Here is a 72,089-nt window from a genome sequence, read left to right as displayed (position 1 = left end):
ATTTTGAGACTGGACCTCAAATTCGTTTTGAATAATATAATGCAATCGCTTATTGTGAGTTACTGCCCGAAAGAAAAGGGAGTTATAAGGGGGTTACAATTCCTTTGTATTTTAACATTTCTCGCATTATCTGAAAATAAGTGAGAGATTACGACAGTTGTAATAAAATAAAAATGAAATCCTGCTTGGGACCATATGTTCCAAGGCAAAAAGTAAGGATACAAAATATACACCATGAAATAAAAATCCCGCTTGGAAAATTTTTCATTCCAAGGCAAAAGTTAGGGATTCGAGAGAAAATGGTCAACCGTAAATCCAAAAGGAACGGTCGACGACAGATAATGCCTGAAATGTTTGGATACAAAATAAGTTATTGTCGTATTTGTGACATCCTACCGAGTCGAGTCTTAGCATAGAGTCGAGTTGAGTCGAGTTGAACCAAACCCGGTTGGGGTAGAATGGGTTTATAAGTGGAGTTACTTGAGTGAGAGAAAAAGATCAAAGCATATGGGTGAGGATTTATTTGCACTAAAACATACAGCTTGGGTGTTAAGTTGTAACCTTCTTACAATTGAGGTACCATTTAGAACTTTTACACACAAATTCATGGATATTTTAGAGCCTACCCGTGCATACTCATTTTCACTTTCCCATTTTTCATCTTTATCTTCATCTTCTTCATTTTCTTCCTTTCCTCTTCCACCTTCCTTTCAATTTTAATGGTAGTTAAGCCTTAACTTCAATTTTTCTTCTATCCAAGTAAGTAAACCTTCTTGAAGTTCATAATTGAATCATTTGGTGCTATTATTTTAGAATTCATAAGAATTCTTATTTATAGGTGAAGGGAGTTCTAAGAGTGTAGAAAAAAGAAGTTAAAAGAAGAGAAGCTCAAGCTTTTGGAGTAAAGGTTTGATATCTCTTTTCCTTTCCCATTTTCTTTGTATGAGATTTGTGTGGTGTGTTGCTATGAGACCATATTGCTTTATGTGAGTGGGAGGACTGGTAATGGTGAGAAAACAGGGGAAAACAGGGGAAGTATTGAATAAATGAAGTGAATATTGAGTTTATGTTGAAACAGGTTTTGCTGGAAATTTTACCAGTAACTTCATCTTGATTTTGACCCCATTTAATGATGGAATTAGGAAGTGTCATAGAAGAGTTATTTGTTCCTCTATGTGTTAGCTTTACATGGGTTTTTGAATCATCCAAATCGGAGTTTTATATTGAGAGATATGACCAAAAGAGTACAGCCTGTGTAGGCTGGAAAACGCGAAGCGCGCGCGCGAATCGCATGACGAGCTCGCGTTGCCTTCTCGCGCTCGCGACTTTCAAATGCGCGCTCGCAACTTTCACCTGAAACTCTCTGACTCTCATTTGGCACATCTCATGCTCGTGACTTTCAAGTGCGCGCTCGCGACTTGTGCTCGCAAACTCTCTGACTCTCATTTGGCACTTCTCGCGCTCGCGACTTTGAAGTACGTGCTCACGTACTTGGCCCTTGGCCTGTAAGCGCTCGTGACCTTCATCGCGCGCTCGCGAATTTAGCCTGGGAACTCACTGTCTCTCATCTGGTGCTTTACGCGCTCGCGACTTGTGTTTTCATGCACTTTTAGACTTCTTTTTCAATGCAATTGTATTCCTTTGCTTCACTTATATGCCTCCAATCATTTTAACACCAAAATACAACATTAGAACATGGATCAAAACAACATGCAAGCATGCAAATGATGTGAAATCAAATAAACATTATGAATTATGAATTATGAAGTTATGAACTATGAATATGATGTTGTGTGATATTATTGACATACCAACATTATGCTCCATTGAGGTTAGGTAGAAACCATGTAGATAAGGCTATGTCGCGACATAGGATAACAGATCTGCACCTCATACAGTTTGATACTCCGGCTACAGGCCGTTGAGTGGATATGATTATATATGGGCCATAGCAGCCAAGCATACAGTATTCATCCAGTTTCATACAGTTTTTCTTATCACTTCGGTTTCACTATAACCTTATGGAGCCATACAGATATCTTGACATAACATTTCATGAATTATATAGTATTATAAACAGTACAAAAGATAATCAAGGTATCATGAAAGTATCATGATGTGTGTGCTTATATGTGCCATATGTGTTTACATGGTTCTTTCTATACATGTATGTGTTTAATTGTTTCTTTATATGTTGAGATATCCACTGAGCTTTCTTTGCTCAGCGAGTTACCTGTTTAACTCGCAGGTTTTGAGATTGGACCGTAGAGAGTCGGCTTACAACTGCTGCAGTTCATCTGTAGAAGACTCAGTCTTCAGGGTAGCTACTCATTTTAATATGTATCTTTTGTCTACCCTTTTTATGGCATGTACAGGGCACTCAGTTGGGCCTATTTCATTTTGACACTAGTATCATATTTTGTAAATATAAATTACATTATTTTTGTATATAACATCAGCATGCTATTATATTCAATATACATTATGACTTCAGCATGTCAGGCCATACAGTCAACCAGTTTGTAGCGTCTCGGTTCGGTTCATTCGGGTTTACGGGTGGACCGGGAAGGGATGTTACAAATTTTGGTATCAGAGCCCTAGGTTTAGTTTCCCCGGGCTTGCATTCATAAATCAGTATAGTGTACATGCCATGACTACCCTGATGAACTAAGCAGTTGTTGTTCTTTTAGGAGGATGTCACAGGAAGGTGAGAGCGAGTCACACGCCTCCAGGCCAGTGGAGGGTGAGGCTCCAATAGCACCAGGTCAAGAGGTATTGTTAAAGCAACTTGCGGATACTTTTCGACAGATTGCAGGGGTGATACCTCAAGCACCAATAGTAGTAGAAAGAGAAAGAAAGCCCCCACTAGAGAAGCTTCGGAAATATGGGGCGAAAGAATTCAGTGCTAACAAGGATGATAGTCCAGAAAGAGCTGAGTATTGGTTAGATGGGACATCGAGAGTTCTGGAACAATTACAATGTACACCAGAGGATAAGTTGGTTTGTGCCACATCACTGCTCATAGATGAGACATATACCTGGTGGACTACTGTTCAGCAGCGGGTATCAGCAGAGCAGCGTACATGGCAATTCTTCTTGGATGAATTCAAGAAAAAGTTCATCACAGAGGCTTACCTAGATGCGAGAAGGAAAGAATTCTTATACCTGAGGCAGAACAGAATGTCAGTTGCCGAATATGAAAGAGAATTCACCAGGCTCAGCAGGTATGGGAAGGGGATAGTGGCTACAGAAGCCGAGAGGTGTAAAAAGTTTCAGGAAGGCCTGAACGATGAGATTCAGATGGGAGTGGTAGCTTCCAGATTCAGAGAGTTCTCAGCTTTGGTAGAGGCAGCTCAGGAGATAGAGCGAATTCAGGCCAGTAAGCGTACCAGACACCAGCGGTCTCAGCAGAGGAGAGACCAGACTCAGAGTGCACCCAGTGTATATCAGTCAGAAAGCAAGAGATTCAGAGGTGCTAGTAGTTCAGCTAGTGCTAGACCTTCCTTTAGCCAAGGCGCAGCTAGGGGTGCTAACATGCCAGCGGTATCAGTTGTGGCTAGTTCTGCCGGTGGTAGTCGAGGTTCTGGCAGAGGAACTGGTAGAGGCACCAGTAGAGGTGCAGAGTCAGCCGGTTATACTTTTTCACCTTGTGAGCATTGTGGCAGACGGCATGGTGGAGATTGTTGGTTGGTGACTGGTAAATGTTGGATATGCGGAGCATCAGACCATCAGAAGAAGGATTGTCCGAAGAGGGCAAAAGTTCCTACACAGTTCATAGCAGGCAGAGGTAGAGGTGAGAGCTCCGGAGGGCAGAGACAGCAGTCAGAGACTGTGGACAGACCTGATACAAGAGGTCCAGCCAGGGTCTATGCGATGCGAGCCAGAGAAGATGAGGAAGCTCCAGATGTAATAGTTGGTGAGTTTTCTTTAGGTGATCATACAGTTTCTGCTTTAATTGATCCTGGCTCATCTCATTCATACATTAGTGTACCTAAACCTTGGGTTAAAGGGTTAGAAGTTGCATATGTGAGTCAGGGTATGTTGGTTACAAATCCATTAGGAGATGTAGTACAGACTCATACAGTGGTCGAAGGATGTCCAATTGTTATTCATGGAAAAGAGTTTCCAGGAGATCTTATGGAGTTGCCATTTAGAGAATTTGATGTTATTCTGGGTATGGATTGGCTATCCAGACATCAGGCTATAGTTGATTGTGCAAAGAAAAGGGTGACATTATATACTACAGCAGGGGAAGAGATTACAGTAGTCGGGAAGCGGCGAAATTTTCTAGGTAATGTGATATCAGCCATGGCAGCAAAGAGATTAATTCAGAAGGGTTGTGAAGCATACTTGATATGTGCATTACAAGCAGAGAAAGAACAGTCAGAAGTGCAAGATATACCAACAGTGTGTGATTATCCAGATGTATTTCCAGAACAGTTACCAGGGTTACCACCAAGGAGGGAAGTGGAGTTTACTATAGATGTCTATCCTGGAGCAGCACCAGTATCAATTGCACCTTACAGAATGGCACCAGCAGAGCTAAAAGAGTTAAAGATTCAGCTACAGGAGTTATTGGATAAAGGCTTTATCAGACCCAGTGTATCACCTTGGGGAGCACCGGTGTTATTTGTAAAGAAGAAAGATGGATCATTCAGACTGTGCATTGACTACAGACAACTGAACAAACTGACAATCAAGAATAAGTATCCATTGCCTCGAATCGATGATTTGTTTGATCAGCTAAAAGGTGCAGGTATGTTTTCAAAGATCGACCTTAGGTCGGGATACCATCAGTTGCGGATAAAGGAAGAAGATGAAACATCCCTTCCCGGTCCACCCGTAAACCTGAATAAACCGAGTCGAGACGTTACAAACTGGTTGACTTTATGTCCTGACATGTTGAAATCATAATGTATATTGAATATAATAGCATGCTGATACTGTTTACAAAAATAATGTAATTTATATTTATAAAACATGATACTCATGTCAAAATGAAATGGGCCCAACTGTGTGCCCTGTACATGCCATGAAAAGGATAGACAAAAGATACACATCCAAATGAGTAGCTACCCTGAAGACTGAGTCTTCTACAGATGAACTGTAGCAGTTGTAAGCCGACTCTCTATGGTCCAATCTCAAAACCTGTGAATTAAACAGGTAACTCGCTGAGCAAATAAAGCTCAGTGGATATCTCAACAGATAAAGAAACAATTAAACACATACATGTATAGAAAGAACCATGTAAACACATATAGCACATATAAGCACACACATCATGATACTTTCATGATATCTTGATTATCTTTTGTACTGTTTATAATACTGTATAATTCATGGAATGTTATGTCAAGATATCTGTATGGCTCCATAAGGTTATAGTGAAACCGAAGTGATAAGAAAAACTGTATGAAACTGGATGAATACTGTATGCTTGGCTGCTATGGCCCATATATAATCATATTCACTCAACGGCCTGTAGCCGGAGTATCAAACTGTATGAGGTGCAGATCTGCTATCCTATGTCGCGACATAGCCTTATCTACATGGTTTCTACCTAACCTCAATGGAGCAAAATGTTGGTATGTCAATAATATCACACAACATCATATTCATAGTTCATAACTTCATAATTCATAATGTTTATTTGATTTCACATCATTTGCATGCTTGCATGTTGTTTTGATACATGTTCTAATGTTGTATTTGGTGTTAAAATGATTGGAGGCATATAAGTGAAGCAAAGGAATACAATTGCATTGAAAATGAAGTCCAAAAATGCATGAAAACACAAGTCGCGAGCGCGCCTTGCAAGGTCGCGAGCGCGTAATGCACTAGATGAGAGACAGTGAGTTATCGGGCACAAGTCGCGAGCGCGTACTTGAAAGTCGCGAGCGCGAGAAGTGCCAAATGAGAGACAGTAAGTTCTCAGGCTAAATTCGCGAGCGCGCGATGAAGGTCACGAGCGCTTACAGGCCAAGGGCCAAGTACGCGAGCGCGCACTTCACAGTCGCGAGCGCGAGATGTGCCAAATGAGAGTCAGAGAGTTTGCGAGCACAAGTCGCGAGCGCGCACTTGAAAATCGCGAGCGCGAGATGTGCCAAATAAGAGTCAGAGAGTTTCAGGTGAAAGTCGCGAGCACGTAGTTCAAATTCGCGAGCGCGAGAAGGCAACGCGAACTCGTCATGCAATTCGCGCGCGCGCTTCCAGCCTGCACTGTCTGTACTCTTTTAATCATATCTCTCAATATACAACTCCAATTTGGATGATTCAAAAACCCATGTAAAGCTAACACATAGAGGAACAAATAACTCTTCTATGACACTTCCTAATTCCATCATTAAATGGGGTCAAAATCAAGATGAAGTTACTGGTAGAATTTCCAGCAAAACCTGTTTCAACATAAACTCACTATTCACTTCATTTATTCAATATCTCCCCTGTTCTCCCCTGTTTCTCACCATTACCAGTCCTCCCACTCAACATGAAGCAATATTGTCTCATTAGCAACACACCACACAATTCTCATGCAAAGAAAATGGAAAATAACAAGAGATATCAAACCTTTACTCCAAAAGCTTGAGCTCCTCTTTAGCTTCTTTTCTCTACACTTTTAGAACTCCCTTCACCTATAAATAAGAATTCTTATGAATTCTAAAATAATAACACCAAATGATTCAATTATGAACTTCAAGAAGGTTTACTTACTTGGAATAAAGAGAAGTTGAAGTTAAGGCTTAACTACCATGAAAATTGGGGTGGAAGAGGAAAGGAAGAAAATGAAGAAGATAAACATGAAAATGGGAAAGTGAGATGGGTATGCACGGGTAGGCTCTAAAAGATCCATGACTTTGTGTGTAAAAGTTCTAAATGGTACCTCAATTGTAAACAGGCTACAACTTAATACCCAAGCTTGATCTTTTAATGCAAATAAATCCTCACCCATATGCTTGATCTTTTTCTCTCACTCAAGTAACTCCACTTATAAACCCATTCTACCCCAACCGGGTTTGGTTCAAATCGACTCAACTCGACTACTCGACTCTATGCTAAGACTCGACTCGGTAGGATGTCACAGAAGATATCGCTAAGACTGCATTCAGGACCCGATATGGTCACTATGAATTTTTAGTCATGCCATTCGGTCTCACAAATGCACCAGCGGTTTTCATGGATCTCATGAACCGCGTGTTTCATTCATATCTGGATCAGTTTGTGGTGGTGTTTATAGATGACATTTTGGTCTACTCCAGAGACAGGGTTGAACATGATAAACATTTGCGGATTGTACTTCAGACACTGAGGGATAAATAGCTGTATGCCAAGCTCAGTAAGTGTGAGTTCTGGCTGGAAGAAGTTTCTTTCTTAGGACATGTGGTGTCATCGGAGGGTATCAGAGTGGATCCTCATAAGATTGAAGCTATTGTTGATTGGAGACCACCCAGAAATGTCACAGAAGTTCGAAGTTTTCTGGGTTTAGCCGGTTATTACAGAAGGTTCGTAAAGGGATTCTCCATCATTGCATCACCTTTAACAAGATTATTGAAGAAAGCAGTTGTATTCCAATGGGATAATAGATGTCAGCAGAGTTTTGACACTTTGAAGAAAAAGTTGACTGAAGCACCAGTGTTGACTCAGCCAGTGTCAGGTAAAGACTTTGAGATTTACAGTGATGCCTCTCATATTGGGTTAGGATGTGTACTCATGCAAGACAGGAAAGTGGTAGCTTATGTCTCCAGACAATTGAAGCCACATGAATTGAATTATCCAACCCATGATTTAGAATTGGCAGCCATTGTTCTAGCATTCAAAGTATGGCGGCATTATCTGTATGGTGAAAAGTGTTACATTTACATAGATCATCAGAGTTTAAAGTATTTACCGACACAGAGGGACTTGAATTCAAGACAACGGAAGTGGATGCAGATTTTGGCTAATTATGATTATGTCATTAATTACCATCCGGGCAAAGCTAATGTGGTAGCTGATGCCCTTAGCCGGAAATCATTGTTTGCTTTGAGAGCAATGAGAATTAGCATGGAGTTGCAACAGCAGGGAGTTATTCTAGCACAGATGCAAGTACAGCCATCTTGGGTTCAGGAAGTTGCAGAGGCACAGAAGAAAGATGCACAAACAGCACTATGGGTAAAACAAGTACAGGAAGATCATGGTGGGAGATTCAGATTGGATAACAGTGGAGTCTTATTCTATGAAGACAGAGTTGTTGTACCACAGATAGGGGAGCTTAGACAAAAGATTTTGCATGAAGCTCATAACAGTCCATATACAATGCATCCAGGTAGTACCAAGATGTATCAAGATTTGAAGAAAGGCTATTAGTGGCCGGGCATGAAGAAAGATATCGGACATGTTGTAATAAGATGTTTAACATGTCAACAAGTAAAAGCAGAACATCAACTGCCATCTGGGTTGCTTCATCCAATAACAGTGTCAACATGGAAGTGGGATCAGATCACGATGGATTTTGTTACTGGATTACCTCAGACGCAGCGGAAGCATGATGCAGTATGGGTGATCGTGGACAGATTAACTAAGTCCGCGCACTTTCTACCAGTTCGGATGGACTATTCGCTGGACAAGTTAGCAGACATTTATGTTAGCAAAATAGTCCGACTACATGGAGTTCCATCATCCATTATCTCTGATCGTGATCCAAGGTTTACATCGAAGTTTTGGGGTAAACTGCAGGAAGCATTAGGAACGAAATTGCATTTCAGCACTGCATTTCATCCTCAAACAGATGGCCAATCAGAGAGAGTCATTCAAATTCTAGAAGACATGATGAGATCATGTGTTATAGAATTTGAAGGCAGTTGGGACAGATATGTACCTCTCACGGAGTTTGCCTACAACAACAGCTACCAATCGAGCATTAAGATGGCACCATATGAAGCATTGTATGGTCGACCATGTAGGACACCTGTGTGTTGGACAGAACTGAGTGAGAAGAAGATTTTGGGTCCAGATTTGGTTAGAGAAACGGAAGAGAAAGTGGAAATCATCAGAAAACGGCTGAAAGAAGCAAGTGATCGACAGAAGTCTTATGCTGATTTGAAGAGAAAGGATATTGAGTACTCGGTTGGTGATAAAGTATTTCTGAAAGTTTCACCATGGAAAAAGATCCTAAGGTTTGGACGGAAGGGTAAGCTTAGCCCTAGGTTCATTGGTCCATACGAGATTGTTGAACGTGTAGGACCATTAGCCTATCGCCTAGCGTTACCTTCAACCTTAGATCGAATTCATAATGTCTTTCACGTATCCATGTTAAGGAGATACAGATCAGACCCATCGCACGTGTTATCAGCAGAAGAGATTGAAATTCAGCCAGATCTCACCTATGAAGAAGAACCAGTTCAGATCTTAGCCAGAGAAACTAAAGAATTGCGGAACAAGAAAATAGCATTGGTAAAAGTTCTTTGGAGAAATCATAAGACAGAAGAAGCAACTTGGGAATCTGAAGACACCATGCGACAATAGTATCCGCAGTTGTTCACAACAGGTAAACTTCGGGATGAAGTTTTTATTTAGGAGGGGAGAATTGTGACATCCTACCGAGTCGAGTCTTAGCATAGAGTCGAGTTGAGTCGAGTTGAACCAAACACGGTTGGGGTAGAATGGGTTTATAAGTGGAGTTACTTGAGTGAGAGAAAAAGATCAAAGCATATGGGTGAGGATTTATTTGCACTAAAACATACAGCTTGGGTGTTAAGTCGTAACTTTCTTACAATTGAGGTACCATTTAGAACTTTTACACACAAATTCATGGATATTTTAGAGCCTACCCGTGCATACTCATTTTCACTTTCCCATTTTTCATCTTTATCTTCATCTTCTTCATTTTCTTCCTTTCCTCTTCCACCTTCCTTTCAATTTTAATGGTAGTTAAGCCTTAACTTCAATTTTTCTTCTATCCAAGTAAGTAAACCTTCTTGAAGTTCATAATTGAATCATTTGGTGCTATTATTTTAGAATTCATAAGAATTCTTATTTATAGGTGAAGGGAGTTCTAAGAGTGTAGAAAAAAGAAGTTAAAAGAAGAGAAGCTCAAGCTTTTGGAGTAAAGGTTTGATATCTCTTTTCCTTTCCCATTTTCTTTGTATGAGATTTGTGTGGTGCGTTGCTATGAGACCATATTACTTTATGTGAGTGGGAGGACTGGTAATGGTGAGAAAACAGGGGAAAACAGGGGAAGTATTGAATAAATGAAGTGAATATTGAGTTTATGTTGAAACAGGTTTTGCTGGAAATTTTACCAGTACCTTCATCTTGATTTTGACCCCATTTAATGATGGAATTAGGAAGTGTCATAGAAGAGTTATTTGTTCCTCTATGTGTTAGCTTTACATGGGTTTTTGAATCATCCAAATCGGAGTTGTATATTGAGAGATATGACCAAAAGAGTACAGACTGTGTAGGCTGGAAAATGCGAAGCGCGCGCGCGAATCGCATGACGAGCTCGCGTTGCCTTCTCGCGCTCGCGACTTTCAAATGCGCGCTCGTGACTTTCACCTGAAACTCTCTGACTCTCATTTGGCACATCTCGCGCTCGCGACTTTCAAGTGCGCGCTCGCGACTTGTGCTCGCAAACTCTCTGACTCTCATTTGGCACTTCTCGCGCTCGCGACTTTGAAGTACGCGCTCACGTACTTGGCCCTTGGCCTGTAAGCGCTCGCGACCTTCATCGCGCGCTCACGAATTTAGCCTGGGAACTCACTGTCTCTCATCTGGTGCTTTACGCGCTCGCGACTTTCAAGTACGCGCTCGCGACTTGTGTTTTCATGCACTTTTGGACTTCTTTTTCAATGCAATTGTATTCCTTTGCTTCACTTATATGCCTCCAATCATTTTAACACCAAAATACAACATTAGAACATGGATCAAAACAACATGCAAGCATGCAAATGATGTGAAATCAAATAAACATTATGAATTATGAATTATGAAGTTATGAACTATGAATATGATGTTGTGTGATATTATTGACATACCAACATTATGCTCCATTGAGGTTAGGTAGAAACCATGTAGATAAGGCTATGTCGCGACATAGGATAGCAGATCTGCACCTCATACAGTTTGATACTCCGGCTACAGGCCGTTGAGTGGATATGATTATATATGGGCCATAGCAGCCAAGCATACAGTATTCATCCAGTTTCATACAGTTTTTCTTATCACTTCGGTTTCACTATAACCTTATGGAGCCATACAGATATCTTGACATAACATTTCATGAATTATACAGTATTATAAACAGTACAAAAGATAATCAAGGTATCATGAAAGTATCATGATGTGTGTGCTTATATGTGCCATATGTGTTTACATGGTTCTTTCTATACATGTATGTGTTTAATTGTTTCTTTATATGTTGAGATATCCACTGAGCTTTCTTTGCTCAGCGAGTTACCTGTTTAACTCGCAGGTTTTGAGATTGGACCGTAGAGAGTCGGCTTACAACTGCTGCAGTTCATCTGTAGAAGACTCAGTCTTCAGGGTAGCTACTCATTTTAATATGTATCTTTTGTCTACCCTTTTTATGGCATGTACAGGGCACTCAGTTGGGCCCATTTCATTTTGACACTAGTATCATGTTTTGTAAATATAAATTACATTATTTTTGTATATAACATCAGCATGCTATTATATTCAATATACATTATGACTTCAGCATGTCAGGCCATACAGTCAACCAGTTTGTAGCGTCTCGGTTCGGTTCATTCGGGTTTACGGGTGGACCGGGAAGGGATGTTACAGTATTATTCACATCGAATCTTTGGTCCAGTCGTTGAAATTGAGATCTTATTTCCATATTGGTTTTAGCACATTAGAAATGCATTTCTCATCCTATGTGTTTTCATTTTCGCATGCATACATGCAGGGCCCTCTTTAACTCAGAATTTTTTTATCAGAATTGATCCTTCCCGAGAAATTGTTTCGAGAGCTTGGAACCGACATCCTGGTCAGCGTCTTGTCAGAACCTCCCCAATCCCCGAGTTTACTCCAATTAGTTCAGTGAATCATTCAAGTTCATCAGATTCAGAGCCCGACTCAGATTCAGTAGAAATGGTGGATAACACGGAAAATGAGACCGGATTTTTTGAGACTCAGATAAGAACCATTGCTCAGATTGTGGCTGCGGCTCTTGCCCAAGATAGGGCCCAAAACCAAACTACTCCCCCTTCTAGTAGTCAGCCTGTGGTGGAAGAAAGGCCAATTCCAGAACCAGCATCAGAAAACCAAGCTTCTGTGGGAAACACTGTCCAAATCGAGAACGATGTGCTCAAACAACTTACCGATCTGAAAGAAAGATTCGACAAAATGGCGGCAGTAAAAGAGAAAGATCCATTCACTAATTTTCACATCACTGAGTACGTTTTGCACTTGAGCAGTTCGGCTTCATTTAAAACATTCAAGCATACCATATTTGAAGGAGACAATGATCCTCGCTCTCACTTGTCTGAATTCCTCCGAGTATCACAGATGAACCGGTATAACGAGGAAGATGTCTTGCGTGCATTTCCGCAAACACTGCATAAAGACTATCGGAGGTGGTATGATGGTCTAGATGAGGAGGTTCAGAAGAATTGGATCAAGCTGCAGACCGCTTTTCTTAAGCACTTCAAGATCGACGAGAGTGATGAATTCAGCTTGCGCGATCTGGAGAGTTTAAGACAGGGGAAGGACGAGAGCTTTTCTGATTACTACAGGAGATGGAGAACTAAGTTGTATAGAGTTCAGACAAGGCCAAAAGATAAAGAATTGATCCGCATCTTCAGTAGGAGTCTGTTGCCCTTTTTCAAGGAAAGGATGTTGACCCAACCTCTTACAGACTTTTCTTTAGTTCAAAGCGCTGGATTGAACATTGAGGAGCTGTATAAGGAAGAAAAGAAGAAGAATAGAGGGTTTGGTAACTACCGGACTTCTTATGGTGACAGAGGTGCCGGAAGCAGTAATCAGAATCAGTCGAGGAATAACAATGCTATAGTGGGATCAGTTAATGAAAGGCGTAGGAGAGAGTTAACTGATTTGGGGAGACCCTTGAGCACAATACTGAGATCTTGTATCAAGAATGGGGTGTTGTCGAAGCTACCGGTCGACCCGACTAAACCAGTTCGAGGGAGATATATGGACAGAAATTGCGATTATCATCAGTGCAAGGGACATTCAACGGATGAATGTTTCAAATTAAGGCACGATATTCAAGACCTGATCGACAGTGGGAAGATTACTAAGCCCTCGGACAAGAGCAAACCCAGCACCAAGAATAATCCGCTTCCCTAATATCAGTACAATTATTCGCCTCGTAAGTCTCAGTCCGGCGGATCGGTCAATGCGATTGGGAGCGGGTTACCAGAAGAGGTAGTATTAGCTGAAGCAGAATGGGAAGAGCGGATGTGCGCTATGTTAAACATATGGGATGACTGTAGTAGTGATGAGGAAGAAAAGGTGCCAGTGAAGATTGAAATCGAGAAAAGTATCACCGTGAAAGTAGGTGATGTACCAGAGGATGAAGATGAACAGCTCCAGCTGGCCATTCAGAAGAGCTTAGCTGACCAAGAGGAATAATGGTACTACAGCAGTGAAGAAGAAGTGAATGAAGTGGGTGTTCAGAGCTTGACCTGCAGTGGGCGAGTGTACAATCCCAAGAGCAGTATGCAGGCTAAGGGAAAAGAGATTGCTGTTGATGGAGCGAAGAAGAGAATGACAGAGAAAGGCGGAGAGGAGCCGAAAGAAAAGAAGAATGAGGAAGAGGTAGTGAAAGGGCAAAAGAAGGCTGTCGAAGTTGGAGAAAGCAATCAGAACAAGACACCTAGTGGGATGACCGCCAGTTCGGTGCTGAGTCAATTACAAAGAACCAGAGCAGTCATTTCAATATGGGATTTGCTGATAGCATCTAAAGAACATAGAGAGGCCTTGCTTGAAGCCATGCCTTTATCAGAGTGCCGGCTCAGATCCAGAGTGTTGATATGATCAACGTGCTACAGCGTAGAATCGGTGAAGTTACCTTCTTTGACTCAGACCTTCCACCAGAAGGAAGAAACCACTGTAAGCCGTTGTACATTCAGACCACTGTCAATGGACGAGATACTCGGAATGTGATGGTGGATAATGGATCAGCACTATACGTGTGCCCGCTGAAAATGCTGTCTAAGTTTAAAATTGAAGAATCAGAGCTTGAGCCATCAAACATGGTGGTCAAGGCTTATGATAACACTATGCAGAATGCAAAAGGGACTTTCAAAGCGAAGATATCCACAGGGGCAGTGGAAAGCTGGGTAGACGTAGTTGTGCTAGACATCTTAGCCAACTATGCTATTTTGTTAGGAAGACCATGGCTCCATCCCTTAGGCGCAGTCCCGTCCACTTTGCACAGAAAAGTGAAAATTCTGTGGGGTACAGATGTGGTGACAGTCAATGCACAGGAAGATCTGAGTGTGGCTACAGTGGAAGGACTAGAGCTGGCAGTGCCCTTATCAGGATTTCAGGTGGCAGTAATTGATGCGCCCACCTCCGAGAGCAAGAGTGCAGTGAATCGCATGAGTCCTTTCTCGAGGAAGATGATGAAGAGAATGCAATGGCAGTATGGTCGAGGTTTGGGCCGGGAGCTACAAGGAAGGTTTGAGCCTCTCTCATCAGCATTTGGACAACAAGACAAGCGCAGATTGGGCTATTCCGAAAATAGAAAGAAGGAGAAGTATGGGATCCGGTCTCCAGTTAGAGGGTCAAATTTGAATCATATCTTCTTTGTTCCACAAGCCGAGGGAGAATTTCGAAGTAGGGGGAAGACCTATCCCGGTTTGGAGATATTTATGACTGATTATGTGGAGAAGCTGATCAAGTCGCCCGAACCTTCCTTGGAACAGCTGATGGATGGAACTGAGTTTATGGTGGGTATGACAGAAGCAAACACTGGATCTGATTGGTTGAAGAAGATATCCGAGTTTGAAGACTTTTTGGGGATTGGGGATGAAGCTTCCAAGTTAGTACAAGAGCAAAAAGCCAAGGCAAGGATCCTCCAGTCTGTTCTAGCTACTGAAGGTGCCGAAGAGGCAGAGAGGAAGGCGGAGAAGATGATAGAGCATGGAGAGTCTGAGAAAGAAGCTACCTCGGAAGATGAAGGAGGTACAGATCCAGATGAAGTAATCTCGGCAATAAAAGATACTTGTAATGAATGTATTGAACAGGCAATTAATCCTATGTTTTGCTTTTCTGATGCTTGTTTTGAGAACACTATGGATGGTTTTCCTCTTTTATTTCAATCAATGGAAGTGAACGTTGACTATTTGTTTTCTTGTTTTCCTGATTGTCATGTTCATGGCATTGATTATACCACTCGCATATTTGACATAAATGCATTGCATCATTTTGCATTTAATTTAAGCACCACTGAAGATCCTAAAATAATTGAAATCGGATCAGACTTCAAACCTGAGCTCAGACAGAATCTTCAAGAATGCATTAAAAGAAATTCGGAGGTATTTGCTTGGAGTTATGCGGACATGCCAGGGATCGACAGATCAATAGCAGAGCACTTCATCCCTACTGATCCGAATATCAAGCCAGTGAAACAGAAAAGGAGAAGGGTCAGACCAGAATGGCAGGACAAGATCAAAGCTGAAGTCCAGAAGCAGTTGGATGCAGGATTCTTAGAAGTAGTACATTATCCGGAATGGTTGGCAAATATAGTCCCGGTGCTCAAAAAGGATGGAAGGATAAGGGTATGTGTCGACTACAGGGACCTGAACAAAGCCTCGCCTAAGGACGACTTTCCACTTCCACACATAGATGTTTTGATAGACAGTGCTGCTGGAATGGGATGTTATTCTATCATGGACGGATTCTCAGGGTATAATCAGATATTGATGGCCTTAGTGGATAAGCATAAGACCGCCTTCACCACAGACTTCGGAACATTTTGCTATAGAGTGATGCCGTTCGGACTGAAGAATGCTGGGGCAACATATCAGAGGATGGCTACTACGTTATTTCATGATATGATCCATAAGGGACTGGAAGTGTACGTAGATGACATGGTGATCATGACAAAAACACAGGAGGAACACGTAGAGATGCTGGAGAAGTTCTTTGCACGGGTCAAGCAGTACAACTTGAGACTCAATCCCAAGAAGTGTGTATTTGGAGTGACGAAAGGAAAATTGTTAGGTTTTGTGGTAGGACCTAACGGGATTGAGGTTGACCCGGACAAAATAAAAGCCATTTAGGATATGGAACCGCCGAGAACAGAACGTCAGGTGAGAAGCTTCTTGGGTAAAATTCAGTACATCGGCAGATTTATTTCGAGGTTATCCATCACCTGTGCTCCAATTTTCAAGTTACTGAAAAAGAATCAACGAGTTAAGTGGAATGAAGACTGCCAGAAAGCCTTTGACCACATAAAGAAATACCTGATGAATCCACCGGTGCTTAGTTCACCAAGACCAGGAGAACCTCTGATCTTGTACCTATCTATAGAAGATACAGGGGTGGGAGCAATGTTGGTACAGCCGGACGCCGCTGGAGTAGAGAAAGCCATTTACTACATCAGCAAGAAACTACTGCCTATCGAAGAGAAATACAATCTGATAGAGAAAACGTGCATGACAGTAGTATGGTCGATAAAGAAGTTGAGGCCGTATTTTGATTCCTTCAGGGTCACTTTCGTCTCTAAAATTGATCCGTTGAAGTATTTGCAGAAAACACCTACTCTAGAGGGACAGCTGTCTAAGTGGTTGATTCAGATGTCTAGTGTGGATGTGGAGTTCGTAACGAAGAAGACGGTCAAAGGCCGAGCCGTGGTAGAATTCCTAGCAGAAAACCCTGTGACAAACGACGAATCATGGGAATTAGAGTTTCCTGACGAACACTTGCTGTGCTTTGAAACAAGAGCTTGGAAGTTATACTTTGATGGATCAGCTAACAGAAACGGAGCTGGGGCTGGTATTGTTATAGAAGCACCTAACGGCGAAGTCACAACCATGTGCAAGAGACTACTATTCCCGGTCACTAACAACATGGCAGAATATGAAGCGTGCATCATGGGAATGGAAGCCCTTCTTACATCCGGTGCTAAGGAAGTTGAGGTGATAGGAGATTCTTTATTGGTTAGTGAGCACGCCAACGAGAGATGGAAGGTAGAAGAAGACCGATTGAAGCCTTATGTCGAGTATTTGTTGAAGAAAGCAGCACTATTTGACAAGATCACTTTCACTCACATAGGAAGAACCTATAACAGGATTCCAGACGCCTTGGCAAACTTAGCATCGGCTTGGCAGGATTTGACTAAAGTTCCGAAGAAGCCATTTATCATTACCGCAGCCAATATCCCGTGTTATAAAGATCATTTTGTGAACCAGATAGAACCGGAGGAAGAACCATGGTTCACAGATATTTTGAGGTACATGAAAGATGGTACTTTTTCTGAAGATGCTACGAAGGAAGACCGTGCAGTCCTCAGGAAAATGGCTCTGAATTATGTTATAGTCGATGATGAACTTTACAGGAGAGCTTGGGATAGGGTGTTGCTACGATGTGTGAGTAAGAAAGAAGGGGAGGACATTATGAGAAAAGTTCATGAAGGAGTTTGCGGTACTCATCTAAGCGGCATGAGCTTAGTAAGAAAAATCATGAGGCAAGGTCATTTTTGGATGCAGATGGAAGGCGACTGTGTTCAGTATGTGCGTCGTTGCAAAGCTTGCCAATACCATGATAATAAAAACCACTTACCTGTGGTTGAACTCCATCCGACAACTCCTTCGTGGCCTTTTTCTGCATGGGGCATAGACATCATCTGCAAAATCTCACCTGCAGCATCCAACGACCATCAGTATCTATTGGTTGCAGTTGACTATTTCTCTAGATGGATCGAGGCTCAATCTTATAGAATCTTAACTGCCAAGCACGTGGCAAGATTTATTGAACAGAACATTTTCTATCGCTATGGTGTTCCCCATCACATAGTCACAGATAATGGTTCTCATTTTCAAGCAGAGGTTGGCCAATTGCTTTATAAGTATAAGGTTGAGCATCACCATTCCTCTCCTTATCGCCCTCAGGCTAATGGTGCAGTAGAAGCTGCGAATAAGGAGATCAAGAGAATCCTGTCAAAGATGTGCGAAAGGTATAGAAGCTGGGCTGAGAAACTTCCTTTCGCGCTCTGGGGGCATCGCACTACCTTCAAGGCAGTAAATGGAGCTTCTCCCTTCGAATTGGTATACGGGATGGAGGCAGTGTTACCGGTAGAGCTCGAAAAGAAGTCTCTCAGAGTGATAGTAGAAGCTGGTCTGACCGAAGAAGAATGGGTCAAAAAGAGGTATGAAGATCTGGCATTCTTAGACGGAAGGAGACTGAATGCTCGATTCCAGGATCAGATGAGAAAAAGGAGGATTGCTCATTTCTACAACAAGCGGGTACATCCAAGGGCTTTAAAGAATGGAGATTTAGTGTTGATCAGGTTATTGGATCATGAAGCCCAACATCATCCTGGTGGGAAATTCAAACCCAACTGGCATGGGCCGTTCAGAATTCAGAAGCTGCTACCTAAAGGCGCCGTCGAATTAGTCACTATGGAAGGAGAGCCTGTCAATCGGATTGTCAACCAGGATCAAATGAAAAGTTTCTATGTCTGAAATGATGATTTCAAAAAAAAAAAAAAAAAGAGCTAAGTTGAAAACCCGAAAGGGCGGCTTAGGCAAGAAATGAGCTCGCTAGGTTGAAAACTCGCAAGGGCGGCCTAGGCAAAAGTTAGAGCACGTAAAAAAAAAAATGCAAAATAATGACAATAAAATGAAATCTTGGGATTAATGCGTGGTGCTTAGCTTAAATGCAGAATTCATGCCATGCGTTCGTGATAGATTAGTGATTGGTTGCTCAACGCCATCAACTTGACTCGAAGGAGAATAGGAAATCAAGTAGTTAGAGCGAATGACCATTGTACTAGAATAAACTTTCTTTACTTCTGTATAATGTTGAAAAGAAGTAAGATTAATAAAAGATTTGAATTTCAAAATTTGGTTTCTTGTTTTGGGGTTGTGGTCGAAGAATGCAAAGCCTTCCTCTCTGCTTATTTAAACGAAGATCGACTCATTCGGTGTGAAATGTCTTGGCTGCTGGCCCCTGCCTAAACAAGGAATTCTTGTAAGACGTTGATCAGAGGAACGAACGCCATTTTCTCAGTGATTTCCCTGGAAGGATCAATAAAACCATGAATAAACCTTGACACTTGCATAAGTTCATGCATACATAAAAGGAGTTACATTTGTTATTTTTATTTGATTTATGCAGGTAATAAAACAGTCACTCCATTCTTTGTTGTTTCCAAGCATAAGCTTTTGTTTTCATAGAATAATTTTTACTTTATGAGTTTTTATTTATCGACCCAAGGGCAGGAGGCCCAAATAACTAACAAATAATTTTGAAAGAAAAGTTTTATTGTCTCTCGTTGTTCATATGTGCAGGAATTAACAAAGACAGAATCATCAAGATCATTGATTAAAAGGAAAGCAGATACATTTAGATAAAAGCTCATGGCTTGAGTACAAAAGAAAAGCAACAAACAACAGTTTATTCCAATGAGGCCTACCAGCAAAGGTCAACCTCCACAGAACGTGACATCATTGTGGGGTAAAGAACCAGTTGGCATATGCAGGTGTCACAGAATCTTGCATTGTTCCTTCATCTAAATACATGGTGTTTCGATTTTGCCAACGATCGGCCAAATTAGTCAACAGATGGGGCGTTATGAGACCACTTTCAAAGTTATGGGCTCGGGGAACACGTTGTATCATCCCATATTGACGACTGATCCTATCTGGGAAATAGGCCATGGAACGGTCTAGACTGGCATACAACACATAGTTGAGATTCATACTTCCAGTCGTGACTAGTCTAATCCTCCACCAAGGACAAGTCCACTGAATAGTAGGGTTACCACCAAAATCGAAGCGTCTCCGAGACCGAGATTGAAAAATGGCAGGTCCATAAGTTGGAATCAAGCGAGCCGGAACCGGAGGAATCAGGCTTAATTTGTCCAGAGCCCAGGCTTGCAATAGCAATGGACAACCACGATGATGAACATTGAAGTCAGTGATGTGAAGGGCAATATCCCTGACCCAACACATCGTTTCTCCCATGATCATCATGAAGACGGTACGATGGTACAATTACATGTCACGAACAACGGTCAGAAGTCGGAAATCTCCAATTCCGGGTTGACGATTCTTCATGGCATACACATTCAACAGCAAGAAGCAGCAAGCCCGGATCCAAGGAAGATCTAGATCAGCGGACAAAACCTTGTTCAAGAAAGGTTCCAAGGGAAGACCTTGATCCAAATTTATGCCATCAGGAAGGTAAACTGGGCACAAGGCCACGATCTCAGTTAGATCATACCTAGGACCTGGGGGCAAGGCCGGAGTTTCATCTTGCTCAGGATGATGGTCCATTACAGCACACATTTCCTCATAAGTCGGAGTTACTTCAGAGTCTTCAAACCGGAAAACCATGGTGCTAGGATTAAAATGAGCAACGAGCCAAGAAAGGAAACCATAATCAGGCTTCAAATCTTTAAAGTATTTCAACCAGGTGAGTTGGTTCATAGGAGAAACTCCCCATAGATCATCAGGAATGGACTGGATGAAAGTTGAGACTTGGCGTCGGAAAGCCATGAAAAAGGTTATTTAAGAAACGAGTCTGCTTTGAATCCTGGATGTGAAAGAAAGGTGGAAAGAAACCCCATTTGTAGAAGGATAAAGCGACCAATGAACGAACCATTGTCAATGTCTGACATAATAACTACTGTCAGAGGTAGTTGGAAGAATAGTTAAGTATGGACCGCTCGGGTTGGTAAACATTTAAACTCGCATTAATAAGAAGGACGGCCTGTACAATAAGGAAGTTGAGTCTTTATGATCGCATTAATCGAGAAAGGATGGTTGAGCCATTGCGTCCGCATTCACTGAGTGGACCGCTCTATCAGGTAAGTACTACGGTACGCTTCCTGTTCGGAAATTGATTTTTGGTCATATTCCGTATTAAGTTCATTATTTTATTCTTTATTCATTTCATTTCGTTTATTCATTTACAATAAATCGATTCACTGACTGCTAATAAGGTGAACCATTTTTATGAACAAATGGGACATCGCTATTTTGTGTTTGGTGTTGTGTTCGTGTTTTGTTTTTGCAGGAATAAGACTTCACAGTTATAAAACATAAACACTTGTGATAAAGTAATAAAAATAAAAGTTGTGAAAATGTAAATGATATCATAAAAATAATGATATAACTGTACAACTGTTCAAAAATAAATAAATAAATAATAAAACACCGCTAAATGTTCAAAATGTTCAAAAATGTTCAAAAAATGGAGGAGATGTGCAGCAAGACTACCGCCGCCTACGGCTAGGACCAGCAACAGTCGGAGGGGGTGGAGATGGTGGTGCGCCATCCGAAGAAGAGCCATCCTCATCCTCATCAGAAGAGTCGAGTGGGATGCCCTCGACCTCTAATCTCGTCCGAAGCCGCTCCACCTTTGCCTGAAGCCGGCTCACGGCACTATACTGACGGGACTGATGCCTCCGCAGCCTCCCGTTCTCCAGCTCCTGTAAAGGCAAGCATGTGTAAGAAAATTTACCAACATAATAAGAAGTTAAAAGGTAAATATGTGTAAAGGTCATACCAGCTCGTGCCGCTCGGAGTAAAGCCGGTCGATGTAGGATCGGGCAAACCCGAACCGCTGGCATATCTCCTGATACCTCTGGGCCGACACCTGCAAACGAGGAATATCCGTTAAAAGATTACTTAGGTACAATACTCTTAACTTTGTAAATTCGGTTTATGACTTACGTGTGTAGCGTGGTCAGGGTCCAACTGCACCGGAGGAGGAGCCTGTCGAAGATCAGCAGGAATGACGATGCTAGATCCCAGACCTAGACTAGGGTCCAATACCACCTCCATATCCGGTGGGAATGGGACGTCACCCAGCACTACACCCGCCGGTCCAGACGGAGCTGTCGCGCCATCCGCCTCAGCCGCTGCCTTAGCTCGGTAGTGAGCCGCAGTCTTGTGCGTCTTCCGCTCCTACATTAAGTTATATAGAGTAATGGCATCAGTGGTTTGAAACAGCGAGAATAGTAATAACAGTAAATAAGCAGAAGATCAGATGAGTTACCTGGGTGTACTCGAGAACCTCGGGAAGCCGCGCCTGCATCCGAGAGGCAAAGTAAGAGGGGAAGTCGCCGGCGGACAGGAAGTCGTTCGCCGAGAAGCCTCTGTACTCTACCTCCAGGTCCTCCCGGGTCAAGCCCTCCAGCAGACACATATGCCGAGGAGGGGCATGAGGTACCCTCCGCTATGATGGAGCTATCGGAGTGTCAAAAACTCTCTCTCCAAGAAAATAACGGTCAGCCCAATATCCCTGCATCAGCAGCCTCGACCGGGTATACAACTCAGCCACCTCCGGGCCCGGGTAGGTCCTCTAGGCCTCGCAATCCCATGGAGTCAGGGACAACTACAAAAGAATAAGAAATCAGTATTTGTTGTATGTTGAAAAAGAAGATAAGCTGAAGATTCAGAGGTTCTTTTTGTACTCACATCAGACAGCTCCCGGTCATTAAGGAAGCTCCGCCAGTACTCGGGATCCTCGCCACTGGCGTAAGTGTGATGGCAGTGGGCCAGATAGCGGGGAATCCTCCTGGACTCAACGGGAGAGTCACCGCTCAGACCGCCCGGATAGATGCAGTACTCGTAGGACCACACCTGTAACAGAGACAGAAAACAACATCAGTTAGTTGAACAGTTAAGAATGGCGGATGAAAAAAAAAAAAAAAGTTAAGTGTGAAAGTGTGTTACCTCCAAAGGCCAGATGAACAGCCAATTCGACTCACCGCTACCACGGGTCCAGACGTCCAGACCATGATAGAGATGAGCCAAACCGAGTGTGGCCCAGTCGAAGGACCCGACCTGGCTCAGATCCCGAAGACATGCCAGCACTGCAGGGTCTCCTTTATTCTAGGAGGTACATAGTAGCTGGGAGGAAATGATATAGAACAAGAAGGACCGAGCAGCTTGGTCCCTCTCCTCCCTAGTATATGCAGGAGCAGCAGGTCGGGCCTCCTCCGGCAACTCCCTCCAAGCCTCCAAGCAGGTCCTGATCCCCTCGGCCCAGAACCTGAAGACCATCTCATAAGACATACACCCCTGCACAGTGTATCGGGTCTGTGTCGTGACACCGAGTAGGGAACGGACTAGCTGAGCTCCGATAGCAGCCGTCTGATACCGAGCATCTAGCGGAGGAACCGGGCCAGTGAAGCGAAGGCCGGTGATAGCAACATAGTCCACAGGTGTGAGGGTCATCTCTCCAAACCCGAACACGAAAGTGTGCGTGCAGTCGCTCCACCGCTCCATCAATGCATATCGCATAGCGGGCGGGAAGCGAGGCTGCGTACGGCGCAGTCCGGCGGCGTAGTCTCTAAATCCTGCAGCGACGACCCGAGCTCGCATAGGAGGGTCCAATAAGTCCCAGAAGGCAGAAGCATCAGTGGCTGATCCGCTCGAACGGGCCTTGCCCAGATTCACCTGTAAGAAAATTTCAATTTCAATAAATATAAGACTAACAACTGTTCATTTTCTTTTATTGCAGGAAAAATAAAGACCAAATTTCGGTTTGGACCATAGCTGCGTCACGCAGCTACAAAGCCGCGTCACGCATCTACACAGCTGCGTCACGCGGCCTTGTCCAAGTTGCGCACCTAGAAGCACAGCCACGTAGCGCATCTCTGCACTCGCGCCACGCTACTCCACAGCTGCGCCACACAACTGTTTGAGATACGTTGCCCTAAGAACAGATGCGTCACGCAGCCGCGAAGTCGTGCCACGCATCTCGCTAGCAGCGTCACGCAACTGTTCAAGATTCCTATTCGATTGACGAACAGTTGCGTCACGCAACTGTTCTTCCAAAGAATAGCTGCGTGACGCAACTGTTGAAGGTCCGCAGTGTTTCAATTTCGATCTAATTTCACTACGTTTGTGTTGTTCTCATGCAATTTTCAGGGCAAAATCAAGTCGCCTACGAGTACTAACAAGAAAGTATCATCAAATCAAGGCCTAACACAGTTAAAAGGGGTCAATTCTAAGGTTCAAGGCAAGCTAGGGTTTCTGGCGCCTCGAACAGTTGCGTCACGCAACTGTTCACACAAGAACAGATGCGTCACGCAACTGTTCATTCAAGAACAGCCGCGCCACGCAACTCCTACCTGCGTGACGCGACTGTTGACGCAGGCACAAACACAAAAAAGCAGTTTGTCTACTACAGCTACCGATCAAAAGCAGTAAAAACAATAAAATAAAGGAAATTTTTAGTTACCTCGGATCGAAAGCCGCGCATCCGACTCGTCTCGTACCGGACTGGAAACTCCGTACCCGGCAATGGAAGAACCTGCAACGGCCGCGTCCCGGGGGTCAGCGGATTCCGGCTCACCGACACCGGCTCGCCATCGAACGTAGGGATATCGGGTAGGGCCCCGAGAGTCTCCATCTCTCGAGTGTAGGCGGAAGCAGGGATTTCAGGAAGTTGAGACATCTTGTTCAGTTGAAAGTTTAGAGAATTTTCTATTGCTTAGGGTTTGTGAATAAGTGAAAATGAATCGGTTATGAAGGAAATTACTTATAGTAAATATCTGGGCCTAAGCCCATTTCTTCAAGCAAAGGGCCCAAGCCCATTCTTCCGAGTCTAAAAGGACCGATGGGCCCATCATCTTCTTTCAACGCCCAATAAGCCTGCGCAGTCCGTTCCAAAAGCCCGTAACGGTCCATTTCGGCAATCCGACGTCAATGCGCGGCCCGTACACTTCAGCAACTTTTGTCTACTCACCACACAGGGGGCAGGAACATCAAACGGCCAGATTACCTTCAGGTAAGTTTTTCTTCGATCACTATATCATAAAAGGTACACTTGAAAATACAGATAACAAATTCTCTGTTAAAATTGTTGCAAATTTTTCATAAGAAATGCATGGGAACATAGGATGTTTCGATATTTTTCTAACAGAAGGCAAAGTCTGTTCGTACACGGACATTGCTCTTTTTCTTCTGGTGAACAATTTTTCAGGCCAACCGGTGATGGTTTTTCGAAGCCGATAGGTCCTTCTGATTAGTGATGGTGTATTGCGAAGCTAATCAGAACAATTTCAATTTCCGACCAGTGATGATGTATTGCGAAGCTGTTCGGGATTTCTTCCCCAGTCAATGATGTTGAGTTGCGAAGTTGACCAGGGTCAAATCAACATTTCTCGAGCCGATCAAACCGAACCTCGAAGATGTCCTTTCAAAACTGACTGGAGCTGACAAAGCCAATCAAACCGAGCTGAGCAGGTGGCCAGATCAAAGCTCTTCAAGCCGATCAAACCGAGCTTCGAAGACTTTGTTATAAAATCAACATTTCTCAAGCCGATCAAACCGAGCCTCGAGGATGCCTTTTCAAAACCGATTGGAGCCGACAAAGCCGACCAAATCGAGCTGAGGAGGTGGCCAGATTAAAGCCTTTTGAGCCGATCGAACCGAGCTTCGAAGACTTTGTTACCAAATTAACATTTTTTGAGCCAATCAAACCGAACTTCGAAGATGTCTCTTCAGATCCTGTGGAAACTGACTAAGCCGATCAAACCGAGCTGAGAAGGTGACCAAATCTTCAAAACCCTTCAGGCCGATCAAGCCGAGCCTCGAAGGTGTCTTCCAAGCCGATCAAACCGAGCTTTGAAGTCATTCACATGTTGGATGAAAACCGACGAAGCCAATCAAACCGAGCTTAGGAGGTGACCAGTTGATTGATTCAGCATCTTTCCAAGCTGATCAAACCGAGCTTAGAGAGGATTGCCTGATAGAAGGCGCGTCAATGGACCACTTTAACATTAATCGTTTATACAATTAATGATAAAGTGGGGGGGCAAACTGTTGACGCGTGATTTTATGCCTCCACCTGACCCGATGATGATATGAGGACAAAGGATAAGGTTTCACAATAAACCGGAAGTGTTTGAACCAAAAATTGAATCAAACTGCCCAACGGAGCCTGACCCGTGTTAGGGCTGCGTCACGCAGCTAGTACCTGCGTGACGGCACTCTTAGCTGCGTCACGCAGCTCTAACAGGACTGACACCTCTGGCGCGCGCCCGTGCAATGGCCTGCACTGTTTGTATGGATACGCGGCAACTGTACGAAAAGTAAGTCGCGTCACGCAGGTTTACGGGTGCGTCACGCAGCTTCTACCCGCGTGACGCGACTGCTCTGTTGCCCTAGCCATATAAATACAACATTTTACAGCAAAAACGGGACTTTTGGCACTTTTGACACTTTGCTCTCATTTTCCTCTAAGAAATACAACTTTCTGAATTTAGGTATCTAAAAAACGACTAAAGCTCTTCCTCAAGAACTCCACTGAGTAAACTTGAGGTAGATCAAGTCATAGATATTTAGATTTAAGATCAAAGAAAGATAATACAAAAAGATAAAAAAGAGGAAAAAAAAGAGGAAAATCATTTTATTTTCATGAAAGAACTTGGTGATTGTGCTCCTGGGATTGTGAAACATTATCTCTGAAATCAATATCAGCGTATGCAATCCTCAAATCTGAGGGCTAGGTAACGATTCTAACTTTTCTTTTTCGTTTTTAGTATCCTATCTCTTAAAATCTCATTTTCACATTGTTTGGTTGAATTGTTATTGATAAAACGCAAGTTTGCCCATTGTTGAACTCTTTTGGGTTGGTTTTAATCACTTTAAACAAAAAGAACACGTAAAAAAAGAAGGTTTGAAAGGTAGTTGCGGACCAGAGCAGCCGCGTCACGCAGCTACTACCTGCGTGACGCGACTGTTCGTGTCCAAAATCCTTTATTTTGGGTTAGACCACCTGCGTGACGCAGCTGTTCGCATATTCAATTTTTATTTTGTTTTTATACTCTGTTTAGTGTTTCGTTGTAAATAAATAATTAATATGTCTAAGTGTTTTAAATAAACTATGAACAGCTCCGCCACGTAGCTAGAAGTTCCGTCACGCGACTGTTCTCCATAGAACAGCTGCGTGACGCGACTGTTCTAGTCTACAGGATCATAACTGGAGTTCCGTCACGCAACTGTTCTTCATAGAACAGCTGCGTGACGCAACTGTTATAAATTCCAGAATAAGAGACAAGAGTTGCGTCACGCACCTATTCTTCGTAGGACAGCTGCGTGACGCAACTGTCTCCCAGTTTTAATTTACTTTTGTTATTTTATTTTAGCTCCACGTCATTAAGTAGATTTTAATCCTAATCCAGGAAATGGTCAATTATGGGCAAATTAAGTTTTAATCAAACAAAGTCAATTAATTATTGATGATTATGAGATTTTTAAGATTTTATTTCTTATCGTTTATTATTAATTACATTACTAAATTCGGTTTGTGGCCCGCCTTTAACCATAAGGCAAGAGCGGGTCTTTTACTTTATTTGATACGTATTATGGATGGATGATGGGTGATATGATTTATCTGTGATGAATGCAATGAATGAATCAAATTGGGACGGTTAATTAATTTTCCACATAGGAACTCGGTTCGATTTATTCGGGTTGGGTTTAAATAAATGGCTTTTCTAAATAAAATAAATCGAATTAGAAATTGTAGGTTAAAAGAGGCCGGTTTTCCCGGCGTCGGCTTCCAACGGACCGACGTACCTAACTCCCTTACCTAGAATCGTACTCGATATGCCTGACCAGTTTTCTTTCAAAAAAAAAAAAGGCCTTGAATAAAATGGGTTAAAATGGAGTCACTTTTATAAAATTAAAAATGGAAACGGTCCCATTACCGAAAAAATGGGTGGCGACTTAAAACGTTTTATAAGACCGATTTATCGGCACCGTATATCTAAAAAAGGGCTTTTGTCACTATTTTTCCAAAATGAACACACAACAATAGACCCTTGATTTTCTCCGGGGGGAAAACAGAGCTAGCTTTTAGAGCGAAGTTAGGGGTCCAGTTTCTTGCAAGAGTACTTGCAAGAGTCCTTTATCAGTATTGTAAGTACTTTATATGACAAAGTATAATACAAATTAACCATTTGTATTTATTTTAATCTAAACAAAACTTATACTTTAATATTATATTGATAAAAAAATGAGTATATAACGAGCATAGTCAACATGCTACACACATCATATAAAAGACTAGTTATATATAAATGTGGGAAAAAGGCGAAAATAATAAGAGTTCCTATAACAACCTTTGAATAATTTGGAATTCCTAATATATCAATTAGTTAGATTTTTTATACATTTTAATTAGAGAAGCCATTTATCATTTTAAGGATCCTTTTAGTTATATTTTTTATTTCCTTTTTAATTGGAGAAAATTTGTACATGCATTTCTCTATTTGATCTTGCATTATTACTATCCAATAATTTTCATAATTAATAGATTTTGATGTTCCTAATTGTAAGTTCTCATGTGATATTACTTTCTAAAAGGTAAGATGAAAACCTTAATTCAGGTATTGAAAATCAAATTTAAATTTTTTTAATTAATTATATTTTGAATTTTTTAAAATATGGATAAACACTTTACTTTTAGACTATGTTAATTAAATATAATGAAATTAAAATAAAATTTTTTAAATATATTCTTTCTCTTTGATTTTTTTAGATGATGGTGTACATTTATTTGGATTATTTACATATTATTATATTTGACTAATATCATATACAAAAATTTTTCCTTTTTTTAATCTAATGAAATCTTTATAATAAAGATGAAATCATGAAAAAAATCCAAGAGCTCTCTTCCTATTCAATATTTTATTTTTTTAATTTATGAAATTTTATTTAATTTTTTATGATTTAATTGGATATATTTTTTAAAAATAATTTTTAAACTAGATATAAAAGTAATTAGACATTTAAAATTTTAATTTTACCAATATCTTCTACTTCCAGCGAGTATTTGCTCTTTTATAAGGATCAATCCATTGACCTTACTTAAGATTGAAGAGTGCGAAACCACTCATTCCAACATTTATTGGTATTTTAAAACCTTTTTAAGCAAAGAAAAAATCTTGAAACAATTATAATAAAAATAGTTGCATGTTAAATATAAAATTAGATATTGCAAATTTTTTAGTTACCTTTAAATAGTGGTTTCAGTAGAAAAAAATAATTGTTCACTCAAAACATTTTTTCATCAAAACACATGTATGATCTAGTAGTTTTGGTTCACAATTGTTTCAACTTAAGTAATAACAATATAAGTTTTCTTACACAGTTAAAAGTTACCAACAGTAATAAAGTGTCTTAATAACTAATACATGAAAAATTAATCATATTAATGCCTACCCACATATCCTTGCGTACCACACCTTAGAGGCCTCATATTATGATGTGGATTTCGGCATACTTCATCTTCTCTAATACCTTGATATTCTTCTTCGTGCTTAATATTTATATCGACACTCATGCGAGGAGCTTGAACCACATTCACAAATGGTTGTTGTGAGCTACAAAAATGTCAGATGAGTCTGTTGATCGAGTATCATCATCATCTCAAAAAAATCATTAAATGAGCGTCAAGCATGAGATGTAGATCATCACGTGTGTCGAAAGAAGTAGGTATTGTAAAATTGAAATGGCATTGCCTCGCTTATTTCGAAAAAAGAAGTATGGGTTTGTTGGGTTTCCATCATCAGAGTATGTGAATGTTCGATGGCATTTCTAACGCTGCAAATGGTAAACTCCACTCAGGTTATGGTGCAGAAGATGATGTGTCAAGCATATTACCGCGATAACCTTCATAATAATTATATGTCACAAGGGGGCGGACTTGAGGAATATCGTCTATTTGTGGGACTTCAACTGGAATACGTCTAGATGCCATTTCACGTCTCCTTCGCCTCTGTAGTTCTTTTGGTGTTAGAAAACGAGGAAACTCTATAGATGGAGGGACAAGTTGAAGAATAGGATGAGTTTCGATACGAATTTCTTCATTCATTGCACCAAATAGGCTAAATAATCTTCGACGGAATGATGAATTTCTATGTGTTGGTGATGTTGAACCGTGATATATATGTTGGAGCCTATATGTTTGTATTAAAAAAATATTATGGAAAAAAGAGTAAAATTCATTATTCAATTAGATTAAGAAATTATAAGATAAGCTCCAACAGTCAAAAGAAAATTATTCTCCAATTTGCCCCTTTATTTTGAAATTAATATGGAATCTGTCTAAAAATAAAATTTATTCTCCAAAATTACATCAAAAGAACAAAAAGCTCAATTTTTAAAAATAATTCTTAAAAAAAATTAATTAATAAGAATTATTTAAAAATTTTAAATTAGGAATGAAAAACTATCAAAAAATATAAAAATAATTATAAAAATTACAACATCTTGTCAACAGTTAAACAAAATATTTGATTTTAAAATTATAGAATTAGAAAATGTATTTGATTATATTGAAAATTTGGGGTGAAAGCTATTTTTCTTTTACTTGAAAGGAGGCAATACACTCAATTACATCACACAATTGCGTTCAACTTTGTCAACATGCAAAGAATCTCACACACTAGCAGGAGGAGCAACAAAGAGCTGGAATTGTTCTCAATTGCAGCAGCCTTCGCTGAATTATTTGCAACGTTGTTGGCTTTCCTAAAAATTTTGGTAATTTAAACATCCCAATCTTGCCTCAACAGACTAATAGGAGCTTCAAACAATTTCCTATTTCCAAATTAGCAACAACACGCGAAGGAAGCATATCTACTACAAACTGTGAATCACACTCAACTGTACCTTCCTCCAACCTTTGTCCCATGCAATTTTCAAAGCAGAATATACAGTCCAAAACTCAGCATCTAAAGTTAAGCAAACACTTAACAGTAAAGAAAATTCTAAAATCCATTGACCATTCCAAAAGCAAAAATGATCTAGCACAAGTAGCAAGACCAGGTTGATTAAAGGCACTCCCATCAGTATTAATTGTTGTCTAATCATCTAGAGCAAGAACCTATAAAATTAATTGAAGAGAAGAAACATGATGACCCCTTATAATCTGAAATCATTGCCCTAGGCTTTATTCCCATCCAATACTTTCTGAGATAAGAAATTCTAGGAGAGATCAACAATATTTGTATGCCCAAAGATCCTGTTGGTTCTAGCCTTCCAAATCCACCACATATACATTGCAAAAAAGATACTGTAAAGAATGCCAAATGAGCATATCTCCAACGAAGAGGGATTATTTAACAATCGTTGCTAAACGGATAGGGGTGAAATGCAAGCCGAGCTCGAACCTACTAGGCTCGAAGCTTGGCTCGATAGAATTTAGCTCAGCTTGAAAATCAACGAGCCTAAAAATTTAGACTTGAGCTCGGCTCGATGAAAGCTCGAGCTCAGTTTGAGCTCGATGAAAGCTGGACTTGAGGCTTTAGTTCAACTTAGAAAATTTTAAGCTTGAGCTCGGTTCGAGGCTCGAGTAACCTAAAATAATATTACATAAATGTATATATAAAAGCTCGATAAGGCTCGACTAGTTTTCAAGCTGAACATCATTAGGGTTGGTTCGTTTGCTAACTGAGCAATTTTGAGCAGAGCTTTTTTTTTTAACTCTTCTCGAGACGAGCTCAAATAGCTTGTGAGCCGGTTCAGCTTATTTACAACCCCTATGAACAGACATGGTTGTGAAATCAACACTCAACTCCATAATAGGAAAAAAAATTTCAAATCATTTCGTTAGAGACGGTCACGGAGAACATTTAAAATTGTTTCATAGTGCGAACCACAAGCACTAAAAGATGCATTCTGAATAAAATCCCTTTTGCATCATTCAATATTACACAAAATTTTCTCATGAGCAACTTGCCAAAGGAAAAGTCTCATCCTTTGAGGCACAGGAAGTTTTCAAAACATCTTCCATAACTTGGATCCAGAAGAAGGCCTATGATTAACTAATGGGTTATATGCATGCTTCACAGTAAAGGAACCACTATATCATCCAATTGATTAACATCCATACAAAGAAACCAAGGAGACAAGCTATTCAACATCGACACTGATAACTTATCCTCTAAAAGATCCCAATGCCAACCCGTAGAACTGTTCAGATAATGATGAACATTGAGAGACTTTATGGCATCATCTGTAGGTGAGCAAGCATAATCAATCAATAGACCACCAGATAACCAATAATCAGTCCAAAAACTAGTATCAACTCCACTTCTAATATCCTTGATAACCTACTTTCGAACCACTTGCAATCCATTATTAATTTCTCGTTAGATATGAGATTCAATGTGAGAATGCTGACAACTTTAAGAAAAATGATCATGATAATACTTATTAATAATAGTTTTAGCCCAAAGAGAGTTACCATCTCTACTAAGATGCCAAACCAACTTGCCTAAAAGAGCCATTGCTCTCATGTTGCAAATTCCCGAACCTCCATCGTCTTGAGCATGTTGGATTTTCTACCAATTCAGAAGATGAATGCGAGACACTCCATGAATTTCCATTCAAATAAAGTTTTGGCAAAACCGCTCTATCTCATAATAGAGAGAAACCGGAAGCAAACAGGTCTACATAGTATATATTAAATTAACGGAATAAGGGTGAAAACTATTTTATTATTTGTATATTTGATCTAACTTAAATATTTAAAATTTTTAATTACATTTAATCTAAATCAAATATTTAACTCTTTTTTTGGGCTAGACTTTTGTTTTTTTTTTTGGTACAAGGTCAGAATGATAAATTTGTAAAAAAATTTGATTTTTATGCAAATTATACATTACTCGCAATTCACAACATAAATTGTGCGTTATTTTGTAGATTATATAAATAGAGAATAATGGAAAAGAGGTACTCCGTATACTCACGTGCCTATTCATCTTGCAAAACTGTCTGTCTCACGTGACATCTATCAACCAAGGGACCTATGATACCCCACGTTCACCAAATCATGATCGCGCGTGCAGCGCGTTTCATCACTTTCTTCTCCTCCGCGACATTACACATTGAAGACTTTCCCTTTCTCAACCTTTCTCTCTTCACCTTTATTCGTTTCGCTCACCAAACCCTAACCCTAACCCTAACCCCTTCTGTTTCTCTTTCTCTTCCAATCTCAAAACCCCTCTAATCCTGCAATTCGCCAAACAAATTAACACCACCAAAAAGCTGTATCTCCTTACAATCTTCATGGATTCAGAGCAGAGCAACCTTTACGAAACGGCGTCGCAGCCGGACACGGGAACTGACGCCTACACCTTCCTCGAATTCAACACTCAAGGCGAATCTGACTTCGATTATCCCGAATTCCGCTCTCCAGTGGCCTGGCCCACTCCTTCCGATTCGCTTGCCGCCACCTCCTCCTCTTCCGCTGTGGACCCCGCCACTTCCGACCACCGCGCCGCTGCGTCCTCCTCTGATCATCATTCTGATTCTCCCGCAGCCTCCCCGGTGTCATCAAAAGCCGCACGCGGCGGGGGTGGGAATAATACTCAGGCTGTTGATGGGATAGTAGCCAGTATGGGAGGGTTGAATTTCGAGGAGACTGGGGACGAGGATGGATATGAGTTCGGGAAAGGAGACTTTACGGAACATGCTTGTAGGTATTGCGGTGTTTCAAACCCAGCGTGCGTTGTGAGGTGCAATGTTCCGTCATGCAGAAAGTGGTTTTGTAATTCTAGAGGGAACACATCTGGCTCGCATATTGTCAATCACCTGGTAAGCATTTCTTACTCTACGTTTGTTGTGGTATATGGGGATTTTTATTCTGCTGTAGATATAAGAATAAGTGGTTTCTTTTTTTTTTTTTTTTTTTTTTTTTTTTTTTTTTTTTTTTTTTTTTGGGGGGGGGGAGTGAGGAAGTAGTTTGATTATTTTTTATGGATTTTATAGAATGTATATAATTATAATTGGAGTGGTTTGGTCGAAATTATTGTTGAAGTATTGCAAGGAATACAAGGCATGGCATGAATATGTGTTAAGTGCAAATTTGATATCTAGGAGTTAAATAACTTTAATTTAGCCAAATTCAGTTAATGTTTAGACTTCAGTGAATTAGGATAAATTCATTTTGAATTTCCATAACCAGCAAGTCTGTCGAACAATTTTGAAATCAGTACTGGGGGGCTCCATATTTTCTACTTTATAATTGAAATTGATTGTATATTATGTGGGGTGGAAATGCATAAAATTGGGGAATGCAAATTTTGAAGTTTCCTCGGGTTTACTTTCTTGAGAGGTACTGTATTTGATATTGCTTACAGTAGAAACATAGGAAAGTTTGCTTGAAACTTTTGTGCTTGGGATGTGGGCTGATAGATTGTGCAACTATTAAGACTTTCTGTTAATGATGGCATTGATTTTTTTTTTTTTGCTGGTATGTATGAAGATTAAAGTGAAGTCAAGCTAATATTGAAGCATGTATTCTGCGTTGACAATGTTTTGCATGTTGGTTCATAAAGTCATTGTTATTGGTACCTCAGCCTTCTATCCTAATGAAACGGCTGTGGCGTAATTACAGCTTGCTGATATATTTCATTTCATGCTCTGTCATCATTTTAATTTTGCACTTCCATATGAAAATATATTTTTGCCAGTTTCTGAATGTGTCTTAAAATGATTGTATTTATGAAGGGTTAGCTATTTTCTTTATTAAATATATATATATATATACCAGGTTGCACTTTTTTTTTATCAGCTTTCTAGCTTAATTAGGTTTACCTAATTTATTGCTGTTTGGAGTTTAGTTTGTTTGGTTGGATCTTTTTGTAGGTTCGTGCAAAACACAAGGAAGTCTGCCTCCACAAAGACAGCCCCCTGGGCGAGACGATACTTGAATGTTACAACTGTGGATGTAGAAATGTTTTCCTTCTTGGATTTATATCAGCCAAGACTGAAAGTGTTGTTGTTCTTCTTTGCCGGGAACCTTGCTTGAACGTCAATGCATTGAAGGACATGAACTGGGATTTAAGCCAGTGGTGCCCCCTCATTGATGACAGGTGCTTTCTACAGTGGCTTGTTAAGGTTGGTGGAGGCATTTCTTTGTAATTAATAATCTAAAGTTTCAAAGAAACCTTTTTAATCTGTTGTAAACTTGTACTTTGCAGATACCTTCAGAGCAGGAGCAGCTGAGGGCACGTCAAATTAGTGCTCAGCAAATAAATAAAGTAGAAGAACTTTGGAAAACAAATCCTGATGCTACCCTTGAAGATCTTGAGAAGCCTGGTGTTGACGATGAGCCTCAGCCAGTGGCATTGAAGTACGAAGATGCATATCAGGTGCCTTTGTATTGTCAAATTCAGTACATTTATATTAAAATCAATAGGCTAGAACACATAATAGTTGATTTCTGCTAGTTCCTAATAAGATGATGATTATTTCTTTCCTTGCAGTATCAAAATGTGTTTGCTCCGCTAATTAAGCTTGAGGCTGATTATGATAAAGTATGAATCATAACTTTGCAGCTCTTTTGTCTTTGTTACTTGTGTTTTGGGGTTTTTTCTTTGCAGCACTTTTCAATTTTTTTTGGATTTATTCTGATTCTGCATACTAGAACATGCATTTTGGTGTTGCTTTGTCTTCAAACCTTGTGCTCCAACATTGTAATTTCTTGTAGATGATGAAAGAGTCTCAAAGCAAGGACAATGTAACTATTCGATGGGACATTGGTCTTAACAAGAAGCGAATTGCGTATTTTGTGTTTCCGAAGGTGCTTTACTCTTGCTTCTGTTAATCTATCCTAAGTTTTGTTGTTGGGTTTAGCACTTTTGCTATTTTCTTTTGACTGTTTAGGTTTTGTTAGTCACATGTTTTGTTTTAATATCCCTTGTTTCATGATAACTGAGTTGACTTTCCTGAAATTCTAGGAGGACAATGAGTTGCGTCTTGTACCTGGGGATGAGCTGCGACTACGGTATTCTGGAGATGCTGCTCATCCAGCATGGCAGTCAGTTGGGCATGTGGTATGACCTCGCTTCATATCTGAATATTATATGCTTTTCTCTCTTTGAATTAAACACTTCATATTTTGTGATTGACAGTTAGTGTTTTGTAGTTTATTCCTTATCTTCACAGGGTACCGTATTGCCAATGCTAAAGTTTCTTTTCTGTGATTTCAGATCAAGCTAACTGCACAGGAGGAGGTAGCACTTGAGCTTCGTGCTAGTCAGGTAGTTATTCTGACACACTTATTTCTATCTTCTGGCTTTCAGTGACTTTGACCAAGAGCTAACCGTTAGAGTTCTATACAGGGAGTTCCTGTTGATATAAACCATGGTTTCAGTGTCGATTTTGTATGGAAGAGTACGAGCTTTGATAGGATGCAAGGGGCAATGAAAACTTTTGCAGTGGATGAAACAAGTGTTAGTGGGTAGGTTGGCTGTTTCAGTTTTGCTTGCACCTATTTTTATACGCTTCAATTATTGGCAAGCATTTTGCTATGTCATGTTGGGGCAGACAAAACCCAATTAGGTGGCCTCTACGAGCTCAGCCTCTCCATATGCTTTTCCAGCAGGCTAATCTTTTGCTCTCATTGTATTTGTTGGCTCTTATCCCTTATTGGTGTCAGAGTTCATATGGAGTCTTTTATGTTATTATTGGACCATATAGTTTCCGATTTTTTAAAACTGCTGCTTTCTATGCAGATACATATACCATCATTTGCTGGGACATGAGGTTGAGAGTCAAAATGTTCGTAATACACTCCCACGCCGTTTTGGTGCACCTGGTCTTCCGGAGCTGAATGCATCCCAAGTATGTGATTTTCACTTCCCTTGATTGTGCTTTGGTGTCTCATTCTGTTTTGGGAGATGCTGTTTATTAAAAATCTTACATTTCATGGGCTTGATCATGCATAAATAGTTAGATTCTTGAATGCCGTAGAATAGGGGTGTAAATTGGTTTGGGATATACAAATACAAAACGAAAATTCCAAATCAAATTTCAATTTGGAATGGAATTTTGGAATATGGAATTGAAAATGGAATATATTTTTTAAAATATAGGTATATGGAATGTGGAGTGGAAACATAATAGAAAATTTTCCATATTCCAATCCATATACCGAACTTCCATCATTATATTCTTTAGTTTTTAATTATATATTTTAGTAATAAAATATTAAACTTGAGTAAAATATTATTAAAATTTAATATTAAAAAAACTCCTATCCCATTGTAAAACGATGTAATTTAACAAAATATTTTAATTAATAATTGATACAGGCTTGAAAATCCAAAAGTTAAAATAAAAAAAAGAGTCAGCTTCACAGATTCACAATTTACATGTTTCTTATCGATCTTCTTTGATTCTTGTCAAGTGATCACGAAAAGTATTATGCTTTTCTGTTATGCTTGACAAGAAAATTTTTCCTTTTAGTGATCACTTTAACACTTCTAAATCTTTTATAACAAATTGTTCTTTTGGTTTGTTTTTTGCTTTTATTTCTCTTTTTAATTTATTGTTTTTGGGTTTATGGTATCTATTTCATGGTCGTACCAATTTTTTATTTTTTGTATTTGTTGCTACTTTATTACTAATTAAATGGGAAGTCGTCGTGAAAGTATGTCTTCATTCCTCATCAATGAACTTAAATTTTCAATCATATGAAATATTAATTTGTTGTTTTATTACAATTTAATTATTTTTTTGTACTTATATTTGATTGTAAATAAATATATTGTTTATTCTTATTAAATTTAAAAATTTATATCTTAAATATATTATAATAGATTAGATTTATGTTTACGGTCGAAAAATTTGGAATTACGGAATTCCACACTGAATTTTCATAAAATGGTATGGAGTGACATTTTAAATTCCAAAAGAATGTTTGGAATGGAATGGAATGAAATTTAAATTCCAAAATATTTGGGAATGATTGGAACGAGGGTCATTCCATTCCATACCGATCGAATTATAGACCCCTATGTGGATCGGTATAAGAATTACAGTGTTGAAGCTTTTTGGGAACTGTTCATATATTGTACTTCTAAATTTCCCTTCCTGCATGGCGGCTGGCCAAGGAAAATGACCCATTCCCACATATCAACTGAATGTGTATGTAAATGTTTTAAACTTATGCTGCCCTCATTGTTGTCAAGAAATCTGAAACTCTTTTTGCCATTAATTATTGATATGCTAACTAATGATAGTCTTCCCATGATGTAAAAGATCAATGCCTTTGAAATCCCTTAGAGCATTTCCAATCCATGGGTGAATTTTGCATCTCATTTTTTTTTGCATTTGGTTATGAAATTTAATTTTTTGTGGAACATGTTACAATCATCTTTTTATGGTTCAAATTTGAAATGAAATCCCATTTTCAAATAGCGCACCACCATTAGTAACCCATACCTTTCTCCCCTGATAGGTTTTTGCTGTAAAGAGTGTTCTTCAGAGACCTATAAGTTTGATTCAGGGTCCTCCTGGCACTGGAAAAACTGTCACCTCTGCTGCCATTGTTTATCACATGGCCAAACAGGGTCAAGGACAGGTATATTCTCTAAAATGCTTTATGTAATTTAATTTTTAATATGTGATCACTTCCTTATTTACCTACATTGTTGCACCAGGTTTTGGTATGTGCTCCAAGTAATGTAGCTGTTGACCAACTGGCTGAGAAGATCAGTGCCACTGGCTTAAAGGTGGGGCTATGGACAATAATTGGTAAAATCAACTGATCTGAACCATCTGGTTCAGTGATGGTTCAGTTTGGTTTTAAAAATTCAGTTTAGATTCAGTTTTAATTGAAGAAACTGAAACTTATTAAGTTCGGTTTGGTTTCTAGAAAATCTTAAAAATGAACCTATAAAAATCAAAAAATAAGACAAATTGAAAACCGAACTGGTAGATTGGTTTTTTGGATTTTCTTGAACAAAAATTTGGTTTATTTGGTTTGCACTGGTTTGATTTGGCTTGTATCGAATTGAATCTTACCGACCAAATGCCCACTTAAAGGTGAAAGTGGAAACGCATGCCTACTTGGCTTAGGAAACACAGAAACATTATGGTTCTTGAAGTGTTGCATTGTTCTTTTGTGTCCGGCCAAGAATTCTTTCTTAATGTGGTTGCTCGCTAATTAATGTGGAGTTAATTTCATTCCTTGGTTGCTGCTTTTTTTTTCTTCTTCTAAGTATTTGTCTTCTCACAATTGTCAAAATTGCTTGGCCTGATCTTTTACATGTCATAATCTCTGGAAATACCAATGTTTTGTTTGTATATTAGGGTTTGTTCTTGTCCCCTTGATGAAGGTGAATTTCTTGCATTTGTTTATATAATTGACAACTTCTAAAGCATCATTTTCGCTTTATGTTTACAGTAGGTGACTAACTATGCTCCTGTTTATTAGTCATTTGGATCTTTTTTTCCCAATTTTGCTTTATTAGTGAAATACCAAGTTTAAGATAATACATACTAGGAGCCTTTTAGACAATCAAATTAATCATGGTATAATTTCAGACTTTGTGATTAATTAATAAAGAATGCATTGCATCTGCTTTCTGATATGTATTTTTCTGCAATGAAGGTTGTTCGACTATGTGCAAAATCAAGGGAAGCTGTAAGTTCCCCTGTTGAGCATCTAACCCTTCATTATCAGGTTTGTTGATTTGTTGGCATCTTACTATATCATGTTCTTTTGCCCTCATTTTTGTTGTTCCTGTCATAGTTCCACTGCTTCATATTTGTTTTGGCAGGTTAGACATCTTGACACTTCTGAAAAGAGCGAACTTCACAAGTTGCAACAATTGAAAGATGAACAAGGTCTGCTGTTCTCTGATTTTGTTTGGCTATGATCTTGGGTTTCACATTACTAACTAGACATACACCTGCATTTTGTGCAGGTTTTTTGCATATATCTTATTTGCTATAATTTAGAGCTGTATCATTTTTATATTTAAAGTTATTTGGAAATTTATTTTATTGATTATTTATTATATTTGATCTATAAACAACTACATCAATTTGCTTAATAGTACAATTATTTCTTGGTAAAATTACAAATATTCATAAAAGATGATAGAAATGAATAAAGAAAACTATACAATTATTTCTTGATAAATTGAAAATATTCATAAAAGATGATAGAAATGAATAAAGAAAACTAAGAAAATATATAATACTTAATAATGAGTTAATTTTGATTGAAAAAATGTAAATAAATTAATATGATGTAATAAATTAATTAATATTTTTTCAATAATTATTTTTTAAAATAATTTATTTTATGGTTATTAATTATGGAAAAAAAACTAAAGAATTCTATTATTAATACAATGATTTTATTGTTTGAATTTTTAATTATTGCAGAAAACCAAAGAGTTTTTTTTGATTGATACAATAAATTTATTATATGGTTATTAATTATTGGAAAATGAAAATGAAGAGTTTTATTTTAATTTCTTCTAATTAGATAATTAAATAATAAATAAAACGATAACAAAAAATTTAAGAAATAAAAAATGCCATATCAGCAACTAAGTTTCTCAATATTATGCCACGTAAGCAAACTTGCTTGAGTTTTTATACATTTATATAGATAGATAGATGGGGTGGATTTGTTTAATTTAGGAATCTTTTTTTGGCCGTGGCACTTGATTTATGATTGACTTTATGTAAGATTGTTTGGCTTGTTTCCTTATTGGTTTTATGTTAGGCTTTTCTGACTTATCACTAATTATATGAAAAACTTTTGAGTACAAAATTTAACCTGCTTCTAGAATAGAGTAGAAATGCTGTAGAGACTTCTTATTTTCTGAAAATGTTAAGATTTCTGTTGCCATTTGTGTTTTGGATTGCACTTTATTGGCTGGAAATGCAATTTTCAATAAAAGCTTTAAAGTGGATTTCTGAGCTTGTTCTAATTGATATCTCTTTTCTTTTTTTCTTTCCACTGATCACCTCTTTCTATATGAACAGGAGAACTGTCCAGCAGTGATGAGAAGAAATACAAAGCACTTAAGCGTGCAACAGAGAGGGAGATTTCTCAAAGTGCTGATGTCATTTGTTGTACTTGTGTTGGTGCTGGAGATCCTCGACTTGCAAATTTTAGGTTCCGCCAGGTTGAAATGCATTTTTGGTGAACCTTTGACTATTACTGAGTGTGCCGAGGCTTACATCCTTTACTCTTCAGGTGCTTATTGATGAGTCTACTCAAGCAACAGAACCGGAGTGTCTTATTCCTTTAGTTCTTGGGGCAAAGCAGGTACTTGAGATCAAACATGAACATGTAAGCATGAATTTCCTACACATGATCTTTCTTCTAATGCAAAGTTCTCTATTAGGTTGTCCTTGTTGGTGACCATTGTCAGCTCGGTCCAGTCATTATGTGCAAGAAAGCAGCTCGTGCTGGGCTAGCTCAGTCTCTTTTTGAACGTCTTGTTTTGCTGGGTGTGAAACCAATAAGGCTGCAGGTAATGCACCAGTTATTTATATGCTCTTAGATTAGTCTCTATTCACAATCGCACCTGTTAGTGTGTTTGTATTGTTGTTTTTTCTTTATGGATGTGAACTATCCCGAGGTATTCATAGTGGATTACTGGTTTCTAGTGTACTTGTGGAGAAAATATATCTGATTTATATGTATGATTGTTACATGTAATAATTTAATTTAGATGCTGGTAATAACTTTAGTACAAAAAAAACTATTCTTAGATCGTTGGATGTACGGTTATGATCCAAAGTTAACATTGTTGGGAACTACTCTTCACATGTCATTGGACAATGCATATCTTAAAGTTATGTTATTAGAGTGCAAAGTGAACATCATTGGAGCCCACTTTTTTTAAACAAGAAGTAGTCATTGGTAAATTGCAAAGTTAACAATTGGAGACCACTTTTTTTAAACCATGAATAGGTGTTTTGGTAATTTTAATCTGATGCGGATGCTAATATTGATAATAAAACTATGTTTGCTAACACCCGATATCATGGTTGTGACTAATTCTCATTGTTATAGATATGTGAGCATATAAACCATGGTGTCAATTGTTTCTCTATTAAAAGTGGCAAGGATAGGAAATTTTTATTTTTTTATTTTTTGTCTTCAACTTTGTATTTCTTAAAATTGTTTGTTGAAGAATGCTGCAACACTAATCTGTTCTGTTATCTTTTGCTCAAATATCAGGTTCAATACCGTATGCATCCATCTCTCTCAGAATTTCCATCCAACAGCTTTTATGAAGGTACCCTGCAAAATGGAGTGACGGTTAATGAGAGGCAATCATCGGGCATTGATTTTCCTTGGCCTGTACCTAATCGTCCCATGTTCTTTTATGTTCAGGTTTGTAGCTGTCTGCCCTCTATGTTATGTTGCAGATATCTAAACTTTAGGAATGAAAAACTGATCATTTTGAATGCTTAGATGCATTAAACTTGTTTACTTTCTCTCCAATGCATAGAAATTCAATTTTGTTCCTTGAACCTACTAATTATGTTATTAGTTCAAGTGCTGTAATTCTTGATGCTTGAAACAGAAATTGAACCAAATTCCTAGCCAACAAGTTTCTTATAGATGGGGAGGATTATTATTTTGCTTGGTTTAGGGGACTTAGGGGGTGAGGCATACCCTTTTATGTATCGCTCAGGCTCAATGGAGCTCCCAACAAATTCAAGGATAAGTTTTGATTTTCTAGCCAAATATTGTTTGGAAGTAATTATTCTGACATTTTATTTCCAGATAGAAGCTTAAAAGAATGTACCTGTAATTGCTTTTGTTGTACTACCAGTTGAGCTCTTGCTTTCTTATATTTTCGAAGCTATGTTTTGTAACTAGATGGCTGTTCTTTAGATGGGACAAGAGGAAATAAGTGCTAGTGGAACGTCCTATCTAAACCGTACTGAGGCAGCCAATGTTGAAAAAATTGTAACCACTTTCTTGAGGAGTGGTGTGGTCCCTAATCAGGTTTCTTTATCCTCCTTCCTCAACTTCTTTCATTGTATAGTTCTGTTCTACGAACTGTGTTTTTTCTTTTTCTTTTTTTTTTTTTTTTTTTTTTGATCAAATCAAATATTTAACAGATTGGGGTAATAACACCATATGAGGGTCAGAGAGCATATATAGTTAACTATATGTCTAGAAATGGAGCTCTCAGACAACAACTGTACAAAGAAATTGAGGTTCGCAATGGTTTTGATTCTTTGGCTGTAGATTCTGTTTTGTCTTTGGTTGCAAGTGCTTTATGGTTTATGTTTGCTACAGGTTGCAAGTGTTGATTCATTTCAAGGAAGGGAAAAAGATTATATTATTTTGTCTTGTGTTAGGAGTAATGAACATCAGGTTTGTTTGACACCTACTCATTGTTTCCTAAATGAGCATATTTTGTCTTGTTATTATTATTATTATTGTTTCCTAAATGATAAAACAGAGAATTAAAAGTTATGATTCAGCTTTTAGAACTAGTATAATGTTTAAGATCAACTGGATGCCTGTGTTTTTTCATTCCAGCTCTTAAAAAAAATGGTCGTTGCTCTATTTTATTCTTGTCATATCAAGGATTTTATTTTCTTTGCCAGAATTTCCAATTTAATATTCTATTAGAATTATCAAATTTTATTTTGTTATAAAATAAAACATTCATTTTATTATAGTAATTTTATCTATGGAAATGTCAAGTTCTATTAGTATTACTCATTTCCGATTCTATTGAATTTTAACATGTAAACTTATAGGAGGCATAGAAATTTGGAGGCTATCTTGTTATGCTTTAGTCATTTAATGTGTGTTCAAGGATCTCTAATGGTAATATGAAGAACATTGGTGCTTGACTGTTGGCTCCTCCTTTTCAGGGTATTGGATTTCTTAATGATCCTCGTAGGCTGAATGTTGCTCTAACACGTGCTAGATATGGGATTGTCATCCTGGGAAACCCTAAAGTTCTCAGCAAACAACCTTTGTGGAATAGTTTATTGACACACTACAAGGTTTGCATATATTATCTGTTGTGGTTGGGCTTTTTTTAAGACAATTTTCTGGCATCATTCATCCATTTTAAGTTAATTTGCCATCAGATTACAATCGTTAAGCTTTAACTTGTATGTGATAAACTGCTCAGTTTAGTTTATGCTTCTATATATATATTGTTAAATTTTGATAGTAATTCAATTGGGTCTTGGACATGATAGTTAAGTAATATTATTCTAATCAAAGTATATAATGGAACTTAGGCCATTATATGTTTTTTTATTTATTCAGACAATACATAAAGTATTTAAAACAATTTAGGTAATTACAGCCCTATTCAAATACAAATTATGGTTGAATATTTTTATCTGAGTAATTGAAATTAGATGATAATTCTAAAATGATGTCACAAGTTAATTGATTATCAGTGAAAATAATTCAAAATTTGCATTGCTTGGTGGAAGGCACTAATATTGCTAAGGGGGTGGTGGTGAAGTTGATAAAAAAAATCTGGGTGTTTTCTTTAAATTTATTAAATGATGAGGCTAATGCATTAATTTGTAAAACCTTGCCATTAATGTGCAAGAATCCTATATATAGTAAACTAAAATCTAAATGTTGTTATGACTTTATGCTTTTCCAAGGGAGCAAAATTAATTTTAAGATTCCCTTGACTCTGAAATCTTCATACTACTAGAAATTAGATTGAGATTTCTGAGTACGAAGATTGTTCAAGCAATAAGAGGATAACTATGAAGAATCATACTGAACCTTTTTCAGTTTATCAATTGTTAGTTACTGGTACATGCTGCCCTTTGCTTATTAGAAAATAACTGTTGTCCTTTTTTTTTTGTAAAATGCTTCATCAGGAACATGAGTGCTTGGTGGAAGGACCTCTAAATAACTTGAAGCAGAGTATGGTTCAGTTTCAAAAGCCCAAGAAGGTATGGAGTCTAAGGAGACAGCTGCAGCTGTGACCTATGATATTCTTATTAATTTGTCCATTTTACTATTATTTTGTTTTCTTTTTCTGGTTTTTATTTTAACATGCTTCAGCATAAACTGATTTGATTGCCAATACATTGGTACAGATCTATAATGATAGGAGGCTCTTCTTTGGTGGTGGACCTGGAATTGTGTCTAATGACAATTTTGGTTCTGTTGCCTCATCTAGTCCAAATGCTGATAGAAGAAGCTCTCGTGGCAGGGGTATGCTATAATTAGTCTATTTTGCTAATACATGCCAGAATTCACTTGTCCTAATGGCATTTCTGTAGTATAATTTAGTCCCAGGAATACATTGTATGCTTACAATTGTAGCATATGGCTTAAGGACACATTTCCATTTATATGTTCATCTTCAGCATTGATGTTTTGTTGACTTTTACCAGCATATTAACCAGATTCACTGTATTAATTACAGGTTCATATATGCCACCTGGGCCACCAAATGGTACCCATAAGCCTGGTGTTCATCCTACTGGCTTCCCAATGCCTCGGGTTCCCATTCCTCCATTTCATGGTGGTCCGCCTTCCCAACCTTATGCTATTCCAACTCGGGGAGCTGTGCACAGGCCTGTTGGAGCTGTTCCTCATGTCCCTGCACCAGGAAGTCGAGGTTTTGGGGCTGGGCGTGGGAGTGCTGGTGCTCCTATTGGAAGTCATCTTCCCCATCAGCAAAGTACGCAACAAACTATTGGAAATATGGGATCTACTTTCAACTTTCCCGCCCTTGAGAATCCAAATAGCCAGCCATCTGTGGGCGGTCCACTATCTCAGCCTGGATATGTTAATAATGTATGTCATGTTTTTTGCATGTTCATTAATTCTGTTTATTTGCAGTCATTCCTGCTGGTAGTTATTATTGAATAGATTTAAAAGTAAATGGAGATTCCATCTTTTTGTAATTAAAATTGTCCCATGCTTGCTGTTTGGCCAGCGTTGGCTGAATTATTTTTGCCCATTTCAGCTACTTTTAAGTTTTTTTTTTTTTTTTTTTGGACTTGGGTGTCACATGTTTACAAAGATTAATTAATTAAGGATTTGCATCTGTATATTAACAAATTTACATGTCATCTATTCTGATTAGTCTAGGGCGAGATAGATAACCAAACCGACAAATGAAAGAGCCTTGATATTCTTTAACCTGACCTTTAGTCTTGTTTTGTTTCTTTTTCCCTTTTTTTTTTTTTAGATATTTACTATTTGCAGGATTCTAATGCTTTCTAATATTCTCCTGTCTGTACATATAGATGCCAGTTCAAGGGCCGAGCCAAACATTTCGTGATGGATTTTCTATGGGGGGCATGTCTCAGGTATGTCCCTTATCTTAATGTGCAAATCACTGGTTCTGCAGATGCTATTGTGTTCTGAACTTTATTTTATTGGTGATCAATCAGGACTTCCTGGGTGATGACTTCAAAAGCCAGGGATCACAAGTTCCTTATAATGTTGCTGAGTTCTCCACTCAGGTAAAAAACCCTCGGGGCTTTTTTGATGGCCTTTGGTAGAATTATATCATTTATCTCCTACCCCACCCAAAAAAAAAAAAAAAAAAAAAAAAAGAAAAAGAAAAAAAACATCACATCTTCATCCTGTTTAATACATTAGTATATGGTTTATCTGTTTGTTTTTATTTTGTTGGGTTGGAGATATTTGGAGGAATATGTTCTCTTTAGTCTTTCGTCTATATTTTGAATTATTGTTGTTACATGAAACCTATGTTCATTTTACCATATGATTAATTCATAGGGTCAGTGTGAGTAGACAATAGATTTGATTATATCATCTTAGGCATTTATTGGTAGTAGCAAATCAGGAAAATTAAAGGGCTTTACTGTAATTGGATAAATTGCACGGACGGGACAATTCATTTGCCATAATAATTGGACTTTGATGTTTCCATTGGATAGAGGCTTCCTATATCTTCTTTTGAACATGTTGCCATCTGCCTCGCAGGCATCACAAAGTGGTTATGCTGTTGATTACGTTACGCAAGGAGCACAGGGTGGGTTCCCGGGCAACTTCATGAATCAAAATTCTCAAGCTGGGTTTTCTCGTTTTGGTTCTGGAAATGATTTCATGTCTCAGGTTTGTTAGTGAAGACACCATGTTATTTGCTACATCTTTACTGCTGTTTATCTGTCCTGATTTGCTACTCTTATGCAGGACTACATGGCTCATGGATCGCAGGGTCTATTTACTCAGATTGGCTTCAATGATCCTTCACAAGATGAATCATCACAGAGCCACTTTGGCATAGCCAACCCAAACCCGCTTCAGTCCCAGGTTTTTATTATGCCATTAATGCTGCCCGATTGAAAAGTACCGGAACAGCCAAAATCATTTAAATAGCAAAATATATGGCAGTTTGGCCTTGGGTACACTTTGTACACAGCCAAATGTTCTTCTGAATTTTTTTAATTTTGCTCCTTTTCAATTAATTTGGCAATTGATCCTTCCTATCCTGTTTTTAAACCCTATTTCAACTTGTATGCAGGGCTTGATGAATTCTCTCTACTCTCAGCCCTTTGCTCACTACAACACACAGCCACTAAATTTGCAGTCTCCACAGCAGCCTCTGCAAGGTCAAGGCTCCCAAAACCAGAAAATTCACTACAATGGTTGAAGGTCCATGGAAGTGTGATGGGTTATAAACTTTGCATTCAGCATCTTGGTTTGTGCTGTCATGTGTGCCCAAATTTATCTGCAGAAAGTGCAGAAAAAACTTTGCCGTCTTTTTCAGGTCAGTTTGATAATCAGAGGATGACCCTTGGATGGGATGCTAAGAATAAAGAATTGACAAGTCGGCAGTGGCTATGCTATGGGGTCCCATGAGCAGACGCAGGCTGTACATCCAAGGCTGAGAAAGGAAAGCATAACCCCAATCGCCTGCCTAAATGTTTTTTGACAAGGTAAAGTTTTTCCCAACGGAGAGCGTTACATGGCATGGTTTTGTCGAAAGGGTTCAGACTTGAAGATAGTGGGGGGCTTATATTTCTATTTTGTTATGGGGGAACCCCTTTAGTTACAGGCAAGCAGAACAGGAAATGTGTACAGAATGACGAGGGAATATCACCTAACCCTTTCAGCTCCTCCTGACATGTAACTATACTCTGTTATAATTGGCTAGATGATGACGATTTGTTAGGGAATTGATACTTTTAGAGGTAAAATGGAATTGGTGTATGTAAGTGTGAAAATTGGTTTTCCTGTCAGAATTTGGCTTTGTTTTAAATATCTACTTACTATGTCCCTATTGTCTTATTGGGACTGACGTGAAAGGATTTGTACCATTGAGAAACTTGTTTGAGTATATATACAAATTACGGTGATAAGAGATGGATGGTGGTTGCAGCTTTCTACTATTTTATTGTTGGATTTGTCGTTTGCTAAATGCCACCAAAATTCTCAGGACATTGATTCTGTCCCTGGAATAACTCAGGTAAATTCTATCAGTGTACAATACACACATTTTCCATTATGACTTATTTTTTGGATTACAAAAAATATTAATTCTCTATTTGAATCGAAATATTACCATTTATGAAATATTAAATTTGATTTACTACCTCTCTTACAAAAATTATTAAATTTGTTTAAATTATAATAAATTATTAAATAAATAGATTATATTATTTTTAATTTAATATCAAATTTTTTAAAAAATTAATAAATTGAAATAATAATTATTGAACATAGTAAGGGTAAATATATAAAAAAAAAAAGAAATTTATTATTTTTTTTGAAATTAAAAATATGACAAAGTATCTTTGAAGGGGAGGGAATACATATTTACAAGTGTGCCTGACATTTTTTAGTGTTTATTTTTAATGCCATTAGAAAGGAAAAAACATATTTTTGGAGTGGAATAAAACGATTTGATTGTCAGAAAGAAACACTTCAGAATCAGATACTATGCTTAAAAACTTGGTGGGTGGGACTGGGAGCCCACATTTTTCTTTTTTATGTTAACTTAAATCATTATGTCATCCACTTGGCAACTCTCCCCGGTCGGTGGGATGAGGTGGTACACTGCAAAAACATCCTGTTCACCACCACCGAGTTGACTCGGAAACTCTACTACTCCAAAACCTTGACTCACCAACTGGTTTAGACACTCACCGGTCCAAGTTCTCACTTCACTCGCCGCCCATACTTTACTCCTTCCCCCACTCACTCTCTTCAATGTATTTCCCAAATTGCTCATTTCTTCCGGATCGAAAAATAAGTCGCTCATCAAAATGACGTCGAACTCGCCCAACTCTGATATTTGACTCAGTAACTCCTCCGATCCCCACGCTAGCTCCCTCACCATGACTCGGTTCGCCAACACGTTCACCTCAACATTCTTTAACAAGCCGGGAAGTAATGGAGCAATGTCAGTTAGGACAACCAGGCTAGCACCAAGACGAGCAGCCGTCAAGCCGGGAAGACCGGTGCCGGCGCCAAGCTCGAGTACGGACTTACCTTTGAAATCTAGCTGAGAAGTGACGAGCCACTGAGAGAGGACCAACGCCGAGTCCCAAAGCCATGAGCCGGTGAATGGGCGGCCGGTAATAGTGTCGCAGAGATCGTCGAGTTCGTGTATTGTCAACGTTTGGCCTGCAATTTCGATTTCTCTTATCCCCATAGTCAACGTTTTTGGACTTTCAGCATTACGCATTTGCTTCTTTTGCTTTATATAGAAATATAATTAGCTACTCTGCATTTTCATTTTGTAATGGAGCAATGTCAGTTAGGACAACCAGGCTAGCACCAAGACGAGCAGCCGTCAAGCCGGGAAGACCGGTGCCGGCGCCAAGCTCGAGTACGGACTTACCTTTGAAATCTAGCTGAGAAGTGACGAGCCACTGAGAGAGGACCAACGCCGAGTCCCAAAGCCATGAGCCGGTGAATGGGCGGCCGGTAATAGTGTCGCAGAGATCGTCGAGTTCGTGTATTGTCAACGTTTGGCCGGCAATTTCGATTTCTCTTATCCCCATAGTCAACGTTTTTGGACTTTCAGCATTACGCATTTGCTTCTTTTGCTTTATATAGAAATATAATTAGCTACTCTGCATTTTCATTTTGTTTGATTGTTATTTTTTTTGAATGTATAAAACATTTGAAAGATTTCTAAATATGATTAAAATAATTTTTATTGACTAGATTTTTAATATGTATATTTTATCAAATCATGCAAATAAAATGACGCGGAGAGAGTAGTGCCTTTATTCCATATCACTTGTGATATTCGAAATTTCACATTCCTTCAGAAAATTATTAAATTTATCTAAATTATAATAAATATTGAGTAAATTGATTATATTATCTTTAATTTAATGTGAATTATCTAAAAAATTATTAAATTGAAATAATAATTATTGAGTTGTATACAAAGGGTAAACATATAAAAAAAAAAATTTATCACTCTTTAAAATCACAAATATATATGACAAGTATTTTGACATAAATTATTTTCTAAAATGTGACAAGTATTATAGAACAGAGATAGTAAAAGCAAAGTAAAAAAAAAAAAGTGATTATTTGGTTTTCCTTAATTATTGCTCTCTTTGTGTCAAAATACTTATCTATATTCTTATTTTTAGATGTCTCAAACTATTTGTCCAATTGACTTAAAAGAATATTTACTTAACCATTTTATTTTTGAGGAAGACAATTTTGGAAAATATAGAGATATTTTATATGATATAGTACAATAATTAACTTATTTTTTAAATTTTGTGTAAACATCAATAGGAGAAAACATTTAGGACGAGGAAATAATTGTTAATTACTCGGTCTCACAATTTTTGTCTATTTTTGTTTTTTCGTCCATCCTAAATTATTGTGTTGTTTCCTTTTTTATAAATAAAGAATATTTAAAAGTTTACTCTCTTATCCTTATTTAATATGTTTTTTTTAAGAAATATAATAGTTAAATTACTATAGAGTCGTTAATTAATTTTGATATTAGCAAAATTAACGTATCAATCTTTAATCTTACAATAAAAACTTATTTAATTGGCTTATATTAAGTAGTTGACTAATTTCAAGAATAATTTAATATGGATCATTTAATTTTAATGAACATTAACGTAAGGATATATTAGGAAAAAATAAGAAAAAAAATTATAGTTTAACTATTTTAACTAATTTTTTTAATCTATGTACAAGTCAAAGTAAGACACAGATTATAGCACGGATGAAGTATTAATTTTAATCTTAAAAAATTTAACCAAAATAATTTTCAATATAGTTCAAACACTAGAAAATAATTTACCATTGGTTTTCAATTTCACAGTCAAATAAAAAATGTTTTTGACAACATTAATTGCTTTGGGCATTGATTCTCTTTGTCCTTGGAAAGACAAGGAATAGAATTTGATGCTTTTTATACAAAAATGTTGATATTTTTTGTTAGAGCTACGCAAACTTCACAAATTACAATTTTCGTAAGTGGAGTATATATTTAAAAAAGAGTTCAGTTTAATATGAGAAGAAGAAACCTACTTCGGGTAGAAAATTTATTTTAGACATTACAAATTTAGGTTCAGATCAAAATTTGAGATTTCATGGTTAAATCCATGAGTAGGTGAGTTTGGTAGGTGATGGTGTGTAATTTTTTTTTTTTTAAGAAATTCATTTATAAAGAAATTTCAAGTTCTTTTAGATTGACAGTACATAATATCCATAACATTTCATATAATATGAAATCTAGTCTCATTCTATTATTTAATTGAAAAATACAAATCAATAAATTTGAAGAGTGTTTTAAAATAAAATCCGTGGCTAACATTCCATTACTAATAAAAAATACTCTATCCATCTCATTTTATTTGCATGGTTTAACAAAGTAGCATACTGAGAATTTAGTTACAAAAAGTATTTTACTTTTTTTTTACTCTTAACTCATTAAGATATTAATGAAAATAATTCATTTAATGAACAATTATAAAAGTTATTATGAAAAAATAATTATTTAAATATATAAATTTAGAAACATTATAAATATTTTCAGACATTCCAAAAAAGAATAACAAGCAAACAAAATGGAATGGAAGGAACAGTAAATTGAGAAATTTCATTTTTGAGGTGGGATTAGAGATGGAAGAGAGATGGGTATTTTAGGGTACTCGCTCTGCTCCGATCCATTCAATGAGGGTACAGATAGTTATAAATGGATTCTAGATAAATATGAAGTTACTACCCGTAACGGATACATGTAGGATATGTGTATTAGACTTTGGGTACCCGCTACTGATTATCTATTATAATAAACGGTTTTGGCCATGGGTACGCGTGGATACTCTACCCATTTATTAATAAAAAATGCATTTCAAATAAGTTTGAATTTGGATAGTTTAAAATGGATGGATACCTTATCCGTTTAAGAAGTACTTTAAATAAATTTTGGACAATACGGATAGTAAAATTTTAAGTTCGTTCAGATATGGGTATTTAAATGGATATTTAAATGGGTTTAGAACGGATACGGATAGTAAAATTTTAAACTGATACGGTTACGGGTAGTTCAAAATTCGCAGGTACCCACCCCGCTTCTACCCCTCCATGGGATCTTTCTCTCTTTTTGCAAATGGTGGAATTAAAGCAATTTATCAATTACATAGATTGTGGCATATTTTTCCTTAATCAAATAAAGAAATTTCACAAATTTATTAAATAGTTAAATTACATGATTCAAATTCCATTTCCTCGAATTTATAAAGAGTAATACAATGAGTAAGACACGTTTGAATTTAATAAATAACTTCTGCAATGTCAAGAGTTTGATATATGAAAAAATACTAATAAATAGGAACAACTATGAATCTTGAAATTAAATTAATATCATACTCAAAGAGCACGAGGATACTCATAGTAAAGAAAAAATCTATTCTAACAGCTTCTTGATAGTGCTTTATACCAAAATTATTATTCTTTACTAGGCTATTGCTTTTTTTTTTTTTTTTTTTTTTTTTTTTTTTTTTTTATGTATCAAAGGAGAGCAAAAGTATAAAAGCAACCATCAATTAAACACCTCTTTTCATTTTATAAGTTTCACAAGCTGTCAAAGGTTAACAAGATCCTTAAAATCAGAAAATGAACAAATGTGATATACAAAAATCGGGTTATATTAATTCTATCACCACATTTTAGTAACTATAATAACTAATTATAAATACATGTAAATAGTAGCAAAACGTTTTCTCAAAAAAAAAAAAAAAAAAAAAGTAGCAGAAAGATAAATGAATCGCCAATAGATGTTCACATGCAATTAGCAGGAAAACAAATCTCTCTAAGATGATGATACTGTTTCTCTCCATTTTTATATGCCGTTTTATAGAATTTATTTTGTCCAAAATTATTTTTCATTTTGAAAATTAATTAATTAATTCTAATTTTACTGTTATTTCAACTAAACACAATGATTAGTCTACAGTTTCCTAAAATGCAATTTATCACCTCATCTCTCTCTTATCAGAGTAATTAGGAGAGATATATGGCATTTTAGAGAGATAAAGAATAAAATTATTCTTGTTCCAATTTAGGTGATTTAGTTATTTCTTTAATTACAGTATAGAAACCTTAAACAACATATATAAGTGGATGGAGAGAGTTGTGTTTACCGGAAGAAAGACTACATGCCATATTAGCATCATAAGTAGGAGTATCCATGAACTACCTGGGGATCTGAACCAATCCAAATTGACCAACAACCGCAGCTTTAAAAAGCTGATGGCTTGGTTCAGCTTATAAATATATATTTAAGAAGTTGAATTACAACAACTTTTTAAGTAACTTACAGTGTTTTGATCCGTCATATGTGAAATGTTATTTTTTATAGTGTTCGGTAATATAACGGTTGAACTATCTTTTAGAGATTGATGTAGTGTATTACAAAATGTTAGTCCCCTATAATGTTTATATTTTAACATTTTATGAAAAACTATTCAAGCACCTACTAGCTATTCAAGCACCTACTAGCTATTCAAGCACCTACTAGCTATTCAAACAACTAAACTGTGACATTCCGACTGGAGAAAGCAATCCAATGAGGACAGGTTGAGCAAAGTTCTTGGCTTCATTTTAGGATGGCAAGCTAGCTAGGATAGTGGAATGCAGGACACAAGAATGAACTGAATCATATATTGAAATACGGAAAACTAATCATCAAAGATGCCTTTTGGTGGAATCGCCGGAGAGTTAGAAGAATTCCAGGATTAAGCGTGCTCGTTTAAGCAAAATCTTAGAATGAGTGACCTCTTAGAAAGTTCCCCATTTCACTTGCGGGACAAAACCAAGCGGATCTTGTCAATCCAGGATGGGTGGAATTGACTTGACCCAAAGTAGACAATCCCTTTGGTTGTTTGAGTCAGGGCATGAAAATTGGTATTAAAGTCGAACTGTTCCTAGTAGATGCATGGTTTGAGGACGAACCAGGCGAAAGCTGATGGGTCAATGACATCCCAACCTAGTAAAGCAGTTTGATGAGAACGGATAGAGCAAAACTCCTAGCTAGCTTATACGACGACAAGCTATCTAGGTATTGGAATGAGGGACATGAGAGTGAATTGAATCATATTGAAACAAAGGAAACTAATTATCAAAGACGCCTTTTTGTGGAATGACCTAGAGAGTTGGAAGAACTCTAGTGTTAAGCATGCTCGCTTAAGGAAAATCCTAGGATGAGTAACCTCTCGGAAAGTTCTCCATTTCATTTGTGGGACAAAATCATGCGGATCTTGTCAATCCAGGATGAAGTGAAATTAGCTTGATTCAAAGTGGACAATTCCTCTGATAGTTAGAGACAAGGTATGACATAAACTCTGGTAAAACAACAAACCGCTGTTAAATCAACTAACATTATCGAATAGACTCATAATTTAATACATTTTTAAAGGAAAAATTTCTTTGTATTGGTTAATATATATTGGATAGAAATAAATATTAATTTTACACTAGTTAGGTAAATCATATAATTATTTATGTAAATACAAAAGTTTGAGAGTTGTTTAATTATAGAAAAATATGCTACTATGCAATATGTACAAATTATATATCGGTAACGCTATAAAACCTTTTAAAATTTTTTTGTAATAAATGTAGAAAAAAAAAGGTGAATTGTAATTTTTAGGCTAGATAAAAAAAGTCTAACTTTTACTAATTTTTATAATTTTAGCCATTTCTTTTAATTTTTACAATTGATGCTTTAAATTTATTCTTTTTCATTGCAATTATAGCTTCCATCTTATTTTTATTAGAAGTTGCTGATATTGCCATTAATCTATCCACGTTTTAATACATTAGCACTATGGGCTCGTTTGATTCGACAGTTCATACCAGCTGATAGCTGGTCGCTGATGGCTAATGATTAATTATTGTTCGTGTTTGGTAAAATTTTAGTTACAGTTGCTGTTAAAATATAAAATGACTATTATAGGGGTAATTATTTTTATATATTATGATGTGTAATGTATATATATCTCTTTAATTTAAGGTGAATATATTATTTTTTATTTTAATGTACTACATAAATACAAATATTAATTAAATTTTCAACATAATATTTAAGAAAAATTTTTAAATAATTATAAAAAATATTAATTTGGAAAAATAATATATATAAGAAATAGACACCAGTTAATACGAAAAAGCTCCTAAATGTAGTTTATAGAAACAACAGATGCGTAATTATTTTTATATATTATGATGTGTAATGTATATATATCTCTTTAATTTAAGGTGAATATATTATTTTTTATTTTTATGTACTACATAAATACAAATATTAATTAAATTTTCAAAATAATATTTAAGAAAATTTTTTAAATAATTATAAAAAAATTATTATAAAAAATATTAATTTGGAAAAATAATATATATAAGAAACAGATACCAGTTAATACGAAAAAACTCCTAAATGTAGTTTATAGAAACATCAGCTGATTGAGACTTCTATCAACTATCAGTCACTGATTAAAAAAACTTATCAAGCACTTACAATTTAATTGTTGGGAACCAAACAATTATCAGCTGAATGAATTAAAAAACTTACCAAATACCTATAATTTTATTATTGCATACTAAAGTTCTAGCCAATTTTTCTAATTTTGCTAATTGATGCCATCATTCGTTTCAATCTTTCAAAATTTAGAAAATATTTGATTTTTATAATTGATTTATTTTATAAATAAATTTGTGGTTATTATAATATATTTTTTAATTTCAAAATTTTCAAATTTAAGTTAAATGGAAAAATATATAGTGTATTTGTGTATTGTAATGTTATTTTAGTATTTTGAAATTAAATTCTTATTTTTGTATAGCATATTAATTATTAATTAAGTGAATAATTAAATGATAAATTTCACATGAGGGATTGATACGCTGTAATTTGGAGAATGATTCAAGAAAATTCAAGTTTCACCTGATTAAACCATATTTAATTATACGTTAAAGGGGTTTTTTCATTTGGATTGAATGCTAAACGATGACTCTAATCAATAGCTTATTAGACAAGTGCAAATTTATAATACAAGATCAAATTTATAATTTAGACAGAAAGTGTCCTTTTCCCTCCCGTTATTCATCCATCTTCCTTCAATTCATTCATAGCGAAACTTCTTATCCCATCCAACATCTGAAAATAACTCGAACGAGAAATAATTTACTTGATTCACTTAATTTTGATAGTTGACAACATCTCTTGTTTTGTTTCTCAAATTTCTATGTAGCTGTATAAAAAGTTACCAATTTACTTATTACGATCATCTATAAAAAAAAAGGTTGTCAAACCAAACAAGTGTTTCTATTTAAATGGATTAATAAAATTCTCCCATCATAGTAATTAAATAAATTTAAAAAGTTTACAAATTCCACTGTATACATAGAAAGGCACATACCAAATTCTTGCATTAAGACTTCGTTTGTTTTCGAAAAATAACTTGCAGAAAAATATTTTACAGAAAAACACATTATTTTCCGACGTTTGACTTTACATAAAACATTCTTGAAAAATATTTTTCAACATTTGATATAACATTAAAAAAAAAATTTAATTTTCCATCATATAAATAATGCATTTACACCTATTATATTATTCATAAGCAATCTATATTAAAGATAAATTTAATAATTATTTTTTTATTTAAAATGTATTTTCATAGTATAAATACTATAATGATGATTAATTTAGTTGAATAATGTGATTTAGTTTTTTAAATTAAATTATTTTACAATACAGTGTATATCATGTTAAGATAATTCAACAATATCTAAGTATTATAATGACTTTAAAATATATTGCTAAAATATATATTTTAAATGGTATGAGCTTTAACAAATTTTGAAAAATATACTGTTAAAATCATTTAATGATTATTTTAAAATAATCATGTTGCAAAAAAATATCATGTAAAATATATTTTAAATGGTATGGACCTATCAATAAATTATTTTAAATATTTTTTCAAATAAAAAAAAACACTTAGGCACATTTTTGACACTTCCAAAGAGACTGTGGGCCCATAATTACACCTCTTTAACAGGTGGAGTGTCTTTGGTGGACCAAAAAGACTAGTTTTGGATTATGAAAATATTTTCACGAGTAAACAAGTGTAAGTCTTTTTCTTAGATGCTAACTTATTTTCTATTGATCAACAATTTATTTTCCTTGACTTATTTTCTTTTAAGGTTTCAAATAATGAAAAATTATGGAAAATATTTTCCTGCAAGTTATTTTACAGAAATAAACAGAGTCTAAAGCACCTATAGTACTACAAGCAAGACATAATATTATTCCAAGAATTGATGCAAACTAATTGTTTCTTATCTTTTAATTCATTGGGTATATACTAAAGAGAAATGAATTGAATATCTATTCATTATAGCTTAGCCGTATAAATATAAGCATGAGTGGTTTCAAGATAATAATCGGTACAACAAAATAAATCTAATAATAAAGATAATAATAATCACATGTAACAGATACAAGAGATAAGAGCTAAGGATAAGAGCTAAGTCTAACAATGGAGATAAGTGTTTACACCCCCCTCCCACAAGCCATTGACGGGCGAGGTTGAAGATGAAGCTTACTTCGAAGGAACACAAAACAAGCTGTAGACAAAGGCTTGGTAAAAATGTCAGCTATTTGATCATCGGTAGAAATAAACTGAATGTGTAATTGACCATTAGCAACCTTTTCACGGACAAAGTGGTAGTTGAGCTCAACATGCTTCGTGCGGGCATGGAAGACAAGATTTGCACTGAGGTAAATAGCACCAATGTTGTCACACCACAAAATAGGAGGAGAAGGAAAGGGAATACAATGTTCATGAAGGAGAGACTATATCTATGTGAGTTTAGCTGCTCCATTTGCAATGGATTTATATTCACTCTCAGTCGAGGACCGGGCAACAGTAGGCTATTTCTTAGCAACCCAAGATATGAGATTAGATCCTAAATAAATGTCATAGCCATTGGTAGAGCATCGATCATCTTGGCAGCCTCCCCAATCACTATTGTGAGGCCCCGATCCGAGCGGCTAGTCCAATTTGCTAAAAAGGGAATCAGAATGATTATATTGAGTTGGGTTTACGGTGCGAAAGACTATTTAATCTGATTGCTTTCTTTGAAAAAAGAGTTGCCACTTATATTTTTTATTTTGAGGGAAAAACCAATTTGACTTTGGATATTGGTCTAAATGGATAAAAATCACTAATCATCAAAACCGAGGAGGATTTGGGGACTAGATTTTTTATTTTAAAACTATCAATTAATTGGCATGAGTGTTAATGCTTCGTCGAATGAAAACTAATTTAAAGATGGATAAATTCATGGCAATAATAAGAAAGCAACTTAAAGTAAACAATAAATAAAACGATAAATAAAGCAATGAAGAATAAAAGGGAGTGTCATTTCTAGCCTCGTTTAGAGGATTCTAGAATGGCCACACATCTCCCAATAAAAGACTAAAAAATAATATTTAAATGAATAAAGCTAATTAAAAGGGAACGTCATCTCTAGCCTCTTTTAAAGGGATTCTAGGATGACTATACCTTTTCCAAAATTAAAATAAAGCAAATATTTACAAAAGTAAATAAAGAAAAGCAAGGCATCAAAAGGAGATTGCCTCTAGCCCCTTATGGGGATTCTAGGACAATCACAAGTCTCCTAATTGAAGAAAGAAATAAATTCGAATGAAGTGCGAATGGGAAAGGGAAAAAAAAGATTTTTGTAGATTTTTGGTTCGCAACTCGAGTTTTAGTAGTCGAGTCTTTCTGCTTATCCCATTGAATAGGAATCAGAACCAAACAATTTTCTCATTGTGAAATGAGGATTTTAATTATGCAAAAGTGTGTTGTGTGTGTGTTTTGATTGAAAGTTGGCTTTAGTCACCTTTTTGAGGGAAATAATGTCATTTGATTTGGAAAAGTGGCTCTAGTCGCCAAGTTTAAGAAAATGTGGCTTTAGTCGCCAAGTGATTAAGAAGTGGAAGTGTTTTGGCTTTAGTCGCCAAATTTGTAAAAATGTGGCTTTAGTAGCCAATTTGATTGGAAAATTGGCTTTTGATTGAAAAAGTGTCTTTAGTCACCAATTGGTTAAAAAAGCGGCTTGAGTTGCCAATTTGATAGGAAAGTGGCTTTAGTCGCCATGGGATTTAAAAGTGAAAGTGTTTTCGATTTAGTCGCCATGAATGTAAAAAAGTGACGTTAGTCACTAAAGGTTTTGAAAAAGAGGCTTTAGTCGCCTATTTAGTGTGAAAATGGTTCATTTGGCTTTTGTTGCCCAAAGTTTCAAGAAGAAAGTAATAAAATGATGCGCATAACGAAGCAAAGGAAACAAGCAATTCTATCTATTCATCTAAGTTATATTCATGCCATTCAAAAGCTTAGAGTATCACATTGAAGGCAATTACAACAAAATGCAATAAATATGAAGTGCTTAAAGTCATACTCAATAAATTGTTAAGGCATATGTATGGTTCCTAAATTATTTGCTAAGTGTAAAGATGTAACGCCCCAAAATTTTCAAATCTTAAAACGATATTATTTTATCGGGTCATGAATGGTGCTACAGAGAGGAGGATAATATTTTATTTAGACTCGAGGAAGATATTGAGTATAATTAACTATGAATGGATAGTGATTTACCGGTCTGTAAATAGTACAACCGGTCTGTGAATAGTACTACCGATCCGGGAGTCGGTATTATTTTGGTCCGGAAAAATTACTATAGATGTTTTATATTTTCTTTAATATTTTTGGAGTATGTATGCATTCTTTTTATGGGTAGAAAGTAAGTAATGAATATTTTTGGAGAATTTAGATAATTAGTGAATAGTGAATTATAGTGTTATATTAAGTAAGGAAATTTGAGGGATTATTTTTATGGAGGAAATTTGAGGAATTATTTTTATGGAATAAATTAGAGAGTTTTGTGGAGATAAATAATATTTTGAAGGAATTTCATTGGACTTAGCCATCCAATTTGGGGAAGGAAAAGACCAAAATACCCTTTGATCACTTTATAAGGTCAACTTCAATTATTGAGCAACCACTTTTTCTCTTCTTCTTCTTCTCTTCAACGCCACTTCCTCTTCTTCTTCTCTTCTTTGTTTTTCTTCACTTCTTACTTGTTAAATCCACCAAATTAAACCCACCCAACTTGATTTAAGTAATTAATCTTAGAGAATTAAGCTTGAGAAGTGATTTGTGGTGATTATTTTCAAGAAATTTGGAGATTCTCTACTTAAGCCAAAGGTTGGGGAAACCTCTACCATGGAGCAAAGGCAAAGTTAGAGCTTAGAAAACTTTAATTTAAGCTTGCTAAAGCTTATTTTTAAGGTTAGTGTTCATAAACACACTACCTTATTTGAATTTTTGATTTTGTGCATTTATGCTATCATACATGTATTTTGGGATTTTGTATGAAATGATTGATTTGTTGAACTTTGGTTGCAATAACATGATCTTGGGTGATGTTGATGAGTATTTAGTATGTGGTAGAAATCTCTACCTTGTATCTTTGTTGTTCATGTTCTTTTCATGGTTAAAGTAAGCTGAATTTTGGAAAAAGTGTTATTGGGTGAGATTAAGGGCTAGTTTTCGCCCATTTCCATTTTCCATTTGTGTCTGAGTCCTTCATGAAAGTTGTAGGTCTACTTCTTATCTTTCCAACCCATCCTCTTGGGTCCAATTTGGAGATATATAGCTCAACTTATGGCTGAAACACCCAAACTGACTCTGTTGTGTCGGGCCACATGCATCACTGAATTGAGTGCCCATTTTGACCACTATAATGACAAGATTAGGCTCTGAGTTATTCATAAAAGTTGTTTCCCTGTGTCTTGAGACTTCTCTCGTTCTGGATTGGTTTCATTTGAGTGTTTGGTGAAGTTGGAATTTAATAAACATTGGACTTAGTTCTGCTGAATCGGGTCTGGACTGTTGGTATGTGTTCCTAGCTTCTGTTTACCATCTTACACATTGAACTGGGCTATGGTCCCTTCATAACAGTTGTATAATTTTGTCTTGGCTTTCTAATGAATCTAATTTCGTTCAATTTGGAGACCTATAACTCAAGTTATGTCTTAAAAACACAGCAAAGGTCAAGGTTATTTTAATCTGGAAATTTCCTTTGCCTTGACTCATAGGTTTATTTAGCTAGATATAGGTATGAATCATGTGTGATGAGGTTCTCTTGATTATTTGTATGTTTGAGGATTGATTTGACAAAAATAAGATAGAAGTTTGAAAAGTGTTACTGTTGATATGTTTAAATGGATATAAATGGAAAAAATATTGAAAATTTTGGGATAAAGTGTGGAATTAGTTTAGATAATGCATGATGAGGATAGAAATGGATACCTTGGTGAATAAGAGTTATGTTAGTATGCTTGGTTGGAGAAGGAAATTCCTCCCCTTGGTTTTCATGAAGAGGCCAAACCACTCTAGGGTGGTAAGGCTTACTTAATTATTTTTTTTTTTTGTATGGTATGCTATCTACATATATATGACATAAGTATGATTATTTTGATAACTTTCATATGTTTAGAGTTTAAAAAAAAATGGGTATTTAAGGTGTATGTGCTTTGAATTTTACATAAGTAAAGTATGATTTTATATGATAAGACGTTTCTTATGATAAATTTCATTATGACGTTAAGAAAGTTTTAAAAGAAAAGGAATTTATGAGAAAGTTTCCTATATAAAGAATATATATATACTATCTTAAAAAGAATGTGGTAATTTTTGTACGTTGTAAGTTGAGAACTTTTGAAGTGCTGGGTATTAAGTACTGAAGTGTTTTTGATTCAGAATTATTGCTTTTGTGAAAGAATGATTTTGATTTGGGCTCTACTATGCATGATTGAAACGTGGTATGATGAGATTGATTTTGTTATTGTGAAGCTATGATCATATGCTAGGGTTATCAGCTCTTATAAATAGGCGGATGCGTTTATTTGTGTGATGGGGTGGTGCTTTCATAGGCCACGATTGTGTGATGGGGGTGGTGCTTTCATAGGCCACGGTGGTGCTTTCTTAGGCCACGATTGTGTGATGGGGGTGGTGCTTTCATAGGCCACGAGTATGTGATGGGGGTGGCGCTAACATAGGCCACGATCAAATCTGCTTATGTTCATTCTGCATGAGTACGAGCATTAACAAAAAAGGAAATTTTATTGTTGCTAGAAAAGAATGAAGACATATTTGTATTTATAATCGTCTTATTGCTTTCAAAGTATTTGAATTAAACGAATGAGATTATATTATTTTAGTAACCTTACTTTGGAAATTAATGATTATGTTATCAAATGAATTTTCAAAGCATGATATTCCGGTACATGGTTTTAAAAATAAATAGTATATGTATTGATATAATAAATGTGCAAGTAATGAATTTATGAGTTGAAAGAATTAAATTCTTTATGTTGTTAATTAATAGTTTATCAGATATTTCTTTTGCTATAAATGTAAATGTATGTTGAAATTTAATGATTTTATGTAATTTGTGTTTTAAGTAAGTTGTCATTGCAACTTTAGTAAGTATGTGAATTATGAGCACCACTGAGTTTTATACTCAGCGCGTTGATTTTTATCACGCGCAGGTTAAAGACTGTGGTTGCTGCTTGAAGACTAGAAGAGTAGCATCAGGGCAGAAGTGACTATTGTGGTAGTAGTAGATTGAGATTATGTAATTAAGAACTATGGCATGTATAAGTATTATATTTTCGGAGATTGTATTATTTGAATTATAACTTAAGCATGTAATTAGCAATTATGTTGGTGTCTCTATTCAGAGATAAGCATAAGATTCATTAAATGATTGAATATAAAATATTTCAAGAGAGTTGGTATGATTAGTTTATTAAGACTTGATATATATACTGAATGCAATTAATTGATGACTATTAAAATGCTATTGATGATTTATATAATTATGAAAATATAGAAATGTTGTTGTGTTATGATGATTATTTGGAGATGTTGGGAGTTTGGAGTTTAATTAGGAGTGTTTTGTATTCACATGTTTGGCGAGTTCAGTTTTTAAAAGGGAAATTCTTTCAGTATTTATGTAGGATTTTTTTTCCAATCTATTTTTCCAAAAAAAAAAAAAAAGAGATGAAAACGAAATGAAATGATTATCTATAAAAAAAACAAAAAAAAAAAAAATTACTCGCTACACTTGTGAATACTCAATTACTTCTAATTCATAATCTTATTTAATGATTTGTATGTTAAGTTAAGACGGTGTCTCCGGCACCGAATGTGGCATCCATCGTCGGGTCTCACGGGACTGGGCGAAGGGTGTTACAAAAGAAATGATGGTTGGCTCAAGGGTTAATTTTATCTTAAGATTTTGATGATTGTACAAAAAAAAAAAAAATAATATTCTTGTATGTACTAATATTACTTTTATGCAGAATTTTTAATATGAAAATTGCTAAAGAAGGCAAGTTCCTACAAATCCAAGATTTTTTGAAGATCATGAAGATTATTAAATATTTTTTAGTGGTTAGTATCTTAGGATATTGTAGGATAGAGAGAACATTCTTTTATAATCACAAAAAATTTTCTCTCTTAAAAATAATTTTCGGAAATTACCTTAATAATAAAAGTCAAATCTTGCTCTTTTTAATTTTACTTATCTAAATGAAAAATATTTTGGCTTAATTATTTTTGGTAACAAAATATTTGAAAGAGATTTCCATTTCTTTTATTTTCGAAAATTTCCTTATAAAAAGAAAGCCAAATCTTTTCTTTATTCTTCTTACCTAAATGAAAAAGATTTTGACTTAAATATTTTTGGCAAACAAATATGTAAAAGATTTATCATGTATCTTTTACTTTTGAAATGTCAAAGATATTCTTTAAAATAAAGATTCAATACTTTCTAAATGGGATCTTCATCCCTCTATAAAAGACATTTTCCTCTTGTGAAAACGTGGTGGTTTTTCTGTTAAAAGAAAGAGTTCATTGAACAATAGTTTTTAATCTGTCAAAGCTCTCTCTCTCATAACCCCTTTATTTCTTTTCGTCTTTTTGCTTCAAGAAATATTTTTAAAAGAAAAGAAAATTTAATAACAACATTTTCTGAAGAACAGTTCTGATCTTTAAATCTATTTTCTGTTCTTCCTGTTCTTATAATTGCATTTCTCTCTATCTAAATAGATTTTGTAATCTGTTGTAGACTAGAGGCTTTTAGATGAAAAACTTTTGTGTAATAGCTTAGGTGAAAAGCTATGGTGTAATAGGTTATCAAGTGACCTTCTCCTTGTGTGAGACTCTAATGTCTTGATGTAAGTTTGTGTCCTCTACAAAAACAGAAAGGGTTGAGGTTGACTAGAACTTTTGGGAAATCTAGTGAGACAAAAGTTAGATCTAGGTGTTGATCTATTTCCTTGTAATGTTAGTTTGTCTCTTACCCTTGAAAAGAGATAACATAGTGGACGATTTCAAGATGAGTCTTGGGGAGTGGATGTAGGCGAGTTAGTGCCGAACCACTATATTCTCTGTGTTTATCTTCTTTTATTTTCTAAAGTTCTGCTTGATTATATTCTGTTTATACAACTATTAATCTTTTTTAGAAATGCAAAGTTGTTAATGAATTTCTGTTTCTAAACGTGAATAAGCTTTATCTTTGTGGAACATTAGCTCTTTGAATTTCTGTATTGTGATTATACCAAGTTCTAATCTGTCCTTCTACATTCAGTGTAAATCATAATATAAATTATAATCAACTTTCTAATTTTACTTAAAGCTTTGTGAAACAGTTCTAAAATGCAATAACTATTTTTCACAGAATCTTTCCAAATTGCTTAAGCTTTGTGAAGCAGTTCTAAGCGCAATAGCTGTTCTTCACAGATTCTTTCTATATTTGCAACAAGCTTTGTGAGGTAGTTCTAAACTTGATAACTGACTCTCACAAATGCTTTCTATTTTCGCTGCACCAGAATTCTTACTTTGTTTTGAAAGTTGCATTTTTAGAAAAATCCAATTCACCCCCCTCTTGGGTTGTGCCATACATAAACGGGACCCACAATCTAGTATCGGCTCTTGTGTTTGGATTTTTGAATGGGCTCAACAAGTCATATCAAGGATTGCCAAGTCAGATTATACTTGTGAAGCGTTTTCCTTCAATTGATCAAGCTTAGAATATGATGTTAAGGGAAGAGTCTCAATCAACGCAATCTTCACCTTTCTGTACTGTCCCTTAATGATGTTTCAGTATTGGCTGTTAAGAGAGATTGCTCTGCTATGGTTTGCAATTATTGTGGATGACCTCGTCATACAAGAGAGAAATGCTTTAAGCTTCATTATTTTCCTACGGATTTTAAGTCCAAAAAATCCAAGTCCTCTTCTTCTGGATCATTTCTAGTACTGGAGCTTATAAGTCATCTTCTGGGCATAGGTCTTTTCCTGATTCAAGACCTCAGAAGTTTATTAATCAAGTCTCTCTTATTTTCTAGCAGAAGAAGTCAATAACAGATATTTTATTCTCCTAATTTTTAGCATTATTTTCTCAGTTAGTTTTTATCTTATGATACGTAGTGGCAATAAAGGTAGATAAGTTTGTTATTTTATTATGTATAAATTCTCAGTTTGAGCTGAATAAAATTATCAGTCTTCTCTCTTCTTCACACTCTTCCTTAAACATCATTTTTTAGCAGATATATTTCTTTCTTTTCCTTTCAAAGACTAACAGTGGTATCAGAGCCACATTTGATCTTATAGGACCCAACCAAAAAAAACAAAAAACTGTTTAACCCACAAAACAAATGGCATCCAACCAGCCACCTTTAAACTCACCTGTTATATCACATTTGGTCAGTGAAGATGCAAGCTTTTTTAGAAGCCTATGACCTCTGAGAGACTGTGACCGAAGAGAGATCGATTCCTCCTCTACCAGCAAATCCTACCTTGGCACAAATCAAGTTTAATAGTGATGAAAAGGCAAAGAAATCCAAGGCCAAGTCACTTATTCAGAATTCTGTGGCAGAAAGTGTGTTCTATAGAATCATGGCTTATAAGACAGCAAAAGAGGCTTGGAATAGATTGAAAGAAGAATATCAAGGCAGTGACAGAACATGCCAGATGCAAGTGTTGAACTTAAAAAGGGAATTTGAGTCTCTGCATATGGAAGAGGATGAAACAATTGGTAAATATACTGATGGAATCTCCTTAATTGTCAATAACATTAGACTACTTGGTGAAGATTTTGCAGACACAAGAATTGTAGAGAAAGTTCTTATTACTCTTCCTGAGAGGTTTGAATCTAAGATTTCCTCTCTTGAAGAGTCCAAAGACCTGAGTACAATCTCATTGGGTGAGCTAATGAGTGCTCTTCAAGCACAAGAATAAAGGAAGACTATAAGACAAGAAAAGTTCACTGAAGGAGCCTTTTCTGTCCAAAAGCAATATTCTGGTAAGGGAAAGCAACAACTTAACCAAAGAAGTAAGAACAAGTTTGATGAGGGGAATGCTAATGAAGATTCAAAGCAAGAACCATTTCTTGTCTGCAAACACTATAAAAAAAACAACACATCTCGGCTGATGCTGTATGTGGCACTTGTAAACAAATGGGGCACATATCCAAGGTCTGCAAATTTAAAAAACCCTTAAAATCTTTACAAGCACAACTGGCAAAAACTGATGATGCACAAGAGGAGTAGCTTTTTGTCATTTCTTATTTTTCGGCAAATGACTCTTCTAACTCTTGGCTTCTTGATAGTGCTTGTACACATCACTTGTGTAATATTGTTGGGATGTTCAAATTCCTTGATAACACTTATAGAATCAGAGTGAAGGTGGGAAATGGATAGTTTGTACAAGCCAAAGGCAGAGGTATAGTGGTTGTTTCAATATTTTCAGGTATCAAAACTATTCTTGATGTTTTATATGTACTTGAAATTAGTCGAAACTTGTTGAGTGTTGGATAGATGCTTGAAAAGAATTACTCACTATTCTTTAAAGACCGTAAATGTGCTATTTTTGGTCCTTTTAGAGAAGAACTATTTTGTGTTAAGATGAGCAAAAGAATTTTTGCAGTAGATTGGGAGAAAGTTACTGAACAAGCCTACATTAGCATGTCACAAACAGATTCAGACCTATGGCACAGAAGACTTGGCCACTTTAATCAAAGAAGTATAGTAGAGATGAAAAAGAAAGAATTGGTGGAAGATATGCCTGAAGTCTCTTGTGATGCTCAAATTTGTAAGACATATCAGCTGGGTAAGCAAACAAAATTGCCATTTCAAGCAAATCAAGCATGCAGAGCTAACCAGAAACTTCAGCTCATCCACATTGATGTGTGTTGACCCATGAAAACAGAAACCATGAGTGGTAACAAATGTTTTCTCCTTTTCATTGATGACTACACCAGAATGTGTTGGGTTTATTTCATTAAACTCAAGAATGAAGTTTTTGATGTTTTTAAACAATTTAAAGCTTTAGTGGAAAATCAATGTAATCTCAAAATTCAGGCTATAAAATGTGACAATGGAGGAGAATATACTTCTGCTCAGTTTATAGAGTTTTGTAACAGTGTAGGCGTAACGCCCCAAAAATTTTCGAATCTTATATGGTAGTCTATACTATTTTGTGACAATTGGGAATTTTATATGCAATGATTTGATTATTAAACTTTGGGGGTATAAATGTGTTCTTGGGAGATTTCTAAGCGTGCCTATATGTTGAATTGATGAGGAAAACATTTTCTTCTTCATCTTCCAAGAGTGGCAGAATCTACTGATGAATAAGGCCTTAAGTTTTCTTGTTATTCTTTGTTGTTATTCTTTGTTATTCTTTATTGGTTTATATGTTATGTTAGGACGGTGTCTCCGGCACCGAATGTGGCATCCGCCGTCGGATCTCTCGGGGCTGGGCGGTGGGTGTTACAGTAGGAATAGAGCATGACATTGCCATACACACCGCAACAAAATGGCGTGTCAAAAAGGAAGAACAGAACTGTAATGAAGATGGCTAGATGTCTTTTAATTGAAAAACAAATGCCAAATCAATTCAGGGCAGAGGCAGTCAATACCTCAGTCTATTTGCTAAATAGATTGCCCACAAGAGCCTTGCAAGACAAAACTCCATATGAAGCCTGGTGTGGCATCAAACCATCAGTACATCATCTTAGAATCTTTGGATGCATTTGCTACTATCAAATACCAGAAGCTAAAAGAAGCAAGCTTGACAACAAGGCTCAAAAGGGTATTTTCATCTGCTATTGGTCATCATCCAAAGGCTATAGAATTTTCTGTTTAAAAGTGAAAAAAATAATTCTGAGCAGGGAAGTGAAGTTTGATGAGGAAGCTGTTTGGGATTGGAAAAATCAAAATAATTCTCATCTTGATTTTTTTCCAAAAGAGCCAATTCAACTTGCAGTAGAAGAATTGGCGGATGATTTGCTAGTGAGAGGAACCAGAACCTTGGAAAATGTTTATCAAAGGTGTAATCTGGCTATATCTGAGCCAACAAGCTATGCTAAAGCACAAGACTCTCAAGCTTGGAGGAGAGTTATGCAAGTTGAATTAGACATGATTGACAAGAATGGGACTTGGCAGCTCATTGATAGACCAGCAAATCGCAAGGTGCTAGGTGTCAAATGGGTTTTTAAGACAAAACTTAACCCTGATGGCTCAATTTGCAAACACAAAGCCAGATTTGTAGTGAAGGGCTATGCGCAACAATATGGTATAGATTACCAGGAAACATTTGCTCCAGTAGCAAGGTATGACACAATCAAGCTTCTTCTTGCATTTTTCGCTCATAATTCCTAGCAGATTCATCAACTTGATGTAAAATCAGCTTTTCTAATGGTTTACTTGATGAGGAGATTTATATAAAGCAGCCTGATGGTTTTGCAATTCCTGGCAAAGAAGATCAAGTTTATCTTCTAAGAAAGACCTTGATGGCCTTAAACAAGCTCCGAGGGCATGGTATAAAAGGATGGACAGTCATCTCATTCAACTTGGCTTCATTAGAAGTCAAAGTGAAGCTACCTTGTACATGAAAGATACAGGTGGTGAGCTCTTAGTTCTTTCAATTTCATGTAGATGACATGCCAGTGAAGGAAGCAAATTTGAATTAATTCAAAACTTCAAGCTAGAAATGGAAAAAGTCTTTGAAATGATTGATCTTGGAGCTATGAAGTACTTCCTTGGTATGGAAATGATGCAGTCTAAAAATGGCATTTTTATATGTCAGAATAAATATGTTTCTGACATTCTAAACAGATTTAAAATGGAAGATTGTAAACTTATGAGTACTCCAATCTCTACATGTTTGAAGCTAGGCAAGGATGAGAATTCTGAAAGAGTGGATGATTGCATGTATAGGAGTTTGATTGGTAGCCTTCTATATCTCACCACAAGTAGACCTGCCATCTTTTTGCTGTGAGTTTACTTTCCATGTTCATGCATTCACCTAGAGAAACACACTTCATGGCTACTAAAAGGGTGTTAAGGTTTATCAAAGGCACTAGCACACTTAGGATTTTTTTTCCCGGCATCTATAAAAGAAAAAATGGAGTTGGTTGGTTACTCTGATAGTGATTGGGGTGGCTGTGTTGATGATTCTAGGAGTACTTCTAGATATTTATTTTCATTGGGAATAAGTTTTTTCAGCCGGAGCTCAAAGAAACAAGAAACTACAGCTCAATCAACAGTAGAAGCAGAGTATATTGCTACTGCCTCAGTTGTAAATCATGCTATTTGGCTAAGGAAAATGATGAAGGACTTGGGGGATGAATAGAAGGAAGCTACAAGGATCATATGTGCCAATATTTCAACAATTTCAATCTCAAAAAATCCATTTTTTCATGGTCAGACAAAGCACATCAAGATTAAATTTCATTTTATCAGAGAAGTTCAACAATCAAACAAAGTGTTACTTGTTCATTGTTCATCGGAAGACCAGTTAGCAGATATTTTAACAAAATCATTGCCTAAGGAAAGATTTGAAGTTTTGAATTAATAGGTGTTTGTCACCAAAATGCCAAGGAGGAGTGTTGAAGTATTGGCATTTTAGTTTCCAACTCATAATTCTTATTTTTAAGTAGAAGAACTTAATAACAGATATTTTATTCTCCTAATTTTTAACATTATTTTCTCAGTTAGTTTTTATCTTATGATACGCAGTGGCAATAAAGTAGATGAGTTTGTTATTTTATTATGTATAGATTCTCAGTTTGAGCTGAATAATATTATCAGTCTTCTCTCTTCTTCACACTCTTCTTTAAACAGCATTTTTTAGCAGATATATTTCTTTCTTTTCCTTTCAAACACTAACAAATTTGTTTAAGCATCAAATACAGAAGCTCATAGCTCTTTTGGATGGTTCATCGCTTATTCTGAATGCCATTTCTTCTGTTGGTCCTCACATAACTAATCTCGTAGGTATGGTTTCTTCCATATCTTCTATTTTTTCTACTGTCAATAGGAATACCTTGCATGATATGTTACAATAGACATCACATGTTTGTTCTTGGATTTTGGATACTAGTGCTACTGACCATATTGTATGCTCTTTGTCTTTGTTTGATTCATATACTCCTTTGACCAATTGTCATATACAATTGCCTAATAGCACGCGGGTTCAAGTGACTCATAAAGGGATTGTAAAACTCAATGCTTTTCTTACTCTTCATAATATTTTGTTGGTTCCCTCATTTACTTTCAATTTAATTTCTATTGGAAAATTGACTCTTAATCATCAATTATGCTTTGTTTTCCTTGGTACTTCTTGTTTTATCCAGGTCCTTTCATCATAGATGACGATTGGACTGAGTAAACTACATGGAGGCTTGTTTCATTTACAACAATACTCGATTGTAAATCATTCAGTTTCTGATTTTCCTAATTCTAGTACTTGTATAGGTCAAAAATCTGCTTTTGATTCTCATGTTATGAATAATTCAGTAGCACACTTATCTTCTACTGACATTTGGCATCAAAGGTTAGGCTACATTCCTATCAATGTATTTTAATATCTTTCATCTTCTATTCCCAATGTAAATGTCAATTCTTTCACTCCTTGCTTAACTTGTCGCAGGGCTAAGTAAAAGAGATTATCTTTTCCAATTCATAAAAGGTCGGCAAAGCAAATTTTATACCATTATATGTCCTAAACCTAGTTGTCCTTACAGACCTCAACAAAATGGTGTTGTAGAACGTAAGCATCAACATATACTCATTGTTGATAGGTCTCTCCTTTTTCATGCTTCATTACCTATTCATTTTTGGGGGGGAAGCTGTTCTTATAGCTATATTTTATTAATAGGATTCCCACTCCCATTCTTAATCCTAAAACTCCCTATGAAGTACTTCTTCACAAACTTCCTAGTTATTCTCATTTGAGATCTTTTGGATGTTTATGTTTTGCTATCAATAATGGGCCTCATAGAAAGAAATTTGACCTTAGATCTAAGAAATGTATTTTCGTGGGTTATCCTTTATGTTGGCTCAAGGGTCAATTTTTAATCTCGGATTTTGATGATTAAAAACGAATAAATTTAAATTATGTTATTTGTGCTAATTTTATTTTATGCAGAATTTCTATGGAAAGAAATCGTACAAGGCAAGTTCTACATTAAGTGTGAAGATTTCGAAGATCCTAGTAAGTTAGGTATTTAGGATATTTTTGTAGGATAGAGAGAAAATC

The 72,089-nt window shown here is 36.5% G+C and overlaps 3 protein-coding genes across 3 annotated transcripts; 2 read left to right on the top strand and 1 right to left on the bottom strand.

The window, feature by feature from the left end:
- Positions 1–33,024: 33,024 nt before the first annotated feature.
- LBA1 (RNA helicase) lies at positions 33,025–48,279 on the top strand. The gene is made up of 29 exons (XM_012219741.4): positions 33,025–33,758; positions 34,812–35,063; positions 35,147–35,317; positions 35,432–35,482; positions 35,656–35,748; positions 35,906–36,001; positions 36,158–36,208; positions 36,290–36,408; positions 36,683–36,791; positions 38,410–38,532; positions 38,612–38,683; positions 39,565–39,636; positions 39,734–39,800; positions 40,956–41,098; positions 41,170–41,241; positions 41,321–41,449; positions 42,163–42,318; positions 42,826–42,939; positions 43,056–43,154; positions 43,237–43,314; positions 43,824–43,958; positions 44,808–44,882; positions 45,030–45,147; positions 45,362–45,735; positions 46,191–46,253; positions 46,338–46,409; positions 46,897–47,028; positions 47,107–47,226; positions 47,438–48,279. Exons 1-29 carry the CDS (start codon positions 33,231–33,233, stop codon positions 47,564–47,566), a joined length of 3,813 nt encoding a protein of 1,270 aa, XP_012075131.1. The 5' UTR covers positions 33,025–33,230; the 3' UTR covers positions 47,567–48,279.
- A 409-nt stretch (positions 48,280–48,688) lies between these two features.
- Positions 48,689–50,093, bottom strand: LOC105636844 (uncharacterized). Its single transcript, XM_089716079.1, has 2 exons — positions 49,760–50,093; positions 48,689–49,642 (listed from the first exon to the last, which is right to left on the bottom strand). Exon 2 carries the CDS (start codon positions 49,601–49,603, stop codon positions 48,914–48,916), a length of 690 nt encoding a protein of 229 aa, XP_089572205.1. The 5' UTR covers positions 49,604–49,642; positions 49,760–50,093; the 3' UTR covers positions 48,689–48,913.
- A 16,350-nt stretch (positions 50,094–66,443) lies between these two features.
- LOC149492563 (uncharacterized) lies at positions 66,444–66,785 on the top strand. The gene has a single exon (XM_089716475.1). It carries the CDS (start codon positions 66,444–66,446, stop codon positions 66,783–66,785), a length of 342 nt encoding a protein of 113 aa, XP_089572601.1.
- The last annotated feature ends 5,304 nt before the right edge of the window (positions 66,786–72,089 follow it).

The sequence above is a fragment of the Jatropha curcas genome, chromosome 11 (genome assembly GCF_041381405.1).
Source record: "Jatropha curcas cultivar XTBG-Jc1 chromosome 11, XTBG_Jcur_1.0, whole genome shotgun sequence".
Classification (NCBI taxonomy): Eukaryota; Viridiplantae; Streptophyta; class Magnoliopsida; order Malpighiales; family Euphorbiaceae; genus Jatropha; species Jatropha curcas.
The sequence above is the reverse complement of the archived record's forward strand: the minus strand, read 5'-3'. Positions and strand labels throughout refer to the sequence as shown.

Excerpts from the sequence above, each read along its gene's own strand:
- LOC105636844 (XM_089716079.1), bottom strand. The coding sequence starts at position 49,603 with ATGCGTAATGCTGAAAGTCCAAAAACGTTGACTATGGGGATAAGAGAA.
- LOC149492563 (XM_089716475.1), top strand. The coding sequence starts at position 66,444 with ATGGCTTATAAGACAGCAAAAGAGGCTTGGAATAGATTGAAAGAAGAA.
- LBA1 (XM_012219741.4), top strand. The coding sequence starts at position 33,231 with ATGGATTCAGAGCAGAGCAACCTTTACGAAACGGCGTCGCAGCCGGAC. Across the intron at positions 38,533-38,611 it reads CCAAACAGGGTCAAGGACAG|GTTTTGGTATGTGCTCCAAG; the intron begins GTATATTCTCTA and ends TTGTTGCACCAG. Across the intron at positions 46,410-46,896 it reads TTGCTGAGTTCTCCACTCAG|GCATCACAAAGTGGTTATGC; the intron begins GTAAAAAACCCT and ends TCTGCCTCGCAG.